At 40.9% G+C, this 54,273-nt stretch overlaps 3 protein-coding genes across 3 annotated transcripts; all 3 read right to left on the reverse strand.

Annotated features, from left to right (window-relative positions):
* Positions 1–7,791: 7,791 nt before the first annotated feature.
* On the reverse strand, positions 7,792–39,178 carry LOC125178733 (zinc finger protein 395-like). Its single transcript, XM_047883224.1, has 4 exons — positions 38,572–39,178; positions 17,971–18,221; positions 16,926–17,041; positions 7,792–8,396 (listed from the first exon to the last, which is right to left on the reverse strand). Exons 1-4 carry the CDS (start codon positions 38,914–38,916, stop codon positions 7,792–7,794), a joined length of 1,317 nt encoding a protein of 438 aa, XP_047739180.1. The 5' UTR covers positions 38,917–39,178.
* Positions 39,179–43,941: 4,763 nt separating this feature from the next.
* Positions 43,942–48,131, reverse strand: LOC108670039 (DNA-directed RNA polymerase III subunit RPC7-like). Its single transcript, XM_018157488.2, has 3 exons — positions 48,076–48,131; positions 45,283–45,527; positions 43,942–44,914 (listed from the first exon to the last, which is right to left on the reverse strand). The coding sequence occupies exons 2-3, from the start codon at positions 45,525–45,527 to the stop codon at positions 44,452–44,454; spliced, it is 708 nt and encodes a 235-aa protein (XP_018012977.1). The 5' UTR covers positions 48,076–48,131; the 3' UTR covers positions 43,942–44,451.
* LOC125178756 (DPH3 homolog) lies at positions 48,079–48,834 on the reverse strand. The gene is made up of 2 exons (XM_047883280.1): positions 48,627–48,834; positions 48,079–48,196 (listed from the first exon to the last, which is right to left on the reverse strand). Exons 1-2 carry the CDS (start codon positions 48,810–48,812, stop codon positions 48,128–48,130), a joined length of 255 nt encoding a protein of 84 aa, XP_047739236.1. The 5' UTR covers positions 48,813–48,834; the 3' UTR covers positions 48,079–48,127.
* Between the last annotated feature and the right edge of the window lie 5,439 nt (positions 48,835–54,273).

Here is a 54,273-nt window from a genome sequence, read left to right on the forward strand (position 1 = left end):
CTCTGCACCCACTCTACTCTGCACCCACTCTACTCTGCACCCACTCTACTCTGCACCCACTCTATTCTGCACCCACTCTACTCTGCACCCACTCTACTCTGCACCCACTCTGATCTGCCATTATCGTCGCAGCGAATATTGTATAATAATATTAGTGCAATCATTGTAGTGTATATTATTAATTTACGTCACTAATGAAAGACGTAACACTTTATATATAAATTATTAATTAATTTAATATGCACTTTTTTACACATTATATTCATACCGGCGACTGGGAGAGGTCCAGACACCGAGGTACGCTGGTGTAGGGGTACCACTGGCCGTACCACACTGGCGATACCTTCGCACGTACCATCACTGTAACGGGTACGGCTGGTCCTGATGGTTCTTGGGGTACGCAAGATACTTTTGAAAATACCGGTATTTTTGGTACTTCATTGGGTACAGACACTTCAGGGAATTTTGAATTGTCAGGTACGCGGGATGTGGTTTGTGGTCCAGGGTATCTAAGTATTTGATGTATCTCTGACACATCAGGCGTTCTGGAGAACTGTACCTCTTGTGGTACTTTTGCTTCTCGTAGGTGCGGTACGTGAGGTACTTGTTCTCGTGATAGTTGTAGCTCTTGTGGTACTTTTGATACTCGAGGCATTGTGGACACTAGCGGTCCACGTGATAGTTGTGGTCCCCGTGACACTTGAGGTCCACGTGGTCCCCGTGGTACCCGCGGCAGAACAGCCGAAGCACCAGCGTACGCCGCAGCGCCGGTGGCAGTCGTGCGTATAACGGCGTTTATGTGGCGGCGTAGTGCGTATTTTACGCGCGCCTTGCGCGTGTTGCGCTTAGCATTTGTGGTGAGATTGAGGGCAGTAACTGCGCCGGTTACTGCCCTCGGTAACTGGGCAGTTACTGCGCCGGTTACTGCCCTCGGTAACTGAGCAGTTACTGCGCCGGTTACTGCCCTCGGTAACTGGGCAGTTACTGCACCGGTTACTGCCCTCGGTAACTGGGCAGTTACTGCACCGGTTACTGCCCTCGGTAACTGGGCAGTTACTGGGTTAGTAACTGCCCTTGCTAACTGCGAACGGAACACATCGCCTATAAACGTTACCTTCTCGGTTTGCGTTACGTTATCGTCACTTACGTCACTATGGCTAGTAACACCAGCTACGTCACTATTGTTAGTGACGTCCGATTCATCACACAAGTTAATTACATCCGGCTGGTCACTTACATCACTTACATTTCTCACACGAGGTACCGAAATTAAATAAGTTCCTTCACGTTTATTATTTCCATCACGAGCGAAACCTACAAAAAAGTTTCTCTTCAAAGTTCGAACTTGTTTGGCCATAAAGTTCAGATAGGCTCAGCTGTGCTTCAAGTGCCGCTTAAACTCCAGAGATTTATCATAGGAATTTTTATTATAGAAATAGAGCTTTCGCTGTGTTGAAGCCAAAAATAATCTAGCACAAAAATAATATTTATTCTATATTAATTAGATTCATATGCGCAATAAAAAGTATTCAATAGGTTTCAAAGAAATTTAGAAAATCGACCGCCCAGCAACACGAAAAAACTTTACGTCATGCACCTGAACTGGCCAAGAATGACTCACAATTAATCAATAATAAGTTCATCAACTTGTACAATCAATAAGTTCATCGCAACTTGGACAAAGCTTCACTCAGTTCTTTCGGTGTAGTAATATCTATACAAACAACCAATCGGCGATAAAAATAGATATTGTACTTCAAGTAATATGGCCCGGTACAAAAATATGTGATGAGTAGTTTTCGCAGATAAGCGCGTGGGTGTTGGTGATAAGATAAAGGATTCAGACAAGATAAGAGGCTTATATATGATCCCCGCATGGTAGATAAGGAACCTTATCGCAAGCGATGTCCTTGAACCTAACCACATGCAATACAGGCAATCTTAATTACTAGAGACGACTTCCTCGTTTGAAATTAGAGTGTGAAAACCTAAGTGAAAACAATCATAATTAGATTGAGAAGAGAGATAAATTAGAAAGATCAGAAGATTAGATTGAGCCGGCAGAAAGATAACTATTTAATAAGAAAAATATCTCGGTTTTATTATCTCAATAACAAGATTACGTTTCACTCGCAAAACTTCTTAGTAAATACCGTCGTTATCAGGAAAATTGTTTAACTGTGTTAACGAAAAATCTGTATTTGTTCAACAAGCCTATCATTTAACACGGTATGTCCACAACAGGCCGTATATCACTTACGTATTTATTTTTACGAAAAATCAAAAAAGAAATTGTCACTCGAAAGTAAAATGATTTTAAACCATTTGAAAACAATGCGCTCTAAGTTACAACACGGAATAAAAATGCGTAATTAAAACCATTGAAAATAAGTTCACAAAAACAACGTTGACCAACCGACGTTGGTTGAACACAAGTGTTCATCACAACAAATCATCAGGAGCAGGTGTTGAACAGAAGTGTTCATCACTACCAATTATTATGAACGATTAATATGAACAAGTGTTGCACTTCACTGCACGCGTTGAACTGAAACAACACCTGCGGCGTTAGGCGTATAGCGGCGAGCGTTATCAGTTGCAACGCGTCTCGACCAAGATTATGGTCGTCATGTCTGATAACGCTGGTTTAGAACGCGTTCAGAACGGTGACTCATAACATCACAACGCCGGGTAACATCACAACGCCGGGTAACATCACAACGCCGGGTAACATCACAACGCCAGGGTAACGTCACAACGCCGGGTAACATCACAACGCCGGGTAATGTCACAACGCCGGTTTGTAACGCGTTCCAAGCGGTGACTCATGCGTCTCCGTTGACCCAGCAAAGTAGTAAGTTATATATGTCACGTGAGTAAATTGCAGTACCTCAATAATACTTAAGCTTAATATTTAATTTTATTATCAATCACGTACTTTTGAGCGAGTGATGAGGTTTGTTATAGGTACCTTGGTTAATAATTATGGCTACCTACATCTCCTGACTCAGGGGATGGGAAAATGGGATGGGATAAGAATGGGAAAATGGGATGGGATAAGAATGGGAAAATGGGATGGGATAAGAATGGGAAAATGGGATGGGATAAGAATGGGAAAATGGGATGGGATATGAATGGGAAAAAATGCATCTGAAATCAACTTGGTGAGCAGGTGGTAGATGTATTTAATTAGAGAACTTCCATTTAATTAAAGGTAGGTATTTAATTAAAAAATTTCATTTTACCTACCGTGGTTCAAATTGAATAAAGTATATGTAATTGTGATGCTGATGATGACCTTTGTTAAGTACATCTATTCAGCTGAAATAATAAAATCGAGAATCTAGTTAAAATCAACCAATTTTACAATAATTGACCATCACTATAGCCTAATTCATATATAATTAAATTAAAAACCTTCAAAATTTTAAAAAGAAGAAACACGTGTTAACTAACCATTATTCAGTAACATATTCACGTATTGATGATAAAATTATGTACCCAAAAATAAGCAACATGTTCTAACTAACCAATAACAATATTTTTATTTACTAATAAATGAATAAATTATTCAGGTAAAATAATAAATTATATGATGAAATGACCGGCAACGGGTTATTAGAACGAAGCAGTTCTAATAACGAATAACTTCGTCCCATTAGATTAAAAAGAAGCAGTTTTTCCACCGTGTTTCCGCTGTCTCTTGCTCTACGAGACACTGCAACAAATTATGGCCGGCGTATGGGTGGCCAATTTACGGCCGGCTTTCGGGTAGCTAATGTATGACCGGCGTATGGGTGGCCAACGTACGGCCGGCGTACGGGTGGCCAACGTACGGCCAGCGTACGGGTGACCCACGTACGGCCGGCATACGGGTGGCCACCGTATGGCCGGTGTTCATACGGGGTATACTTTCACATTACAGTCCAGTAACTATAGTATTCTGAAAATATATCCTTAGCAACCATATTCTACTCTAAAAATACCACAGCAGCAAGTCAATTCTACTTTCTACCATGAAGTAAATTAGTGACTCTATATATATAGGACCAAAGCTATTCACTTATTCACGCCATTCATAGTCTCCTGAGTACCCCTGATCCCTTACAGGCTCTTACTGATCAACAAGGGAATATCCTGAACAGGAAGGGGTTCCTACGAAAGACTAGCCGTTGGGAAAGGATTGGCCATTGGGAAAGGATTGGCATTGGGAAAGGATTGACATTGGGAAAGGATTGGCAATGGGAAAGGATTGGCCAATGGGAAAGGATTGGCATTAAAAAGGATTGACCAATGGGAATGGATTAGCCGATGTAGAAGTGTTGGCAAATTTAGAAATAATTGGCCAATTATAAAGGGTAAGCCAATGTAGACGGATTGGCCCTCCGAGTACGGATTGGCCAAGCGATAGGGCTATATATATTTCGAAGTGAACGATTTTCTTCAATGTGTAAGGGCTGGCTAATAAATAAGGGTTATCTCATAAAAAAGGGTTAAGGCGATAATATATAGAAATGTAGGAGTATTTCTTAGGCTTATGCATAAGATGGCAGCGACCATAACAGCGCCGTACAGCCTATAGGGCAAATCTTTCGCCCCAGCAATAGGCTAGGAAGTAGGCCTACGGAGCATCAGCGAACAATCTCTAGGGATACAATAAATTATTAAAGATGAGAGATAAATTCAATAACTTATTAAAGATATAGAATACACTGAAAAACCTATTAAAAGTAATATATATTTAAGAAGTTATTAAATGCTAAAGATACGTTCAAGACCTTATTAAGGACACTTATTTCTAGACGTGTCAATATAAGCCACAACCATATATAGTACACGAATAAAAAACTATATGTATAATGTTCGATGAACGATAATATATATAATGTATAATCTAGGATGTTCTAGGGCACAGGTCAGCCTAGAGGGAATCTAGGACGGCATTTGGCTGCCATGCAGGATACGCAGGATACGCAGTTTCCACAGGAAATGCGATGACGGTGACAACGACCCATGATACTACGTCATCACGTCACCACCTCATCACATTGCCACGTCACCACATCGCCACGTCACCACCTCATCACATTGACACGTCACCACATCGCCACGTCACCACCTCATCACATTGCCACGTCACCATTTTATCACATCACTATCACATCACATTGCCACGTCACCACATCGCCACGTCACCACCTCATCACATCACCCCCTCATCACATCACCACGTCACCACCTCATCACATCACCACGTAACGTGTCGCCACCACGTATTACGTCACCACATCACATGTCATCACGTTAACACATCACAACGTATAAATTCATCACATCACCACCAGTTCATCACCCGTATGACCTGGTGATGTTCAGCACCATTATTCACGTCAGATAACCGTGTCCGACTGTGGCGCGTAAAGTGGGTCATAACTGGCATATGTGTCAGCTATCAGACGGTGCGCTTGTTAATTTAATTGCAAATTAATTATTTAGAAGATTTTTGGTGATTTAGTGAGTATCTATGAGACGCTGTAGCTGTTCATAGAGTTCTTAAAGTTCTATAAGTGTGTCAAGGTTGTGTCAATTGTATAAGTGTGTCAAGGATTCGTCAATTGTATAAGTGTGTCATGGCTATTCATGTTTCAGCTACATTACCTCCACTCAGAAAATTCAATGTAACTTTGTTCAAATAGCGATGCCATTTTTGTCCGTATGCGAGTCTTCGTTAGCAAAAGGTCTTATCAGTGGTACGTACAAAAAGTTTGTCCTAATTTGAACACCACGATGATAACTGATGATAAAATTAAAATAAACAAGGAAATGTGAAATAAATACAAATATTATTTTGAAATCGAATACTTCGCGATAAATTTGTGTACGTGATCATGATGAAACTGATATACTGTAGAATGAAATATAGAGTTTATAGAGAACTATATACAGATAGTATTGCTTGCATATTGGTTGTTTTCAAGTTGATAAAGAAGTTCATCGTGCAGCGTTAAGAAGTGATACAAGATTTATTGCAGCCACTGATAAGCGCTGCACTGATAACCTTGCTTATCAGCGTCTGATGTGAACAGACAGCCGGGGGCCGGCAACCCTTCCATGGCCACTACTGAGCCCTTAGCCTGGGGTCAAATGAACTCTTACCCTGGGGTCAAATGAACCCTTAACATGGGGTCAAATGAACCCTTAACCTGGGGTCAAATGAACCCTTAACGTGGGGGTCAAATGAACCCTTAACATGGGGTCAAATGAACCCTTAACCTAGGGTAAAATGAACCCTTAACGTGGGGGTCAAATGAACCCTTATCCTGGGGTCAAATGAACCCTTAACCTGGGGTCAAATGAACCCTTAACATGGGGTCGAATGAACCCTTAACCTGGGGTCAAATGAACCCTTAACCTAGGGTCAAATGAACCCTTAACCTGGTTTCGTATGAACCCTCGACCTGGGGTTAAATAAACCTTCAAGTTGAAGTCAAGTGCCACCCTAACCCTGGCCCACGAGCGAACCCTTAACCCTTTGCAAATTGAACCTTTCACCATACTAGAACCCTTCCCCCAGAACGAACCCTAACCCTGCCAAAAAACCCTACTGCACTTCACACGCGGTTGCCCTGATGACGCACGTGTGATAATCGACACGGCAGTTCCTTATCAGTAAATCAGAGCAGCGATAAGACACGCGATAACAACTCCCGATACAGGAAAACTCAAATAAAATCTTTCCAAGAATACTCGCACGCACTTAATTTTAGTTTAGCTGGTCCGTATTGATGTCTTTTTTGTTGTTGAACAACTTGGACACATTAGGTGAAGGTAATGCTATTCTTGCTAATAAATACCTAATAGAAGAAATATAACTCTTCATAAAACTTAATGAAGCCTACGGTAAATAAGATAATTACGACATGATATACACTAAAGAAGGCTAGTAAAATAAGACTATTACAAAATCATAAAAATAATGAAAGGTTGTAAAGTTTTGTTATCACGAAATGATATAAATAAAGTGTGCAAGTGTTGCACTATATACTTCCGATGAGTCATGCTTGTACTCGTTCTTTTACAGTTATTAAGTAATAAGTTATATAATAAGTATAATAACGTTCAGGGACAAACGTATGGACCTTTTTGATATTATGTTCATGTCTGGTAAACGTCATAACACGGACGATGTGAAACGGTACAAATTTGTATGCGATTTAAAATTAAATATGTGGATACGATTTAAAAACTACATATTTAGATAGGATTAAAATTTAGATATGCAGATACGCTTAAAAGTTACATATTTAGACACGATTTAAAGTTAGATATTTAAATACGATTAAAATTTAGATCGCGTTGAAATTCGTCATTTTTCCGTTTTCCCACTTTTTATGGTATCATTTAAAGGAAACTTGTGTTCGTTTGGAAAGTGCAAAATGAACCGGAAGGATATTATGTGAAAAATTCTTTACATCAACAGTTAACGAGCCATCCTTTGTCAGGGCAAATTGGGATGATTGAAAAATGGGGACAAATTTAAACAATAAATCGCAGCCGATGTTGCTTAAAAGATGGAAAACTCGCCGTGCGACAAAACGTATAACAAAATACATGAATATGTCTTTTGTGTGGAGCAACAGAACACATACCAAGGTACATATTTCGTGGATACTAACTTACCGGGGCGTATGTAGGTAAAAAGATATACATCAAAATACGAATAATTGAACAACGAAACTTGCATCCAAATACGCTAAATATTGAACAACAAAACATACGCATACAAATACGCTAAATACCCCCAACGTTCCAGCAGCTGGCACTAGCCCTGTCCAGATGGCTCCTGCTCTGCCAGGTGGCCCTGCCATGTGGCACTTCCCTAGACTGACTGCCGGCACTCTGACTGTCCAGGTGGCACTTTCCATACTCAGTTGGCACTTCCTCTACCCACCTGTCCAGCAGCCGGCACTCCCTCTGTCTATCAATTGGCCCAGCTGACGCTCCCCCAGCCCAGGTGACACTCCCCCAGCCCAGGTGACACTCCCCCAGCCCAGGTGACACTCCCCCAGCCCAGGTGCCACTCCCCCAGCCCAGGTGCCACTCCCCCAGCCCAGGTGCCACTCCCCCAGCCCAGGTGCCACTCCCCCTACGTTTCCTGGGTGCCGACTCGTCTTCGTGTCCCGACGAGTCGTCGAGTTCGATGCCGTCGTCGGTGGGGGCGGGTGAGGGGTCAGAGAGGGGGGGTGAGGGGGTGGCAGACCTCCCCACATTGTGGTGTGGTGAGAGTGGTGAGTTGTGGTGTGGTGAGTATGGTGAGTTGTGGTGTGGTGCCCAGGACCACACGCCTGACGATGATGTGGACGAAGCGTTGCCAGCCACGTCGTACGTCACCAGAGCTGCGGGGGGGGGGACGTTAACGTTAGTGTGTGCGTCAGTGCAACGATATTATGACGTACACGAGAGCAAAACACGTACATGAGAGCAAAACGCGTTCATGAGAGCAAAACACATGCACGAGAGCAAAACACGTACATGAGAGCAAAACGCGTTCATGAGAGCAAAACACATGCACGAGAGCAAAACACGTACATGAGAGCAAAACGCGTTCATGAGAGCAAAACACATACATGAGAGCAAAACCCGTACAGGAGAGTAAAGCATGTACATGAGAGCATAACACGCACATGCTCTACTGGCACGGAAATTTAGTGAGAACGTTCGGGTGACGGAGCGGCGATATCGCAAACGATCATGCCGCGTACACGGCAGTATCACGCACACGGCAGTATGACGTACACGGCAGTATTGCGTACACAGGCAGTATTGCGTACACGGTAGTATTGCGTACACGACAGTATCACGTACACGGCAGTATTGCGTACACGGCAGTATTGCGTACACGGCAGTATTGCGTACACGGCAGTATTGCGTACACGGCAGTATTGCGTACACGGCAGTATCACGTACACGACAGTATCACGTACACGGCAGACCACCCCGGTAGCGGCGTGGCAGCGTCGGTCTTTGTGCCGGTCTCCGGCGTCGCGGTTACTCATCCCTGCGCTGCTTACTCATGCATACCGCATCCTTCTATTTATAAGTAGTCTGTATACCATCAAGTGACTGATGGTACGATTAGGTGTAAATTATACCAAATATGAATATCCTACCAAGTAGAAGTGTATCCTAGTATATAGAAGTGTATCCTACCAAGTAGAAGTGTATCCTACTAGGTAAAAATGTATCCTACTATGTAGAAAGAGTTTATTTCAACACCGTCCTTACGCATTAGAATTGTCTTGATGCTTGTTTTCCAAACTCATTTCTAATCTATTGCTTATTAATTTCAATAAAAATACTTCAATGCTTTCCATACATACAAGATATATGTGGCATACACTATAGCGTACGCTGCAAAATAAATGCATATCCAGACGCCATATATTCAAGCACGTCACTTGAAGTCACGAGGAGTTTTTACTGCCAACTTACGCACATAAAATCTATACGCACATGTGCATCCTGCTTGCGCAATGCGTATCCTCCGAACCGGCCCGGCCAAACTGTCAAAACTCGTTAAGTTAGCGTAAGTACTTACGCTCTATTTTCTTGTCTATGACTGGTGGACTTTGCTTGAAAGGCCGTCAATGATTGGCTGATGAACTTACGATCTATTAATTTTTTTTATTAAAGTATAGGCCCTGGTGTGTGGACTCTTGCGAACAGTGACTGGCCGAAACAATGTGTCCATATTCCACATTATGATTGGTTAAATCAATACTATTCCTTTTCCAGATACACCAATTTCGGTTTATAAGAATTTAAACTATAATCTAGATTCACAGAAATATTCGCGTGGTTCAAGTCAATTTACGCGAAAGTTCAAGCTATATCCGGACAAACGATGCTTGATTAAATGTGCTATAGTCTCATCCTGCATGCATTACGAAATTCACTGTACAGGTAGGAATACCATTATGACGAAAATGATCATGATGGTCATGAAGGGTCTACGATAAATATTTACTTTTCAGGTAAGAATAACACACAGCAATGAAACGAAGACTGCAACAGATATCATTCGAATCAAAAAATAATTTAGAAGGCTTACTTTGTTCTTCTGTTTAGTTGTTACATACTTTAATTGTAGTTTAATAATCTCATATTTTTAGTTTGATTTCATTCTTCAGCAGTTGCAATATGAATAGCATTAAAAGATTGGTCACATCGAGTTCAGGTTCGTGATTGAGGCGTAAATAAAGACAATCTGACTGAACTTTAGCAGCACTTGAAGGCGTTATATGTGTAACGTCACTCGGTATAACGCTGGCATAAAACGATGAAGGTTTACGAACATGTAGAAACGTTTCTGAACATGGAGAACATGTAGAAACGTGTAGGAACATGGAGTTACATGGAGTAAGCTATGGGAATTTGTACTAAAATGGATTTACATTAATGAAAACCTGGATTAACTTGTAGAAACAAGTAGTATATCGTTTAGTAGCATGGAGTAACATGAAGTAACGTTTCGTAACATGGAGCAACATGTGGGAACGTGGAGTAACATGTAGCAACATGTGGGAACATGGAGTAACATGTGGGAACATGAAGTAACATGGAGCAACATGTGGGAACATGGAGCAACATTTGGGAACATGGAGTAACATGGAGCAACATGGAGTAACATGGAGCAACATGTGAGTTCATCACACTGCAGTGCAGCAGAGGTCATCACAGTCCCCGCGGCTGTGATGTGACGTCACCAGCAGCGCATTCATCTGAATAGATCAGCTGCTGTATGGGCTGTGTATGAGTTGTGTAACTCACCCTCATGAATTATTCATGAATGAGCCGGTACACGTGAACGCATTCAGGAGCCTTGCGAGAACACCGTTACCAGCGTCACGGAAGAGAGGGGTGAGTGGGGGAGTGTGGAGTGGGTGAAAGGGTGGGAAGGTGGCTGAGGGGTGAGTGGGTGAGTGTTAAGTGGGTGAAAGGGTGGGAAGGTGGCTGAGGGGTGAGTGGGGGAGTGTGGAGTGGGTGAGTGAAAGGGAGGAAATTACAACATATTGAAAAATAAAATAACATCTCATAACGCGTCAAACTACTGCATTACAGTTACAGTTATTGTCTGTTATTGCAGCGCCGTTATTGCCTGTTATTCCCTGTTATTGCATGGCCGTTATTGACTGTTTAGTGTTATTGCAGCGCCATTATTAACTGTTATTGCAGCGCCGTTATTGCCTGTTGATTTACGCGTGACGTGGCGGTGGTAACGGAGCGCCGTTACCGCCACACCCCCTCTTCCATACCGGAGGGAGGATGGGAGAGTGGGGGTGAGAAAGGGGAGATGGGAGCACTGAAGGGAGGGAAAGTGTGAAGAAAGAAGGTGATAAAGAGAAGGGGAGAAATGGAATAGGAGAAAAGAGGCAGGCAGTGAACAAGCTATGAGCCCAGGACATTGCCCCGAACTGAGCGGTGGTGTTTGGGGGATCTGGGAGAGTGAGAGGGAGGGGAGAGAGGGAGGGAGGGGTGAGAGGGAGGGGAGAGAGGGAGCAGGGGAAGAAAGAGAAGTAGGGGAGGGGGGGTGTATCGGAGAGGTAATAGAAGGGGAGAGGGAGGAAGCAAGAAAGCTTATCTGTATTTCCAGAAATGAAATTAAAACTAAAGCGAAACATCAAAAATTTTCTCCGAAAAAATTCTCCGTTTTTCTCCAGTAAAAAAACTATGAATTGCCACTACAAGGCAATGAAAAATTCTTAGTATGAAAATTCACGCATGAAAAAACAAGGAATTTCTAGTGAAAATTAATCATTTCCATACAAAAAAAAAACACTAGAAACGTATAGTATTTTCTAGCAAAAAATATAACGTGTTTTCCAGTATAAAACAACACGTCCGCGTCCGCTAGTTCCACTGCACAATTCATACACTAAGAAAAATGAATGAATCACCTTGTCTAAGTTGTGAAACACTTTTTTACCCTCAGAACGAACAATTAGCGGACGTAGCACTGATACATTCTTTTGCCGGGTTAAACTGGGTCAGGATGACCCATACAAGTGCGAAATGTGCATAACTACTTGGATAATGAGCCATTTATTTTACTGGGTGTACTAACATCATAAAACTGACGATCTACGCGCGCTGGAGCGTATCAACCGCTGCCGGTCTACCGGAACGAATCAAATTTCTACCTTTTCTACTCGGCCCAGGTAGAAAAAATGTCGCCTACCGGTAGACATTTGTCACTGTGACATGACATTAATTTAACGGTGAAGCTTATTGGTATCAATAGTAGACAAAAGTTATTAATAGTCGCCTATTGTTAGGTTAAATAATAAACAAGAATATTTTAAATGCGAGGATAAAAAATTTATGAAATCCTATTAAATAATTGCTGGTTTATAAAGAAATGCGACGACATCCAAATTGTAAAAAATTACGATTTATCTTATAGAATCCAATAACAAAAATGATGCACATGAACTGAAAAATATTTATTAAGCTCTGGCCAACGATACCACGCCTATAAATTCTGTTCAATATTTAATCCCGTACAGTAGTAAAAATACGGCTAATCGTTGGCCACCCAAAACGCGCTCATAAGTCGAGGATAGAGAGCAGCAACAGCTGTTGAGTCAAGCAGCTGTTGAGTCAAGCAGCTGTTTGTGGCAGCATTATTAACGTCATGCAACTCTATACGTACATCTGCTGCAGACCTGCCACGTATCAGGCTACAGCCGTGTCAACGAACTGTCAGCTGCAGCTGTCAGCTGCAACTGTCAGCTGCAACTGTCAGCTGCATGTACAACTGTCAACGAACTGTCAGCTGCAACTGCAACTGTCAGCCACAACTGCAACTGTCAGCTGCAACTGCAACTGTCAGCCACAACTGCAACTCTCAGCTGCAACTGCAACTGTCAGCTCCAACTGCTACCTTCAGCTGCAACTGTCAGCTGCAACTGCAACTGTCGGATGCAACTACAACTGTGACCTTCAGCTGCAATTAGAACTGTAAGCTACAGCTGAGAATGTCAGCTGCCATGAAACAGCACATCAGATGCTGCAGCTGATGTCAAAGCAAGAATGAACATTTGTGTACAAAGTAGTATGAGTCGTCTGTTATAACCTTATCTCGCTTAAAGCTACAGCTGAACGCTTACATCTTTTTTTTGTTGCACAAGCACAAGTCTGTACAAGTGCAGCTTAATCGGTGCACAATCAGGTGTACACTTGTACAGTGTTTGTAAACTTTATTTGTACATTGTACAGAGAGTAATTAAATTTCGTCTTATCTTTTTAGGCAAACAAGATGAAATTGAAAAAATCTTGAAGCTAAAATTATAATAAAGATTTTTTTTCAGCACGGTACTACTGTACGATGCAATTTAAGTTGTAAAACTTCATTGTACATGTAGCACATCAGGAGCGTGCAAATTAAATGATTTTTCCTATTAATAAAGGTTAAGATATCTGGATAACAAGGAGATAATGCTAAATTTTATCAACTTCTATTATTATTAATTGTGAGACAAATTATACATAAAGAAAAATGATATGGATATAAAGAAATTCATCACGGAGCAGCACCGATTGGAATCCCTTGGTAACCGATGCAAAAAAAATAATGAAAATTGTGATGGCTGAAGCACTATAGAAACTTTTTCTATATTTATTCATTTTATTCATTTTATCACCTTATATTATTATTTTGAGACAAGTTATACATAAATGCAAAAAACAATAATAAAACAGTCATTGATAAAGCACTATAGAAACTTAGAGACTAAATTTGAAAGCTCACTGATCAGCTATCAGAGCAGCTGATAGCAACGGCTTATCAGGTATATATCAGATACTCAGTAAATTGTTGCAAATTATTGAACAATCGTGCAGCAATTGTTGTTGTTGTTGTTGACGCTTGAATTGTTTTACTTTACGCGTAGATGTTGTTATCAAAATGTGGTGCTGATATCATGTGATGTGTGATTGGCAAGTGAGGTGTGATTGGCATGTGATATGTGATTGGCGAATGAGGTGTGATTGGCATGTGAGGTGTGATTGGCATGTGATGTGTGATTGGCGAATGAGGTGTGATTTCGATGTGATGTGTGATTGGCAGATGAGGTGTGATTGGCATGTGATATGTGATTGGCAAGTGAGGTGTGGTTTCGATGTGATGTGTGATTGGCAGATGAGGTGTGATTGGCATGTGATATGTGATTGGCAAATGAGGTGTGATTGGCATGTGATGTGTGATTGGCATGTGATGTGTGATTGGCATGTGATGTGTGATTGGCAAATGAGGTTTGATAACCCGGTGATGTTATGATAAGGACATTCCGAGGAAATAACTTTACGTCTTGACTTCCCATCATTTTGCCCTTAAATAAATATGAAGAAACACGGCCTATATCCTAGTTCCTGTATATTCCTGTGGTCCCTAAACTTTTCCAAGTGGTACCTAATCGAGTACCACTTGGAGGTCGGGTACAGTCGCCACGAACCAACATGCCCTTCATATAGTCAAGTTACAAACGCTTACTTTTTTCCCCTATAGAAATATAGTTTTATCCTAAACTCAGTATTAAAAAATCAGGACAAATGAAGGCGCATTCCTCGAGGCTGCAGAAACTGAATCTCAGCGAATGCAGAAATATAAATATTTGGCATGAATAAGACGCATTAATTTTTCTTACTATGCTATATCAAGTGGAATAAGTAAATGCACCACTTGAATTATTCGCATTAAAAATTAAATAAAAATAGTGGACTGGACTGTTCCAGCGCACCACTATAGTGGTGCGTGTAACACAACACGAGAACCACTGATCTATCCTTGAGCATGAGAACCACTTATCTATCCTTAAACATGAGAACTACTTATCTGTCCTTCGGCATGAGAACCACTTATCTGTCCTTCAGCATGATAACCACTAATCTCTCCGTCAGCATGAGAACCACTAATCTCTCCGTCAGCATGAGAACCACTTATCTATCCTTCAGCATGATAACCACTTATCTGTCCTTCAGCATGATAACCACTTATCTGTCCTTCGGCATGAGAACCACTAATCTCTCCATCAGCATGAGAACCACTTATCTCTCCATCAGCATGAGAACCACTTATCTCTCCTTCAGCATGAGAACCACTTATCTATCCTTAAACATGAGAACCACTAATCTCTCCATCAGCATGAGAACCACTTATCTCTCCATCAGCATGAGAACCACTTATCTCTCCTTCAGCATGAGAACCACTTATCTATCCTTAAACATGAGAACCACTAATCTCTCCATCAGCATGAGAACCAATGATTTATTCTCGCTGCTGGAATTTATGACAAGTATTTCAGGCATTTCCTAGCATCGGCGTCATCACAATCTCAGCAGCTGCAGGCAAGTGTGATGAACCCTGCAGCTGCAGGCAAGTGTGATGAACCCTGCAGCTGCAGGCAAGTGTGATGAACCTTGCAGCTGCAGGCATAAATATAACTACCTTGAAAACATTCAAGTGCAACTGCGCACCAAAACAGTGCGTCAGCATGCCACGCAATTTCTTGGTCGTTAAGGGAAAATTAAGATTTTTAGCGCATTTTCTCATTTATGGAAAAAATGCACTATTGTGCTCGCCATGTCCGTCTGTCTGTCTGTCTGTCCATCTGTCCGTCCGGGACCTCAAGTTTTCGTCGACGAGAAAATGCGCTCTCTGTCACTCACTGCAGTGAGTACTGAGTTATATTTTTTTAATTACAAAGAGCGAGCGCAAGGATCAAATAGGGTATAGAGAAAGAGAAGAAGCAAAGCGGAATGAGATGAGGGATGGTACAAATCGCCTAAAATTGATGATAAAAAGACTGTAATATAAAATGTAAGGCTTAATTGGAGTGGACTAGGTTAGGTATGATAAGGTTACGACTGGTTATGCTGGTTTAGGATAGGATAGGCCAGCTTAAGCTGGGAAAGGTTTAGTAGGAAGGTAGGATAGACTAGGATGGGTTTACTTCAATTAAGTTATACTCGGTTTTGTTGGGCTTGGGCTGGGATAGGATAGTCTAGGCAAGGTTAAGTTAGTCATGGTTAGGTTAAGCTAGATTAGGCTATGCTAGGTTAGATTTGTTTAGGTTAGGCAATCTTAGGTTAGGGTATGCTAGGCTATGTTAGGCAAGGTTAGGTTTGGATAGGCTAGGTTAGGCATGGTTTGGCTAGGCAAGGTTAAGCTAAGCAAGGTTAGGCAAGGTAATGTTAGGTTAGGATAGGCCATAAGTGTGGTTCAGTTAGGTTTGTAATGGCCAGGCTTGGAACAGTTCGCAGCTCAGGACAAAACGAGCGCCTGAGTCATGGCAGGGATGCCAGGTGACCTTGTACTGTGTACGCAAGGTCAACGACCCTTCACGCTGATAACGAGATTTGCGATATGCTGATAACGACGCACTGCATCGCTGTCGGTGCAGTGCACCTGCTGACGTCATCATGGCAGCTCGTTATGCACTGCGTCATATGACGCATGACGTCACTGCGTCAGCGGTGATGACGTCACCACCATAAAATTCATCACATACGCGATGTTAAATTGCTTTGCAGCATAACATTTACATAAATATGAATTATTGAAGTGTGATGCCGATGAGCCGCAATCACAACACTCATACCAAGACAGCGAAGGTATAACAAATGTTAATAATGTTGTGTTTTGGAACACGTAAACACATTCAACATGATGCCCCAGACCAACACGCAAATAAAGTAATAATTTAAACCACAGTTCTGAAATAATAATATGCATGATTTACTTTATCACAATTAACAAATAATGAAATAACTAACCCTCGCTGAGTAAGTAATAACATAACACATTGTATAACTAATAATATCCATGTTTTACTTAATCATAATAAATAAATATTGTATTTACTCACCCTCGCTGAGTAAGGCAGAGCGCGGGGAGCAGGAGAGCTTCATGAGTACGAGAGCCGCGGCGCACTCATCCATCGTGTCCTCCTCACCACAGCGCGAACTGCGGCGCTTGCGGGACCTGTGGTGTGTGGGTCATGAGTGAGTCACATGTGAGGAAAAAGAGAGGAAAAAGAGAGGAAAAAGAGAGGAAAAAGAGAGGAAAAAGTGAGTAAAAAGAGAGGAAAAAGTGAATAAAATGCGAGTAAAAAGTGAGTCAAACATGAGTAAAAAGTGGGTAAAAAGTGAGAAAAACGTGAATAAAAAGTGAGTAAAAGGTGAGTAAAATGTGAGACAAGCGTGTGAAAAAAGTGAGTCAGACGTAAGTCAGACGTGGGTCAGACGTAAGTCAGACGTGAGTCAAACGTGAGTCAGACGTGAGTCAGACGTGAGTCAGACGTGAGTCAGGAATCACCGTGAGTCAGACGTGAGTCAGGAATCACACGTGAGTCAGACGTGAGTCAGACGTGAGTCAGACGTGAGTCAGACGTGAGTCAGACGTACGTGAGTCTAACGAGTTACAGCGTCACAGAGACGCGCGTCATCACTGAACATCTTGTTTTGAACGCAGTCTCGTGTAAATGTAAATACAAATCATCAATATGGTTGCTAAAACTTCCATGCCATTCCTACCCGCAGTTAAGCAAGAATTCCTACTCGACATAATCCACGCTATTGTTCTATGCCGGTAGAAATGTACAATTAATACCATTCCTAATGATATTCGTACCGAAAGTCATGGTTACATCGTCTTTTTAATTCTCTTCTCTCATGACTGAACAATTATCTCTGCATAACTATGCATACTATCCATATACATGAGTTATGTGTATAAATTATATTCCTCTATATCACCCATTACCTATTCGCTAAATTATTTTCATTTGTATATTTATAAAAATATTATCAAGTAATATTCTATCCCTAAAAACCAGACAGCGCAATTCCTACGAGAATTTAAATCAATCACAACTCTACAATGCTATTCCTACGAGCACGACAACAACCCACCCCATGGGGATAGGGGACGACCCTGGCACGTCAATGTTGGACGACGTGCCGACGTTGGCGGGCTGGTGGCCCGTCGCGGGCGACGATCGGCCCGAGGACGGGCCACCCGGCGGACGTTTTCTGTCCGTCGCGACGTCCGCGAGCTTCGCGAAGTCCGTGTCGCTGTCCGCGAGACGGGCCGACTTGCGGGACTCGAGGAGGCGGACCTCCTCCAGCCTCTTGTGCACCTCCTCGGGGGGACTGGGGGGCGTCTGGGGGGGATGGGGGGGCAGTTGTGATTATTGTTATATGTGTAGTCGAAGAAAAACATGTTTGGTACAGTATAATTGTGCTTATTGTTATATGTGTAGGCAAAGAACAGTATTGACTGTAAAGTAGAATTGGGCTTATTGTTATACGAGTAGTCAAATAATAGTATTGTATAGATATAGTGGTAGTATAATTGTGATTATTGTTATATGTATAGTTGAAGAACAGCATTGTATAGTATAACTGTGATTATTGTTATATGTGTAGTCAAAGAACAGTATTATATAGTATAATTGTGAACATTGTTATACATATAGGTACTCGTTTAACAACAATTGAAAAGCATCCATCGCCTGAGTTGTGGCAAAATTTTACCGTATTTGAAGCATGTCCAAGTGCGGTGTTGTAGTTTAGTTCTGCGACCCGCGACTTGCGACTCTACACATCTACTGATCTACCCTCTGCCTGCCCCATACTGCCTAAATCTACCCTCAGCACCAGGTGACCTACATTCCACCTCTCTACCCTCTACACCAAGCGACCCACAATCTACCTCTCTACCCTCTACAGTCTACACCCAGCGTACTATATTCTACCTCTCTACCCTCTACACCAAGCGACCCACAATCTACCTCTCTACCCTCTACACCAAGCGACCTACATTCTACCGCTCTACCCTCGCTCTGCATCGATCCTGCAGCGCGTAAACGGTCTCCTCGCACGCAGCCTTCTGCATACACTAGCATACATTCTCATGCATTGCATGCATACGCGTGTATTGCCATACATTCTCATGCATTGCATGCATACGCGTGTATATTGCCATACATTCTCATGCATTGCATGCATACGCGTGTATATTGCCATACATTCATTCTCGTGCATTGCATGCATACGCGTGTATATTAACATACATTCTCATGCATTGCATGCATACGCGTGTATATTGCCATACATTCATTCTCGTGCATTGCATACATTCTTAAAAAAAGGGCACAGAAAACACCAGGTAAATTCCCAATTGTTTCATCGAAAATTTTTTCGGAAACAAATTACTTATCAGTTCAGAACTTGATGAATAGCAGCTAGAATTATCATCAAAAGTTACAAATTTTCACGGAAGAGACAACTTATGTAAGAGTTTTTCTGTTAATTGTAATAAATTATATTAATTGAACTTAATCACAACTTAGCTCAATGGCTACCAAATAAGTTTAACACTAAAATTCTAGCCCAATGTTTGATTTAAGATATTATGAACAAATACAGACGTGGAGCCAAATATCATCAAAAAAAATTTGTCGAGAGTAAAGTTCATTACAATTTACCGGCCAAATAGCTATTGACGATACGTAATTTACAAATCATGGATTAAAGCACATATCGCAAATAGATTAAATTCTGCACGAAACTGATAGCTGAGAGTCGTGTTGCTGCTAATGAGGTAAGGGTATGGAAATGGATGAGACCGGTAATGGCTTTTGAGGTAAGGGTATGGTAATGGATGAAACCGGTAATGGCTAATGAGGTAAGGGTATGGTAATGGATGAAACCGGTAATGGCTAATGAGGTAAGGGTATGGTAATGGGTGAGACCGGTAATGGCTAATGAGGTAAGGGTATGGTAATGGGTGAGACCGGTAATGGCTAATGGTGGTCAGGAGTTAGCATCTCTCACTGTCGCGCGTCGTCCCAACATTAATGGCCGCCAATAGTGTCTTTTCCTCATTAAAACAGCCATGCTACTCGCATTAACCGGACACCCATTAACCGGTCGTCCATTGACATTACATAGATAACGCTCCCTCCCCTTACTCCCCTCCCCCTTCCTCCCTCTCCTTCTTGTCTCAAATCGCTACCACACATCACTTCCTTATTCACTCTCCACTCCAATAATGTTTTCCACTCCTTTTCTAGCAGCCGCCACCCCACTCCTCCACCCCTCTCTTAACCCCCTTTTTAAAGCCCCCTTTCTACCTCATCAGTATTTCCCTCCATATATTCCCCGTTTCATACACTCCACCACTTCCTGAAACCCCCTCCTTTCCTCTTCCCCGTGACCTTTCCAGCATTGATTTCCTTCAACTTCTTCATTTTTCTTCCCCTACACCTTGGCATTATTTCCTTCAAACCCCTCCCATTCGCCTCCCCACCCCTCCATACTAGAAGATCCCTACCCCCTTCCTCAGCGGCAGTTCGGTGCTCCCGACGACGCTTTCTAGCGGCGAGGAGGAGGGCGACGTGGCACCTGTTGTGTACACGCCGCACCTGCTGTACCGAATAACGGTCTTCTAGCACCCCCGCCCCCTGCCTGAGTACACCCCCCACCAGCCTGCTGTACTGCCTCCCCCACAGCCCCTTCGGAAGCATACTACGCAGCCTCAGCCTCCGCGCATCCCCCTGCCAGCGCCCAGCGCGTTGCGCTGCCTCCCCCGCACCCCCCGCCACCGTGCTGCGCTGCCTCCCCTGCACCCCCACCAGCGTGCTGCGCTGCCTCCTCTTCTCTTCGACGGAGTCCTGCGTACTCCCTCTCCGCCACCACCATCGCTACTACGCACCACTTCCATACTAAACTACTTCCTTTCAGGACGTCTCATGAACCTGTACCTTTTATCTCGTCCTTATTCTCAAGTGCAATATTTAACCGTAAGTCAGACATTTAATTTAACGCACTAAATGTATGTTGTATAAATAATGCTCGATAGAAAACACTTTCTTAGATGCCTGGTGCCTCTAGCATAAATAGCAGTCCACCTGTTTTGTTCGCTAAGTTTGGTGGCGTTAAACCCACAATTTATTACGCATAGGAAGAATAGAAACACGCACGGAATGAGCGTTTCTGCCTCAACCGGAGGGAAGGTTGACAGAAGAAAGTCTACGCGAGTGAAAGTAGCCCCGGATGTCCAGTCGGTGAAAGTGTGCCAGCTCTTCTCATGGTACACAACGGCACTTGTAGGTACCAATACTAGCTAGGTAATACTAGGTACCCATGCTACCTAGGTAATACTAGGTACCGATACTAGCTAGGTAATACTAGGTACCAATACTAGCTAGGCAATACTAGGTACCAATACTAGCTAGGCAATACTAGGTACCAATACGAGCTAGGTAATACTAGGTACCAATACGAGCTAGGTAATGCTTGGTACTAATAGCAGATAGGTAATACTAGGTACCTACCAATACTAGCTAGGTAATACTAGGTACCAATACTAGCTAGGTAATATTAGGTACCAATACTAGCTAGGTAATATTAGGTACCAATCCTAGCTAGGTAATACTAGGTACCGATACTAGCTAGGCAATACTAGGCACCCATGCTACCTAGGTAATACTAGGTACCGATACTAGCTAGGTAATACTAGGCACCCATGCTACCTAGGTAATACTAGGTACCAATACTAGCTAGGTAATACTAGGCACCCATGCTACCTAGGTAATACTAGGTACCGATACTAGCTAGGTAATACTAGGCACCCATGCTACCTAGGTAATACTAGGTACCAATACTAGCTAGGTAATACTAGGTACCCATGCTACCTAGGTAATACTAGGTACCGATACTAGCTAGGTAATACTAGGTACCGACACTAGCTAGGTAATACTAGGTACCAATACTAGATAGGTAATACTAGGTACCAATACTAGCTAGGTAATACTAGGTACCAATACTAGCTAGGCAATACTAGGTAACAATACTAGCTAGGTAATACTAGGTACCCATGCTAGGTAATACTAGGTACCAATACGAGCTAGGTAATGCTTGGTACTAATAGTAGATAGGTAATACTAGGTGCCAATACTAGCTAGGTAATACTAGGTACCAATACTAGCTAGGTAATACTAGGTGCCAATACTAGCTAGGTAATACTAGGTACCAATACCAATTAGGTAATACTAGGTACCAACACTAACTAGGTAATAATAGGTACCAATACTACTAACTTTCTAACTAGGTAATACTAGTGCAGCCAACCAATACTAGACAAAGGGAACAGAGCATGCGCTGCGATTGATAAGAAGTACGACAAACGATACTAGAAAAAAAGCAAACGACACTCGTACGATGAAATAAAATATCTGTAAAGAATACGATATTTTTCCAGCATTGACGATACGTGAAATCATGTGATAACAAATTTGGCGATACGGTAACAAGCATGACTATGACAAGTATGGTGGTGATGATTGTGGTGGTGGTGGTGGTGGTGGTTTCCATGATTGACGGCAAGGGCAGCGGGGTTGGCGGCGTAGGTGGCGGAGGTCAATCTAGGTGGCGGTTTCTTAAAGCTGTGTTGACGGGAGACGTAGTCCCCAACCCTCCCTCTCCTTGACCCCCCCCCTCCTTCCCTAACCAGATTGTTCCGCATACATTCCATCCCCATGTTCCCCCCCCCTCCCATACCCCCGTCAAGGAAATATGGAACCTGTTGAAAATCAGCGAGTCGGTTGCATAAAAAGTAAGAATGATTATCGAGGCGAATAAGGAAAAGCCAGCTTAAAAAGGAAGTAAAAATCGGAAAAGGAAATCAGTAAGCGCAAAATATACGAAAAATTTTATTCATGAAATTAATCAGCTTGATGTTTGGAAATGAAGTTTCAAGGAGGAGTTTCGTAAAGAAATTCTTAAAAAGTTTGATAAAGAAATTTGGAACAAATTTTGCAGGAAAGATTCAAGAAGAGGTTTGAGAAAAAGCTGGAAATTCGAAGAAGTGAAAAGAGAAAGAAAGTTTCAAATAAAAATTCGAAGGAATCGTTGGCGCATTGTTGGGGGAAAAAATGCGCAAATTTTTGAATAGTTTGAAGCAATGTTTGCTGGAAGAGTTTGCCTATCAATTTCTTGTTGACTGTTCCGTTGAAGACTAGATAATTATGCTAATTTAACACCAACCGTGCCGAATAACCCATCTACAGGTTAAAAAAATTAGCACTATTCGAGCAATAATTAATAGGGTATGACTTTTGTCAAGTTCTTATTCAGTGCAGTTGATAAATTCGAGTCGGACAGAGGTCAGAATCTGCGGTAATAAGCAAACAATAATCGAACAATATACGGCCATCAAATTATACGAGAATCATTCAACGAGGTCAGCGTGCATGCGTGCAACGTACCATCATCGTCAGACGCACGAAACTCATGAAGAAATAAATTATTTCTGCGTGAAACTGACGATTACGACCACAATAATCGGACGGCCTATGACAAAAGCAATTAAGTATACGGTACCCGTGGGCAGCATCGCCGGGCCGCGGATGTAAAGAAAGAGTTTAAATGGCCGCGCAAGAAGGACACGGTATACAGAGGACTCCTTGAACTCGGCCTAGCTGTGCTCCCCTTACCTAAAACTCAAGCACTGCTCGTAAATTCAAGCTTTTGTTGTATCCATTAGAGTTTAGGCAATGCAGGGGATAATGACCAGCGTCTCTCACTATTGCAGCACGCATTACATTTGTAAAATCGTTACATTTCCAACACAAAACCATTGCTTGTTGCCATAGCAGTTCGCGCGCAAAACTCGCTCCTCCCCGCCCTTCGATGACGTCACATCATAACACTGTCAATGCCATACACCGCCATACAATCTAATTCTAGTAGCTCTTTTGTGGAACGTGAGTTTATTATTAACAGCCGATTGGGTATAAAATTAGATTTCTCATATTAAATTTGAATTTTTGGTAAAGTTAAAGGTGAAAAACCACCTGATTTAACAAAATGGAGTCAGCAGTTTTAAAATTTGAATTCATAGTTTCGGTCCCTACTCAGCCGTCTTCCGCGAAGCTAATTAATGATGTGCGTAGCTCAAGACTTTTACCCAGAAAAATATGGGGCAACACCTTCTTGCCAAGACTGGAATGCAATCAGGTCTATTTCTACTCAATCCAGGTGTGTTTATGCTTAATCCAAGGTCGTGAGTACACCAAGAAATTCTGAAACTAGATAACACCAGCTCCAATTGTTGCGCACTTGGCAAAGGCCTGCAAGTAGCCCAGCATATATGCCACATGAGGACAAATGTGCCACATCTCGCTTACTGTGCCAAGTCTCGTGAATTGCGAGGCGCATGTGCCAAATCTCATCAAAACAAAGAACCTGCGCACCAGCATACTGCGCAAGTGCCGGTAGTTGGCCAGCAATATATGACACTTTCAATACGACGTAGCTGCAGATTTCGCGCAACTGTCGACACTTTCTGGCGAAAGAAAATTATGAAACGGTTTGTTATTTATACAGCTTCAAGTATGCAAGACGGTTTACGGGAAATTTTACGTAAATTTTGAGGAATTCCAACATATATGTGTGTAGGCCAGGCAGGGCGGTGACGCGTTGAGACACCGGTTGCAAGTTGCTGCAGCGACCCACTCAACAAAGGCTTCCTTGATCTCATAGTCCAACAACTACTAGAATCGCAAAAAATCAGTAAAATGTGTATCGTTATTATTAATACAAAATTATTTACGTAATCTTTATTATGCAAGAAATTTGCATAAATTTTCCGAGGTCACATAGCGTCATCCCGGAGTATAAAAAAGGGTGAGCGGGAGGCAGTTCGGGTAGGGTCGACGCTGCAGCCTGCCTCTCTACTTCCACTCTAGTTTACATGACTTTTATTTCTTTCTTTAAATGCTCTCAAATCCCGTTTCAATATCTTAGTCACTGTTTCATTTTTTTTTTGCCTTAGGTGTTCATGGAAACTATTGGATTCAGATTTATTTCTCGACATCAACATTTTCAGCGCGAGATATTTATTGCACTCAAGATAAATTCACTTACTTGCACGATGTTGCGTGCCATTTAGTGAAGTGTTAGTGGCGGCAATTGAAGAAGTCACCAAATCAGGTGGCTCCTATATAAACTATAATAATAATATAATTTATAAACTATAATATATAAACTATAACTATACATTATAAACTATATTGACGATTTGAATTAGGATGTCACTGGTATTGAAGGCAGCAGCAGGTCGCACTACAATAATCAAACGCCCTTCATTTATGCAGAATATAATTAAGAGTCAAACGCAGTTGCAGTTTATTATATACTAAAATAATGTAGAAATGTTTTAGTTCATTTTTTACATGTGATATGTTAGAATATGTTGATTTTTTACATAGCTATTTATCTTTATACTCGTGGGATGGCGCTATTACGAACAATATTTCTATTAACAAAAAGTTTAATATCTTACGGGAATATTCAGTCAAGCTAGAAAGTTATTGTTATTATTCTCCAGCCTTTTTTTCTGTGCTAATCAAGTTTACCTGCACTCACATGTCTTCTCACATGCCACCCTCTTACAATCTTATTAAATATCTTTTCTCATATTCTCCTCACATATTACCTCACAAGGTTATCCCCGGACATGAGGCCGAGCAATTATGCTCAGTGAAGCACATTCACTGAGTGAATGTGCACATGTGCACAAACAGTGTATGTGCAGTGAAAATATTTTTTGCAGTGAAAATGTGCAGTGAAGCACATTCATGTGCACAAACTTCGTCCTTCATCCACTAAACTGCTAGAGCAACCACTTCGTATAGGAAGTACTCAACAAAATCCTACTGAACAAAAATATTTCTGCTAAAGTCCTTATGGAAGTTCAAGGTACGCCAGCAATGGAATACAAATAAAGAATTAAATAGAAACAAATAGAAATTTTCCATAACCTTGTTGACAAATAACACTTCATTATGTACGCACAAACTCGTACAAAAGCTAATAACGAAATAAAGCGTAACTCGTTAACAAAACCAATAGCTAAATAAAGCGTACACAGGCGTACGGAGTCAACGAAATATAAACAAGAAGAAAGACAGATTTTGTACAGTGCAATTGTGCCGTTGCAGGCTAGCTTATAAGTAGCTGGCTAGCTTATAAGTAGTACGCATGAGTAAAGTAATCCTCGTTGTGAATAATTCACCCACCCACGACTGGGTACAATGCAGCTACTCTGAATAGAAGGCAACGACCAACAATGATCCACATTAGTGAAGAAGAGGATTACTATCAGTGAATTAGGCTACAAGATAACGTGATCTGGTACCTCGGGTGCTGGTAAACCAGGCCACTAGAGTGGTAGCAATTAAGTAGTCCAGCACCAGAAGCAATATACCAGCACCATACCATAATACCTTGCGCAATACCATAATACCATATGTAGTACCATAATACCATATGTATAACTCCAAATAGGAATTAGATATAATCAACAAGGCTACTCAAACTAGACGCTCAATATAATTTGCAATTCCAGTTCAATCAACTATGAGCTCAACATTATTTATAAACCGAGCACAAACAAGAACTCAACATAATCAACAAGGACAGCTCGCCATCATCAACGTGTGGCATCATCAATTCCCTCTGCATCAGCAATGTGTGGTAAATTACATCGAAATAATATTTATTAATTTTTAAGGAGAAGGCGGGGGGAAGGGTGAGTGAAGGAAATAATTCGGTGAACATCATAGATAACAACATTGGCGTGAATACTGCTAAAAGTACTGAAAAATATAACATTTTGTAACCATGTTCAAAAGAATAAACCACTGCCCAACAAGAACGAAGGAAAAGTGACAAACAAACGATGATGTTGACAACATTTGTGTGGGAGAAACATGATTTTCATGAACGTTGAACTTATTAAGATGATAACAGAGTTTATGAAGCAGAAGGACTACAGAGCGGCGGAGTTCGTGGGGTGCAGGCTGGGGTTTACGACCGCTGGTCCAACAGATGCCGACGAGGCTCTTGCTCTTTGATCCCAATAATCTTGGCCGCGGTATCGGTGGCCACTGCTACTGATAATCTTAGCCGCGGTATCGGTGGCCGCTGATCCCAATAATCTTAGCCGCGGTATCGGTGGCCGCTGCTCCTTATGATCTTAGCCGCGGTATCGGTGGCCGCTGATCCTGATAATCTTAGCCGCGGTATCGGTGACCGCCGCTCCTGATACTCTTAGCCGCGGTATCGGTGGCCACTGATCCTGATAATCTTAGCCGCGGTATCGGTGGCCACTGATCATGATAATCTTAGCCGCGGTATCGGTGGCCACTGATCCTGATAATCTTAGCCGCGGTATCGGTGGCTCTTTGATCCCAATACTCTTGGCCGCGGTATCGGTGGCCACTGATCCTGATAATCTTAGCCGCGGTATCGGTGGCCGCTGCTCCTGACAATCTTAACCGCGGTATCGGTGGCCGCTACTACTGATAATCTTAGCCGCGGTATCGGTGGCCGCTGATGTACATGATCGGCAGTAAATGGATGTTCAAATAATTCTGTTTTTTTAGACTACTACATTAAACGGTAATAAATGAATACTCAAATAGATAACCCCGTATTATGAAATAAGCATTGATAACTCTGCTTTTTCATTGACTTTAGACAATAAACTAACGATTGTTGAAGCTAAGAATAAAAGTTTTGAGAACTCTCGTTCAATTAATCCTTACGTTACATCTAACAGAAAAACACAGCTCAACGCCCAAAGAAAACAACAAACCGCTACGGTGACGCCGAACAGCAACAACACAACAGGATACGGCCGTGCAACAGGAGCAGCAGCGAGCTCTGATGAACCTCAGTGAATAGCTCAATTTTTCAGGACACATGGAGGTGGAATTTCTGTATAAACATAGTAGTCGTACAGCGATAACATGCATGATAAGTGATCAATATCGTACCAGAGTTATCATATGTATCCGTCATGCTGATATCGCATTGCTGTGATATCAGTCATGCTTACAAAACAGCAGCTGTAGGCGATAACAAAACAACAGCTGTAGGTGATAACAAAAAACCAGCTGTAGGTGATAACAAAATAAGAGCTGTAGGCGCTAACAAAACAACAGCTGTAGGCGCTAACAACACAACAGCTGTAGGCGCTAACAACACAACAGCTGTAGGCGCTAACAAAACAACGGTTGTAGGCTCTAACAACACAACAGCTGTAGGCTCTAACAACACAACAGCTGTAGGCTCTAACAACACAACAGCTGTAGGCGCTAACAACACAACAGTTGTAGGCGCTAACAAAACAACGGTTGTAGGCTCTAACAACACAACAGCTGTAGGCTCTAACAACACAACAGCTGTAGGCTCTAATAACACAACAGCTGTAGGCGTTAACAACACAACAGTTGTAGGCGCTAACAAAACAACGGTTGTAGGCTCTAACAACACAACAGCTGTAGGCGCTAACAAAACAACGGTTGTAGGCGCTAACAAAACAACGGTTGTAGGCGCTAACAAAACAACAGCTGTAGGTGATAACAAAATAAGAGCTGTACCAGGCGCTAACAACACAACTGTATGCGCTACCAAAACAACAGCTGTAGGTGATAACAAAATAAGAGCTGTAGGTGCTAACAAAACAACAGCTGTAGGCGCTAACAAATTAACAGCTGTAGGCGCAAACAAAACAACAGCTGTAGATGCAAACAAAACAACAGCTGTAGGCGCTACCAAACAACAGCTGTAGGTGATAACAAAATAAGAGCTGTAGGCGCTAACAACACAACAACTGTAAGCGCTACCAAAACAACAGCTGTAAGTGATAACAAAAGAAGAGCTGTAGGTGCTAACAACACAACAACTGTGCACTAAACAAACTGATTAATGTTTTACTCAGGCGACGATATCGACGATGAGCTTCAGTGAGACAGATTGCGAACAACGCTGTGATTCTTCTACTATTTATCGTAGTATTGCGAAAATATATATTTTAACTTTCTATATATTTTATTTTACAATAAGTTTTTTTATAAATTTAGTTTTACTAGCAACTTAATGTAATCGTAATTAATAGCATGAAACGGCAGGCTCGTGTGTTAATGAACTCAAATTGAGCCTCATGAAGTCTCATGACTGAACACAACGAAAAATTAATGGGTAATCTTGTCCAAGTAATGACACGCTTTCTCACCCACAGCACGAGCAGCGCACAGATACGCCTTTGACCAAACTAGGTCACGATGACTCACATAAGGGCAAAAATTAGATCAGTACTAACTGCAGTGAATGACAGAGCGCGTATTTTCCAGTCCGTCCGACCGCAAAGTCACGGACGGACGGACATGACGAGCACAATACCCCTTTTTTCCATAAGTGAGAAAATGCGCTAAAAAGTGCATCGTCATTTGGACAAATTCTCATTTCTCTGCGTGTGAGGTTACATAAGAAAGGCTTGTAGCCTCCCCCCCAAAAGGTCATCCAGTTCCACGTATTACAGCGGGGCGGCTACACAAGGTCTATTCCATAGCAACACAGCCACACTCAAAAAAAATGAGAAGACTTTGTCCAATAAAAGATGCACATTTTACTACTATCTGGGTCATCATGACCCGTTTTGGCCCAACAAAATGACGTATCAGTGTTACGTGTCACTATTTCTCAAGCGTATCTCCTAATTTCCAGTCACTCATTTATTCAGAGGAATTGAAAGTTAAGTATTTAAAATATGGTTACTATTTATATTGAATTATACGGTGTATCCAAGTGAGCTAATTCTTGCAAAGTTTTTTGATATTTTATTCCTCATCTCTTACTTCCTGAGCAATAAAAAAATTGAACAACAATTATTGATGAATTCAGAATTTTAGATGATTAAAGATTCAAGGGTGTCATTGTAGCAGCGATTAATAAATAGACGACGTCGAATAGGAGCGCGCGTATCTACCGGAAGTGAGACGTCCGACTTACGCCATGCTTGCTTCCGGTCAACATGGCGCAATCCAGTTCCTGATACGCATTCGTTGTCAGCACGACCTCATATCGTCAGCCTTGAGGCTACCGTGAACGTCAGCACGACCTCATATCATCAGACTTGAGGCTACCGTGAACGTCAGCACGACCTCATATCATCAGACTCTAGACTGCCAAATAAAGCTCCCATATATATATAATAGTTAATAACTAATAACTGTAATGACCGTGATCGTCACCTGCAGGCGTTATAATTACGAATAATAACATACACGACTGAAAATATACACGAATAGAAACATAGAAAATAAAAACATAAACGAATAAAACACACACGAATAAAAGTTCCCAGTGTGTATACAAGAATTTTTCAGCGAAACTAGACCTGCAGTAAAGATGTCCTTAAAAATGCTTCCGGCATAGGCGTTTATTGCTCAGTCATTGTTCCTCTTTTCGCTGCAGAGAGCCGTGAGTAAACTCACTCTGCTGCTCAATTACTCATCGAGTTGAGTTTCAGAGTCACCAACGCTTGAGAGAAGGAATCATCTACAGAACTAATTTACAGTTGTATTATTTACAGTCAGAGAATTAAGCGAGACTTTATCCAAAAAGTGATCTATATATACTTTTGTCCTTGTGTAGTTCATCCTGACCCAGTTTAGCTCGGTTAATGGCGTATCAGTGCTACGTCTGCCTGCTCTCTGCTCTTGCATCTTGTACTACAGCTTCAATATTTGGAAAATATGATCAATTAATTGTCCGTAAAGTGATTGTTTTACTCAATCTAGGAAAATAAGCGGAGCCGGAAGTGACTCAATGAGTCACAAACTGACACAGATTGTAGCTGGTCCTTTCAATATATAATTAACAATGTCATCAAATTTACAGCATACCGCTATCTTACTCTAAGAAATATTTCAGCACAGATTCGAATTACATCCTCTTCATAATTTGATTTCTAGAAAGTCAAGTCTCAACCAGCTAGCGCTCAACTCTCCCATACAAAAAATTATCACGGGATTACCGTCGGCCAGACAAAAAGAGCCCGCCCGGTAAGCGTTCAAAAGTTCGCCGGCTTCGCCCCATTGGTTCGCCCTCATGCGCACCAATGGAACTTATGAACATTGCATGGAATAGTCGAGTCCTATTGAACTGTTATACATACACGGCGCCCTGCGGCGAGGCTCACGCATGCACAATTAAGCGCTTCTCATCCAATATGTAAGTGCATGTTCTGCAGATATGTACTTACTCTATACATATGCGCATACTCTACACACCTACACATATCCTATGCATAAGCGCATGCTCTATACACGTACGCATATCCTATGCATAAGCGCATGCTCTACACACCTACGCATATACTATGCATAAGCGCATGCTCTATACACGTACGCATATCCTATGCATAAGCGCATGCTCTACACACGTACGCATATCCTATGCATATGCGCATACTCTACACACATACGCATATCCTATGCATAAGCGCATATCCTATGCATAAGCGCATACTCTACACACGTACGCATATCCTATGCATTATGCATAAGCGCATGCTCTACACATATGCGCACATCCATTTGCAACAAGAATGCGTATTTGCCACGCGGAAGAAAATACTCAAAAATATGCCTTATTTTGAGACTACTCAAAAAAATGCATAAAAGAACACAGTTCTGATTTTAAAAAGAGCAATCATCAGTAGAAAAATGCAATCCAAATCCCCGTATCAACTATCAGGAAATTATTGTTAATTATAGATCATTAATTGTAACCCCCACTTTTATTTTATGTTGCACGGCTGGTGCATGTTACTGTGTTATGACATGAGAATGCGCACGGTCAACATACACGAATGCAAGTGCAGATGATGCGCACACCTTCACCTCCTCAAAATGCGCACCATTATACCCGCACTTCCCCAACATGCGCACCATTACACCCGCACTTCCCCAACATGCGCACCATTACACCCGCACCTCCTCAACATGCGCACCATTACACCCGCACNAACTGAAGTGAGGGTTAGAACTGAAGTGAGGATAAGAACTGAAGTGAGGGTAAGAACTGGAGTGAGGGTAAAAACTGGAGTGAGGGTAAGAACTGAAGTGAGGGTAAGAACTGAAGTGATGGTAAGAACTGAAGCTGTCTCTTATACACATCTAGATGTGTATAAGAGACAGGTGTAGTGTGTGTGAGAACACGCTCGCCAGGTGTGTGATGTGTGATGTGTAGTGTGTGATGTGTGATGTGTAGTGTGTGATGTGTAGTGTGTGATGTGTAGTGTGTGATGTGTAGTGTGTGATGTGTAGTGTGTGATGTGTGATGTGTAGTGTGTGATGTGTGATGTGGAGTGTGTGATGTGTAGTGTGTGATGTGTGATGTGTAGTGTGTGATGTGTGTGAGTTCACGCTCGCCAGGTGTGTGATGTGTGATGTGTAGTGTGAGATGTGTGTGAGTTCACGGCGCCATGTGTGTGATGTGTGTGAGTACACACGCGTCATGCCGTGTATAGTCATTTAAACGTGTAGAAAATGTGCCAGTACACACATGATGCCGTGTGTGCACGTACACGCCCGTGTTGCCATGGGTGCGTGTACACGCAGGAGTAACGGTGCATTTGTGAGTGATTTACTGTATACGGTGTACAGTGCACAATTACAGTACAGTGAGTACTATAATTGTGCTGGAATCCGTTGCACGTGTTAATGTTGTTTGAGAACAAGCAAGCGTGCTATTCTTTATCTATGAATGATTGCAGCAAACAAGAACCAAAAAAATGACAAAACATATAATGTAAACATCCAAACATATATATAACGTAAAACTTTGTAAGTCGAATGAATATTTGATCTTGTACAAAGTAAAATAAATGAATGAACATGTTCAACTTAATGTCAAACTGAGCAATAATAGCAAAATAAGAAGGAAAATATAACCCTTGCACCCCCAATTAAATGTGTCCATTAATAGCATGATACAATGTTATTCCTGGCGACAAGGTATGAGTGAGCGGCAAGGTATGAGTGAGCGGCAAGGTATGAGTGAGCGGCAAGGTATGAGTGAGCGACAAGGTATGAGTGAGCGACAAGGTATGAGTGAGCGGCAAGGTATGAGTGAGCAGTAAGGTATGAGTGAGCGGTATGCCCAATAGGTATGCCCAAAATAAACGTGTTCCCAACGGCACTTCATGTACAGTCGACATAAAAACGCGCACGTATGCGTGACCTTGGCATTTACTAGCGGACTAGGCAAGAACAAAGGCTCGTCAATGTTAAATAACTATAACAACGAACATTCAATTTGAGAAAAAAACTAGTAGTAGCTAGTGAAAAGGAAGTCCAAGAAAGTGAGTGAAAAATATTAGTAATCCTGTAAAAGTGGTATTTAAACGTAAATATATATGCAGGTGTGATGGCTGCAAGGAATGTTAATAATAAGGGTGAGGTGTTGTGTGCAGAGGTATGAAGTCGGTAAAAAGGGGTAAATTTTCCTTCTTTAAGTAAAAGGGATGAGGTATGCATCACTCTAAGGTAAAGGGATGCGGTATGCAACACTCTGAGGTAAAGAGATGCGGTATGCATCACTCTGAGGTAAAGGGATGCGGTATGCATCACTCTGAGGTAAAGGGATGCGGTATGCATCACTGTGAGGTAAAGGGATGCGGCACTCTGAGGTAAAGGGATGCGGTATGCATCACTCTGAGGTAAAGGGATGCGGTATGTAATACAGTATGTATGCGGTATGTATGTACAGTAATGACGTCGTAAGTGTGGGAGGTGTGGGCTACATGATTGGGGAAATATATTCATTCAAGCAAGATGCAGGAAGCAAACTGAGTGATGAGGGAGGTGGGGTGGGGAAGAAGGGGAAGAAAAAGTTCGCAAAGGCCACTTGCTTGCATGCCTGACTGACCTTGAGCTTTACCCGACCATCTTCCCACGTCGGGGGGAGCTGCTATCTAACATCCCCACGTCGGGGGGAGCTGCTATCTAACATCCCCACGTCGGGGGAGCTGCTATCTAACATCCCCACGTCGGGGGAGCTGCTATCTAACATTCCCACGTCGAGGGCTGCTATCCAACATCCCCACGTCGGGGGAGCTGCTATCTAACATCCCCACGTCGGGGGAGCTGCTATCTAACATCCCCACGTCGGGGGAGCTGCTATCTAACATCCCCACGTCGGGGGAGCTGCTATCTAACATCCCCACGTCGGGGGAGCTGCTATCTAACATCCCTACGTCGGGGGAGCTGCTAACTAACATCCCTACGTCGGGGGAGCTGCTATCTAACATCCCTACGTCGGGGAAGCTGCTATCTGACATCCCCACGTTGGGGGAGCTGCTATCTGACATCCCCACGTCGGGGGAGCTGCTATCTGACATCCCCACGTCGGGGGAGCTGCTATCTGACATCCCCACGTCGGGGGAGCTACTGATTCAAACCCCTAGTATATATAAGGAATATATTTATTTAAACGAGTTTATCAAGGGCTGCTCCTTTGATCTGATTAAAAATAAGCTAATAAATAAGGGCAGATATTCTTTATTACTTTTATTTCAGGCAGGTAATAAAGTAATAATTTCACGTGCTGATGCAGCACATGAGTTAGGCGAGCCGTGCTGGAATAATAAGGTTTGCTGACGATGTGGTATAGCCTTCTGCTGGTCGCTCAGGTACGAATGCGAATTTCATTAGATTAGATGAAACATAATAGATCTTATATCATAGATCATATGGAATATGTCTTATGTAAACGATCAAATGATGTAGATCATGTGTACTATACATATGCGAATGTGTGTATAATGCGAATGTATTACATCATACCTTAGAACCATAAATCACACAGAAACTATAGGTCAAATTACAGGTGCTAATTCGATTTCAACTTTAACAACCAACTCTACCACAATCATTCCTACCACCACCACCACCACAACCACCACCACCACCACCACCAGCAGCACCACCACCACCACCACCACCACAACCACAAGGCGTGGCCGCCGCACGCAGCCTTCACGTCTCTCCGGCGAGAATGTAACGGCCTTGCGTCTCAGAGACGTCGGAGGTTACGTTATGTTCCGAGGTTACGTTATACTCCGATCGAGGTTAGGTTATGTTCCGAGGTTACGTTACACCCCGAGGTTACGTTATACTCCGAGGTTACGTTATGCTCCGAACTTACGTTATGCTCCGAACTTACGTTATACTCTGAGGTTACGTTATAACTCCGATCGAGGTTACGTTATATTCCGTGGTTACGTTATACTCCGGGGTTCCGTTATACTCCGATCGAGGTTACGTTACACTCCGAGGTTACGTTATACTCCGATCGAGGTTACGTTATATTCCGAGGTTACGTTACACTCCGAGGTTACGTTTTATTCCGAGGTTACGTGGAGTGACGCAAGACGAAGCATTGCTGGACGAGGACGTGACCAAGATTCAAGCTGCAACGGCATGCATTCAGCTCTGCATTGTATCAACGCTGAGTTAAAATAATGATAGTTCAGCTCTGCAATGTATCACACTTTGCTCTGGTTAACGCTGGATTCAGCGCTACAAGGGCGTACGCTGTACGCTGCAAGGCCAGAGGAAAGTTCTGAACATAACAAGAGTGACCTCATGAGCGGACGCTATTTCCACACCTGATTTTGTCTAAAAAGCCTCGAAACTTCAGATTTTTATGCAGTATTTCATAACTTAATTCAAGTAAACAGTAATCACATTACTGAATACTCAATAAAAATATTACAGGAAATGTTTAAATCACACCCCCATATTTACACAGCAGTAAAGACTGAGAAGAAACACATACCATGAACTAGGAACCTATCATGCAAGTGCATTTCTAAGCCAATCTTGACGCTCCATGAAATTTTAGCAACACAAAAATGCAGAACAGCCTTGAGGAGATTGGCCTTAAAACAGCCATATTGATAGTGGCCTTATAACAGCTATATGGAGAGTGACCTTGAAACAGCTATATGGAGATTGGCCTTAAAACAGCTATATGGAGAGTGACCTTGAAACAGCTATATGGAGATTGGCCTTAAAACAGCTATATGGAGATTGGCCTTAAAACAGCTATATGGAGAGTGACCTTGGAACAGCCATGGAGAGAGTGGCCAAGAACAGCCATGAAGAGAGTGGTTTGTAAAATAACAGGAAGAGAGTGGCCTTATAACAGCCATCAGAAGAGTGGCTTTGGGAACGAACGGAATAAACAGGTATGATGATGATCGTGAATGGCAATAGAAGATTCATCTTCCGTTTGCTATTAATCATTACATATCCACAATTACATATCCACATCTCAGTGTAGTATGATTCTTGAAAAGTATGTTAGAGGAAGGTGAATAAAAAACATTTCATTCATGAAAAAGGAGACAATCACTTTGTTCTTTCATCTTAATGATAATCTCGAAAATATTACGAAGTGGGAAAAAGTAAAACATGGAAAAAAAAACAAAGTAAAGGGAGAAAGTCTTATAAAATTAGTAACATATTTCTGGAATAGGAGCTGCAATGCAATAAATAACTAAGGAGATGAAGAAGACATCACTATGACATCACATCTTTAAATAATCAAAGGCTGACTCACGGTCAGCGAAAAAAAAATAGTTTTCAGTTTTTCAGGCGTCCACTCTTGTCTTTTGACACATTCTTCGCGACGTCAAGTCTAACAATAAATCTGCGCTGACACAAAAGTTATTCATTAATTTAAAAAAAAATTATGTTGCCGCGATGTCACGTACGCGCAATTGCAGAAAAAAATCACGAAATAATAATTTTTTATTATAAAGCATAAAATCGGACTGTGAGATGGAATAGGATTGAAAAAATATCAAATAAATCTAGCAACATTCGACCTTCGTACAAAAATGTGACAGTTGATAAATACAATTAAAAAATTATGATCATTTTTTCAACAGTCACCCGGCTGAAATTCAAAATGACAGGCCCGCGGTCGTAATTGTGGTTCGCTTGCCGTATTTATCAGCTCTCTGGCCTGCTAAAACTCAATTGTATGAATGCACAGCATTACCATTCCTCAAATGCTCTTTACTGCATTCCCATTCCTCAAATGCTCTTTACTGCATTCCCATTCCTTAAATGCTCTTTACTGCATTCCCATTCCTCAAATGTCTTGTACTGCATTCCCATTCCTCAAATGCGATGCACTGCATTTCTGTTCCACCTCATTTTTATCCTCCCCCAATAATATATATTTTCCCCCACACCCTCAGCTCGTACGCATGCGCGTCGTCTCCACCGTCGGAGGCTCAGAGGCTCGGAAATAACGTGGCTGCGCAGTGGGCGCCGCGCAGCCGGCATATGCCATGCCACGTCACATGCCATATGCCATGCCCATGCCACGTCACATGGCATATGCCATGCCACGTCACACGGCATATGCCATGCCTCGTCACTTGGCATATGCCACGGCGCACCTGCACCGCGCGTTGGTATTACCTGCATAAACATGCCACCTGCTGCTATATGGATTATGACGTGATAAATAATTAAGAATATATGTACCGCATGGATTTATTCTTACACTTATTCATAGGAATCGTGGGAATATATTCAAACACTTATTTCTAGAAGTCGTAGTGAGGACGTTTTAGCGACAATAATTTTCTACATATTTCTTCTCAAAAACTCTATGAAAAAAATTATGGAATAAATGAACTAGGAAAATATAATTTTGTATACTTCTTCAAGCTTTTTTGTAACTAGAATACGTACATCGAAAGAGAGACGTGATGGATGCATGTCGTGTGAGCTAAATCAATGCATACTATATCATTCAGATCAAAAATATTTTCATATATTCCTCAAAAAGTGAACATGAATTTGTATATGTTGGGATCAAAGACAAGCTGAGTTTAATGTACCTGTCATAAGAATTAAAAAAAGTTTTTAAGCACCAAAAAAGTAATTTCTAATAATGTGATGAGTGCAAGAATGAATTATGTTAATCCCATAAAATGTAAAGAGATATTTGTAACAACTTATTTACACAATTAGTTAATGAAAATACATTATATTTTACTCCAAAATAGAGGTTAGAATAATGGATGGTTGTTATTTGTAAAAAGTGTGGAGCGTTCACAAATAATAATAATATAGAAGGGAGGATGGGGCACTGAATGTCACTTCATTGTGGAACAAATCGTTCATGCCAAAGATAAGTATTGTAAAACTTCCTGATTACAAATGCACTATGCTTATGACAATACTTTGCTTGTTGAATCTAAATTAAACCTGAAATCCATACAGGTATATATGAGTCCTATAAATAACAGATATTTTTATCACTGATAATTCTCAAAGAATCCACTAACCAAGGAATATGCCAGAAAATGCAGCATTTTTTTACATCCACAAACAATTTCTTAGAATTTAGTTTCATGAGGAAGATTATGAAACACATTGTAGAATAATTTATAGAAACTATTTTATTCCGCAATAATATATTAATAATTTCATGAAATATTATGCTCAACATGACAAAATATTAAATGATATTCTATGAATACTGTTCAGTCGATCACAATAAAGAATATCAGTGCAAATAATGTCGACAAACTTCATCCCTGTAATTTACTCAAGATAAATAACTGACCTCAGTGCCGGCGAGCATTAGGATGACCTCATCAGTCTCAGGGGTATGGCTGACAACAGATGCACTGACTTCTCTGTTGTTATGCGTAACGTAAACCTTTTGGCCCGAGCGCAACTTTATGGCACTAACCGGCGAGAATCCACTACCAACCAACTCACTCTCACTCACTTCGTGTATTTTGCGTTCGCCTTCAACGCGCACTTTGTAAACGGACGAACGTAAGTCTTCTGGAGAACGAGAACGAACGTCGACTATCACAGCCGGGTAGAATTTCCCATCAGGCAAGCAACACGCAACTCGTGTACCTAAAATGGAACGTTTTGCTAACCGTTTGCCGGTTGACATTATTGCAGGATATGGCCGTCGGTAGTCCGTGAGAATCTTCACTTATCAATGACGTTTTCTTCCGGTATAAACGTGAAAATACAATTTGAATAGTTTAAATTGGAAAATATTTTAATTGCAATATATTGCATTTCATAAGAAAAATAAAAACTCGCATAAGTCAGACGAGTAAATCTTGCATAGGTAAACTGATCTTCAATAGTCTAAGGCAAGCTTCCAATGAGCACCAAATTTCGCCAAGAAATCAGGAGCAGCTATGAACCGTCCATCACACACTCCAGCATGAAACTGAGCTTCGATCAGCTGAGCCACCCAGCTGACAAATAACAACAAAACCACGTGATATGATATGTGCCATTCTATTGGCTGGCGCGTTTGTGACCTACTTTGTCATTGGTTCCTGCACCGGCACGAATTTCTAACTTCAAACAAAGAAAAGTTACTTCCACAATAAATCTTCTCTAAATTTTAATTGAATATGTATCTCAGGTTCCTTTTGAACATTTACATCATATAATAATATCTAGCTATATCTCTAAGTACTTTAAAAATTCAAACAGTATAATCGGACGAAACGAGTCTTTGTTTATCCAATTTCTCTCAACCGGCCGGCAAAATGGCTTTAAATCTGTCAAAGTCAATTCAAATAAAGTTCGTCTTTGGTGTTCAAGAGAAAAATCTTTGAATAGCCCCAATATTTAGGTCATAGAGCTTGAAAATTTGATAAAAACTAACTTTTGTATAAAATAAAGTTCGAGTCTGCGCAATACGAAGCTCCGTCATCAAACTCGGACACTACGACCGGCGTTACTAAGTCACGTAGCTCAATTTTCAGGAACCAAAATAAAGAAAACTTTGCAATGGTTGATTTTAGGTTTTCCACATCTAAAAAAACAATGATTGAAGTTCAATGATTAACCGCTAGGATATTTTATCTAAAATTTATTACCTCACGGCTCACGTCTTCTTCTGAAAAATAAACGTGTATCCCATCAAAACCAAAGAAAATATTTTCATTGATAACTTCCTCAAAAATTATCTATTCAAATCTCGTATCCCTTCTAGTTTAATAAAATTTCATCTTTTTTCGAATTTGATAAAAATTCAAAATATTAATGCTCAAAAAATGTATGGTTACCTTCAGCGATAAATAGTATTCGTGTACATTCAAGTTAGCACCATAGTGGTACTTTAGGGAGAAGACAGTAGGTCTGTTTAAGTATGGTGAATTGAGATATACAAGTTCATCCTCTCCCTATTGTTCGTAGTATATAGGCATCACGTGGGGCTTGAGTGAGACTCAGAAGAACAGAGGTCGATAATCACGAGTTTAAAGGTTTAATAAAATTAATTGTGGCATTCGAGAGAAATGCTAGTGCGAGATGTGAATTCGAGTCACTACAGTACTCTGTCATTCGATTTGTATCTCAATTTTCTTCCAAGTTTAAAGTTTTGATACGAATGACATCAATTGAACTTTGTATCCTTTTTTCTGTTGCAGGAATTCATTGACAGCAATCCTGTAAATTATTGACATTGAGTGATTGACGTTGTGACGATTACTATTCTGCGTTTCAAACACGGCAAATTAATTATTCGTTTTACACGAAAAGTGTAAATGAGAAGGACGAGAACTAGGCAACGTCGACCCCTCAGGGGGGACTTCTGACGCGTGTCTGTGCGCGTCAGAAGTCCTATGGGATTTCGCTCTCCTAGGGGGATTGTTCCTGAGCGCCCCACCGCTGAGCTCGCGGTGTCTGACTGCAGGTCTCAGTTGTGGAGTTATGTTATTATGTAGGTAGGATACCTTACATCAAGTTATTATGTAGGTAGGATAACTTATACTAAATTATTATGTAGGTAGGATTGCTTATATTTCCCTTCTCTATCTCTCTCGTGCGGGCGGCCGACGTCCCGTGTAAGCGACCTCTTGTTTGAGTGTTTAGTTTCTGTTACTTTTCACCTGTCCCTCCTTGTCACTTCGTCTTTTGAAATGCTAACGCTGCATCTTTCGAGCCAACTTCAATTGCTGGACAATTGAGACCTTCCGCTCCTTGTGGGTGATGAAATTTTTTGATTTGAGGAACTTTCGATAACTGAGACCTTCCACCTCTATGGTGATGTTCATCTTGACTTTCGGTGCGAGATAGCTAAATAGCTGAAGCGCTGGTACACATTTGCCACTAAACTAACAATCTAGGCAACGTCAACGACAAACAGGCAACAAACAAACAGGCAATCTAGGCAACAAAATTTCAGAAAAGTTCCGTCTGATAGCGCAGATCCTAAACTACAGGACTTTGGTTTATCTCTTGTTTATGTATTTTCCCACGACGACTATCTTATCCAAGCAGTCGTTCAAGTCTTTCGATGAACTAATAGCAGAATTTGAGAGAATAAACACAATTTTGTAAGTTAAATATTTAATATGACTGAAGTGTAGTCCGTGTCTTGGTAACAGCCAAGACGCTTCCACGTCAGTCAACTTCCGAAACTATTGCCGTAACTACGTATGCTGTCTACATCTTCCATGTACATGATGCTGGGGCTGTCTACATCAACAACGCACATGATGCTGGGGCTGTCTACATCTACAACGCACATGATGCTGGGGCTGTCTACATCTACAACGCACATGATGCTGGGACTGTCTACATCTACAACGCACAAGATACTAGGGTTGTCTACATCTACCACTCTGTTAAACTTAAAAATCACAGAAAAAAACATGCTATTATCGTCATAATTCTGCTTCATACGACAAAGCTTCCAAATATCTGAAAAACCAAATCAATTTAAAGAGCGATCAGCCAAATAAGGGCTGAGCGCAGCTAGTGATGTTCTCGTAAAGTTAACAAAGGCAAAGACATCGACTGTACTTATTAGAAATGTTTATGCCGATTCAATTGGAAATTATTTGGAGGTCAAGACGAACACAGGCAAATGATAGGTTCCCGTAACAGTTGTCAGCCCGCAACATGACGATTTGAGTTCGAAACCTCACATAATACATCATACAACAACTAAATGATAATTAGGTAGGATAAACTAATAGACAGTGCGAGAAGCGCACGTAGCAAGCCTTACGTTAATATCACAGTCAAAAAGTGCAAAACTCGCACACCTGATAAAATCATTCAGGTTAAAAATATGATGAAAAAATGTATTTACATTATATTCCCCAAGCAGGCTGAGTTCCAGCAAAGGCTTGCAAATTCATAAGATTGAACCTTTTGTCATAAACGATGAACATTGTGTCTCCAAATGTCATAATCATTTAATGAATAACTAGACGTTATTCTTTTACATGATCGTTATGAACTTATCTTGGTAGGAATATTATGAAAAACAAGGCATAAACGCGCACGCGATACCCATACTTAACTTATGAGCTTGAAATATATGCATAGATGATTTACATGTTCAGGTGTAGTCAAATTGGGCATATATTTTGCATTTGGGCATCGTCACCATTAGGTAGTCACATCTGAACGCACTGCTATGATAAGCAATCAATACCACAAAAAAATACATATACGAGGGACACTCGGAAAGTACCGTAGTACCCGTTTGGGAATTGAACAAAAGGAAGTAAATATCAACAAATGTTAACATGTTTATTGAAAAGAACATGTATTACACTACTTCTCTACATAATCTCCGGACAAATTCAAGCATTTGTCGTATTGTGTCACGAGTTTTTGTATACCAGTGTCATGTTACTCCGCCGCCAGTGTTTCTGGGATCGGCAAGGTGTACTGCACATCGGTTTCATGACCCGTGGAGACACAATCAATGCCCATGCAATTGTGCAACATTAAAAAATTACGGCGGGCAATTCAAAATCGATGGCGAGGTCTATTGTGTTGTCTACTGACGTCATTCTCCTGCACAATAATGCCAGGCCGCATCCAGCTCGGATAACGCAACAACTTCTCCTAACATTTTCGACCATCCTAACAGGGAAATTTTCGACCATCCACTCTACAGTCCGGACTTGGCTCTTTCAGATTTGCATCTGTTTACAAAACTCAAGGACTTCGTGGCAGGGCAAAGTTTCAAAATGATGAAGAACTGAAAGAACACGTGACTGCATGCGTATCTCAATACACTGGCGGCAGAGGAATTTGACACTGTATACAAAAACTCGTGACACGATACGACAGATGCTTAAATTTGTCCGAAGATTATGTGAAGAAGTAGTGTAATACATGTTCTTTTCAATGAACATGTTTACATTTACATTTGTCAATATTTACTTCCTTTTGTTCAATTCCCAAACGGGTACTACTTTCCGGATGACCCTCGTAGGTATATCAGGACCAACATTTCACGAGGCTCTGATATAATAAAAACAATAAAATGATAAAGAAGAACAGATTATGAATAAGCATGCATAGCTCATTGGTAAATATTAGTGCCTAATGCGATGTAGCAAATAAACACAGTCACCAAGAAGATGTGGTATCTATTCTTCAGCACACACCATGCGGGCTTCAAGTGCTGCAAGTTCAAGAGGATTTTTAGGTGAACGCCATCAACTGATACACGAGCAGCTGGTATTCTTTTAGCCCAATGCGTATTGGCAAATGTCTATTTTCGTCTTGATGTTAGTGATTCAGAAATGAAAAAGGAACTAAGATTCCCTGAGCGAGCAAAAATATGAAGTAGAATGCGTCGAATGCCCGGCATGTCTATGATATGGTCTACTAACGCGATGAAAACAACGATATAATAACCGTTATCATGGCAGGTAGTTCATTTTGTATCATGATATTTGAACACGCGAATGGTTTTCGAGCATTTATGAAAATCATCTCTTGTCATTTCCAGAAGTCAAATCATGAACAGAATTATTGTTCGAATAATGACATAAAATTAAAGATAGGCATTTTTAAACTTAAAATGGCCGGAGGGGGAGCATACTTTCGCCGTATACGTGTTCAAGCATATAAGTCAAAATATATAAAAAATGCGTAAGCTGTTCAATACAATCGCCGAACATCGTAACGAATGTACGTCAGAAAACAAGAACATTCATGGAGGGATTCTAAGCATCAACAATACAATAACAAGACTTCAACAACATTATGACCATCACCATACCAAGCCCACGGAAGGAACATTCATTAATTTTCTCATGCATATTCCATTAGGGGAAATATGATTTGAAATTTCTTTAGATACTTATTTTAACATAATAGTTTTGAAGGAATCACTTGATGTTATGCAGAATAAATGAAACCCGAGATCGAGCCACAACGCGTAGAAAAATAAATAAAAATCGAGCTTATGGTTAGATTGAAAAGGCGAGAAAAGCAATCATGGCCTTATAGTTTCCCTTTGTATAAAGTTCGCATGTAAATGATTTCGAGAGAATATACTATATATATAGACAAAATTGAGGAATATTTTTTAAGATTTCGAGAGAACATTACAATACATGAAGTGCACAGGCTATGTAAACCCCAGGGTGACAGGACCGAACCTGTGCTTGGTACGACGATGGCCTTACATGGCTAAACGTCACCTTCGTCAGTAGTATCCACCGTCGTCATTACCATCGTCATCAGCGTCATCGTACTGCTCGCCGTTATCGAAATATTGTTGTGCATAATCCGTGCCTTCATCTAATTCCTCATCTTCATCCTCTATTTCATCTTCTTCTTCTTTGTTATCCTTATCTTCATCTTCCTCATCTTCGAGCTCTTCTTTGACCTCCGCTCCTCCCTCCTTCTCCTTCTTCTCTAGTTCCTTTAACCTCTCTTCCATCTGCTCATCTGTTTCCCCAGCAAGTTTGACTTTTTTCTGCCGTGATTTCTGGTCAGGTTTAGAAATTTTCCTTTTCTTGCTCTTGCGTATGTAGCTCGGGTTGAGCTCGCGGGGGAAACGCGTCCAGTCCACCACGAGCTGGGGATGATCTTCGGCCACAGTCAGGCGGTAGCGGTCGCTGTAGCGCTCCAGCTCGGCCTGCTGCTTCTCCTTTTTCACGGCGTATCTGAAACATAAACGCTTGTTAACACGAACAACCTGTTTAAAATAAACCCTCGTTAACATGGAATACCTCCTTATTCGTGTCGTACCTGCAGGATAAACGCTTGTTAACACTGTTTTTTTATTTTTTTACACACCGGGAATGAACAGCATGAACAGGATAAAGGAACGAATATTATGAAAATGATCAGGGAAACTACGACACAAAATACACAATAATCTATCACACAAGGAAGAGGACCAGAAATTTGCTTCAGAAACACCATGATTAAGAATGTATTCCCAGGAAATAGAGGAAAAAAATTAACTTGATTGAAAAACATGAGATCACATTCATCACGGTGAACTGTTCGGAAGCTCAGGCCGACTCACTTAGAGCTTCTCATGCGCTCCATGTCAAGTTTGAGCAGAGTAAGACAATAATCAGTCTCGGTTGTGGAGGGAGGTAGGGGGAGAGGTTGGAACTTGAGGGGAGGATATACAGACGAAGGAGTGAGGTCCCCTTTGGCGGCCGCCTCTCCCTTAGGGCGGTCGAGAGGTTGACTCATCTCAGACCGCTCCACACCCATGCTCTCCAGCATCTTGAGACGCGTCTGCCCTCTGCCTCGGCCAGCCATCTTCAATACATATATATCACAAATCAATTATAATATTCCACATTCACTACTCAAAAGAGAATAGTTTGGATTGTGAAATCATTCAAAATTGTACTGAAATAATAAACAAACCAAACACAGTCATTCGGTAATGCACGCATCACCGAATTAAAAAGAAATTATACTTAACAATCATACATGTTGCATGATATTCAACATTTAATTTTAATTTGGGAAAAACATAAACAAATCTTCTCAGCTGTGTTTACTTTTTTTTCAAAGAATATGGATATAACGTAAAAAGGTCTCAGTAAGATTCATTTTGTAGCTGTCTGAGAGCCACACCCTACAATGATGCCCAGCAACATCGCGACAATTATTGAGTGAATAACAAATAATGACCTAGGTTATGGCTGGTCCCAGCTAAACATACCCATACAAATTAAAATTTACTGGATGTTGTAGATGCAAGAAACAATTCACTAGAAAAATCAAATGAAAAAGAAAGTTAATAGATTTAAAATATTAAAGAAACTGAATTCTAGTATGGGACGAGGGCTGCGAGAATGGTGGCTAACCCGAGATACTACTATTCACATAGTATCTCAGAGATACAGATATCTCATATTATCCTGAGATACATTCACATTCACATATACACTTATTCATGGTCAAATACTCACCATGGCGCAAGCAGATTGCACCGTGATTTTAATCAATAAACTGGATTTTCAGACAGCTGCTTGTTGTCAAGCATATAATCAATTGAGAAAAATAGAAGATGGACATACAGAATAAATATACCAGGAACAAGCAAGGCAAAGGAGATGACACACATACAAGTGAAAGGCAAGGCAAAGGAGATGAGTTCACGCATACAAGTGATGGGCAAGGCAAAGGAGATGACACACATACAAGTGAAAGGCAAGGCAAAGGAGATGAGGTCACACATACAAGCAATAGATAAGTCAAAGGAGAAAAGATGATAACATTCTATCATAGCAATTTTCACTTTTTGTGCCTGTTCAATATTTTGAGCATGACTTGAACAACTTCTTTTCGTCTAAATTGAATTGTCAAAAAATGCCATATACCTGTATGATCCATTTTGTTCTTACTCTATCAGATTTCATACATTAAACAATTAGTTAAATTTTTCATTACTACTTGTGAATTGGAATTTTCTAAAGTATGTATGTCCTATAAATAGTGCACATAATAATTTAGGACACAAGTTTATACCACATATAGTGCATATTGCAGAAAGAGAAAGATGAAATACAATTCTTTGAATGTAGAGATGTACCGTCAAAGGGGGTTACGACTCCTGGGGTAACTTAGACCACTTTTCGTTTTTTTAACAAAAAACCCCTAAAACTCAAAAACTATTTGACATAGAAAAATTTTGTCAATGGGCATTTAAGGCCTAATACTGAGGCTACATAAAACAACAGAAATATAAAAAAATTATGCATATCTAATAGGTTAAAAAATGAAAAATGTGACCCACAGAAAAGAGCTATTATTTAAAGCCTGTCGTAGAACCCCCTCCAATTTTTTCATTTTTTTGGTAAAATAACTCCAGGTTTTGATGCATTGTAGTAGAACTCTTCTAGTTACATATGCAAATGACAAATTTGAGGGAAGTGTCATAGTTTGCAAATGGGGGGTGCCACCCCCAAATGGGGGAACTTAGAACACCTAATGTCAGCCCTGATGGGTTAACATAGACCGGCTTGGAAAGTAATTTAAAATTACCATATATAACATATTTTATGTTTGATACACCTATTAATGTTTTTTTTTTCATATTTCAGACTCTACAGAGTCATATATGGTAATTTTAACTTAATTTCCAAGCCGGTCAATACTACCCCTTCATGGCTGACATTAGGTGGTCTAAGTTCCCCCATTCGGTGGTGGCGCCTCCCATTTGCTAACTATGACACTTTCCTCAAATCTGTCATTTGCATATGTAAGTAGAAGAGTTCTACTACAATGCACCAAAACCTGGAGTTATTTTACCAAAAAATGTAATTGATTTTACCACCCAGTCTAAGATAGGTACCCCAAGAGCTGAGGTAACAAAGACCATCACTTTTTTTTAAATTACATCAAAACTATGAGAGGCAGGAGCCAGTAATTTATGGTGAGTGAACCTAGAGTATAGACCTGTATTTTGCATGTTTCAATTGAAGTTTAATTAAGCTAGTAAAAAGATGGCATCATTAAATAAAAAATAGTCTAAGTTACCCCCTTTTACAGTACCTATACATGACTTATTGAGAAGGAAACATAAAGTCTAAACAAAAGAAAACAGAAAAATCTATATAATAAATCAACTGTTAGCCTTGATCTCATTAGCCCACTTTGATGTGAACCATGTTTCAACAGCACACAGTGTCAAAATACACAATTATAAATGAGAATTAAAATCCTGTGTGTCATTAATATATCCATACTTTCAAGTACATAACAAGAATGGAAAACACACATGAATATAATGCTAAAGAAAAAAAACAATGTAGCTGTAAAAGTAGTTTTGGAATTTTGCATATTTTTAACTCACTTGAATAAGATAAGTTTGAAGTGCAAGATCAACAAAAAATTTATGAATGTGATTAGTTGGTTATCTTCTTCTTTTCCTTAACAATTTTCATTGCTGGAGCTTCTTCCTCAAAGAAATCCTCCTGGAAATTAATTCGTGATTAGCGTTTAAAACATTTACTCCAGACTAACCATTCATATAGTTGAAATAATATAAAATTAACATTCTAACTTTTGATCTCTCTTAGTTAATTCAGGAAATTGACTTCAGTGGTTGAGATTGTAGAAAATCTATTCATTATGGTGATATACCGGTACGTAATCATATCCACCCAAAATTAGTGAAATTATAAATTGGATAAATAATGAAATAAATTGCAACAATTTTGATAACACAATAAAAAATTTTTACAACTAAGATGATTATTTATATCACACATGTTGTCATTATTTCATCTTGCTGATCACAGTACAGAAATATAAGCTCAATGTAGAAATTAATTAGTCAAAGGTTAAACCTATTTCCTTTCTAGGTACAGTGCCCAGCTATCTAGGTATATCATATCTCCATACCTTGTTATAGATGACCTTGATTACAAGTGAACAGCTTGGACAAGTGGCCACTTCCTCTCCCATAGACAGTTCTTCCTTGGTGATCTCAAATCTATCACCACATGGGCATGGGTAATGGTAGGTTTCAGTTACTTCATCAAAGTCAAAATCTTCTATTTCAATTTCATCATGATAAATCACGGACATATCTAGCAAATAATGAATGTCTGTTAAATACAAAATTCAAATGACTATATATGTTTCCTTAACAGAAACATAAAATTTTAAGCCAGTCATTAATGGCAGATAACAGGAAATGATTTACCATAACCATAAATTGGATGAATTTACCATAACCAAAATTTCTTCCTTTTTAGCGCATTTTCTCATTTATGGAAAAAATGCACTATTGTGCTCGCCATGTCCATCTGTCTGTCTGTCCGTCTGTCTATCCATCCGTGACCTCAAGTTTTCGTTGATGAGAAAATGCGCTCTGTCACTCACTGCAGTGAGTACCTACTGAGTTATATTTTTTTAGGAATTAGGTCTTCCAGATCAGCTCACTCTATACAGTAGTTACTGGCCAGGCTCAGCTCATTTATTAAGCTTGGATCATGGCACAGAATTCTGTAACTAATCATGATGCTCAGAAGAGAAGAGCTCATGAGGATGTTCCAGGGCTTCATGATGTAGTCATGGCAAGGACATACACAAACAATGGAGGCAACTTGAGAGGTAGAACTTGGGTAGGAGGCAAAAAGGAAAAAGGTTAAAAATGCTGTTTACTATTCTCAGTATTCTGGACTATCCCACCAAAAAAATACAATGTCTACTGCAAAGTAGAACAGATTGTAGAGAACCTCTGCTTTTAAGCAGGATTGGATTTTTTTTTACTTGTTTCTGAAATCTTGCAGCTCTAATGTTCAGTTCAGTTCAGTTCTCTCCGCGCCATAAGGCGCACAAGGCTTGGACATCACTCCTCCACTGGGTCCAGTTTGCAGCTGCCTGCCGTGCTATGTTCCACGAGTTCCAGCCTGCTCGGTTTCTCTCCTCTTCCACCATTCGCCTCCAAGTTGTTTTTGGGCGTCCTCTCTTCCTCCTTCCTTCAGGTGCCCACCCGAGGGCCACAGCACAGTCGCTTGCTCACATTGCCACTCGCCTCCTCACATCCACTGTGCTCCCACCATCCTTAGTGACGTTTGCACCCAGATATGTGAAGCTCTCCACTTTCTCCACCTCGCTCTCTCCAGCCCTCAGGTTGTTGTTGCTCCCGCTGTTGACCTTCAATATCTTGCATTTCTTGGCATTCAGTTTTAGCCCCACTTTTGCTGCATTACTCTCTAACCTGGTTGTTTTTTGCTGCAGGTGATTCATTGTTGAAGACAGAAGGGCAATGTCATCTGCAAAGTCTAGGTCCTCCAACATGGTCGTTAAATTCCATCGGAGCCCAGTTCTTTCACCTTCCACAGTCCTGCGCATTACCCAGTCGATCACAAGGAGGAACAAAAAACCTGACATGCAACACCCCTGTTTCACTCCTGTCCTTACTGGAAACCACTCTGTTGTTTCGTTCTCACCGATCACGGAGCACTGAAAGTCCTCGTAGAGAGTCCTGACTAGCCGGATCAGCTTCTGAGGTATTCCATATTGGCGCATGATGGCCCAAAGGCTGTCTCGGTGTATTGAATCAAATGCCTTCTCAAAATCAACGAAGTGGACGTACAATGTAGCGTACAATGTAGCTCTAATGTGACCAATTCTTAATGCATTTGGAATCTTGTGGCCCGATTGTGAAATTTTATTAACAATTGGATAAGAGGTAATTCATCTGGCAGAAATCTAGCAGTTCCGGAAATGGCGGGAAACCTATAGTCGCGGCCATAAAGGCAGGCATGGAATATATCTACTTAGTGAGCCATGACTGGATTTTTCAAGCCATGCTTTTATAAGTTTGCCATCAGTGATTCCATTTATTTGAGCCATGAATTCTATATCTCAGCCGTGAAAAGCCATTTACAAGCCGCGAACGTATTATTTACCAAGTCCCATGCATGTGTTACCCACATCTCTAATTTTACCCTATAAACAGAACAAATGACAATGCAGTCATCCCGCTCTGACGTGACCGCAACTACGCGATCTTCAGGGAAACATTTTTGGTTGACTTCAATGACTTGTTATAACGTTCTGCATGTTATTTTGGCAGGAGGCAAGAGCATTGAAGTATATATACTGCAGATTGTGGAAGCTTAAAATTTTTTGAAACACGTTTGTGAAGTGCAAACCGCAATTTTTTCAATTAAACAAAAATTTATGACATTCCAGCAGCAAGATTTCATACTTACTGAATTGCTTGTAAGGAGATAACTGGATTTGTGTTATTTCAGGCAACACATAATATACTTAGTCAGCAGCATTTTTAAATTAAAAATTATTTGGCACTGCATATTGAAAATGGCTGGCAACATTTTAGGCTAAAAATCCATATCTTGGCGATACAGCTTGCAAGCTGTACAGTCTGCACCCTGGAAAGTGACAGAACTAGAGACCAGGCCCCCAGGACCCAGAGTTTGGTCATTGGTGAATGCATCACCAATTTTTGCATTTGTAGACCAAAAACGTTGCCAACACAGCAACACCCGACAGCAAGCGTGGAAAACACTGCCATTTACGGAACCGTTAGATTCCCACCAGATGAATAACCTATCTAATTATTGAAAAAAAGTGCACAGTCAAGCTGCAAGATTCCAATTGTATTAAAAATTCATCACATTGGAGCTGCAAGATTTCAGAAAGAAGTAGGAAAATTCCAATCCTGCCTGACAGTAGGAAACAGAAATGCCCACTTTCTGTGTCTGCATGCACCCTGGACAGTCCAGAAGCCTATATTTTGGAGACATAATTTAATAAAGGAAAAAATTCATAACTTTTACAATTTTATTTGTATCCCACTTATATTTACATAGAAATTTACTACATCCTTTTCTCTTCTCAGCTTTATAATTTTTCACACTGCCCTGCACATACCTACATAAAGCAGCGTGGCAAGTTGCATACTGGTATTTAGAAAAAAATTCCATGACTTTTCCCATGACCTGGTTCTAGTAAGTAGTCATATTTGAATGTTAACTGAGAAAAGAGTATTCATATCTCATATCTCAGCGCAGCAGAACCTAACTTTGAAATATGTACAAGATGTGTATCAAAGTCAAACCTATGTATCCACTTGTTCAACTTGTTGTATATTTATTTGATCATACAATTTTAATTTTTATTAATAATCCATTTTCTCCGCTGGTTGCAATTCCCAATGGAACTGCTCAGCAATCAGCATTAATGGGTTAACACACACAGAACGCAGTACAGACAAACGCTTCCTTTTTTTCTTCATTTAGGGTAAACGCACCATATTACAACACCTTAAGCCTTAAGGATGTAGTAAGAAATAAATGGCTATAAATATATCACCGTATGCGCAACTCAAGTTCTGATTGGTTTATGTCACTCTCAAAACACCACACTATGCGCCAGCAATGATTAAATGTCAAACTGTTGCCATACTTATTTAAAAGCCTTTAGAATTCAAATCTACAAAATTGCTGAATTCCGACACTGTGTGTGACTAAATGCGGCATATTGTGAGACTAATTCCGACAGCGCTTCAAAATCGTAATTCATAATTCTGACACCCTGAGTGAGCTGTGTCGGAATACGACAGTAAACGACACCCTGTGGGTTGTAATTCCTACACCCTGTGTCGGAATTAGTTTTTATGTGTCTAAAACCGACTCTTAAATCAACCATCTATTAATTTATTTACCACTTAAAATCAGCAAATACTAGTATACTTAAAGGATTCCTAATATATTCACAGACTTATTTAAAAGTTTCAAAGCATAATGTTCTTTCTACACAAACAGTTTATCACTATTTAGTAAAGCAAGGTCAACTATCAACTTCCATATGTGTTTCGATGTTCTCACTAGTTGACTTGGACTTTTGCTTTGTGGATCTTAACATTTTCCCGCTAGACCTAGTGTTTTGCAGAAATCTGGAGCGCAATAGTACGACGCCGCTATTTCAACCATCTACGCATGCATGGAACTAAGACCAAGCTTAATATAAAGGAAAAGTTGAGAGGTGCCACAATTACCCACAGTGTTGGTCTGTCGGAACACTGTGCAGAGAGTGGATGAATATTGCAAGATCTTTGGCAACGCTTCAGTAGCAAAATTTTCGCCTTCAGAAGATCTAGCCGACACATTTAGATTGAAATTCTTGCATTTAATATTTTTGTCAGTCTTCGGCCAACTAGGTATTTAGAAAAAAGTAAGGTTTCTGGTACGTTGGACGGATTAGGATGCAGTGAAGCATGTCTGGAAATCAGTTGTGATGAGTTCCCGCCAAAAAAAGGTAAACAACTTTTTTTTGATTGCGTAGTTGCGGTCACATTAGAGCGGTCAGACTGCATTATCACATGTTCAGTTGACACTTGCTGTACAATCAGACTGTTTTAGGGTAAAATTAGTTATTTGGGAATTGGGATAACACGTGCATGTAACCTTGTAAATAGTTTTTTCATTACTCAGCATAAATGGCATTTCATTAAAAATTACCTGGCGACGCATCTTGAAAATGGTTGGCAACACTTTGGGCTTAAAAACATATGTATTGGCGACACTGCTTCCACCTCCTGCACCCTGGTGTTGGAATATGGTGCATTTACCCTATTTGCAAATTCCATGACTTTCCAAAGTTTCCATACCCTGAAATAAAATTCCATGACTTCCCAGTTCCCAGGCTTGGAAAATTAAAAATTTATTTCATGACTTTCCAGGACCAGTAGGCCTAGTCTGGTTCTGGTACTGTGACTACTATCTACTGTGGTACACAGCTGCACTTTTGTTAACAATTAGATAGGAGTTAATTCATCTGGCGGGTGGCGGCAATTGCACGGATCCAGAAATGGCGGGAAAGCTCTAATTATGGCCCTAATGTTAGAAGTTTTCCATGCTTGGCAGAAAGCCAAGACATGCACACATGCAGCTGGGGCCACAGCCCAAGAGCCAAGACCATGAGCAGTCCTGACTCCTGAGCAGTGAGGTCCTGAGTCCTGACTCCTGAGCTGAGCACTGAGCAGGGCAGCTGGAGCACTCCAGTGCTACTGCTGCACTGCAGTACTGCTCCACCAGGGCTTGCAATTTTACACTCCCTCAAGTTCATTTTTGAATCCTAGCCTATGTAGTATGTATAAGTAGACCAATAAAGTATCCTGGATACCACGCCTACCACTTGTCAACTTGAGGCTATATAAGCATTGTCATACAATCGGTGGGCGTGGGCGGTGGCCACTGGCAACTGCTGGCTGCCATTGCATTACAAGAGCTCTGCACAACTGTCACAACCTCACCTCATGGCCCATACTATACTCTACAGGTAACCTCAGGGCTCAGGCTCAACGCTCATGGAAGTTCGAAAATGCAACACGTGACTGACGTGAGTGACGTGCCGCTCTTTTTTTTCAAATTTGCGGGGGCCTCTGAAGACCAGTCCAATGCGGCCCCATGACAGAGTTTTGAGTTATAATTGTTAATCACTTCAATTAATCACTTCAATCACTTTAATTAATCACTTCAATCACTTTAATTAATCACTTCAATCACTTTAA

The sequence above is a fragment of the Hyalella azteca genome, unplaced genomic scaffold, assembly GCF_000764305.2.
Source record: "Hyalella azteca isolate HAZT.00-mixed unplaced genomic scaffold, Hazt_2.0.2 contig151, whole genome shotgun sequence".
Taxonomy (NCBI): domain Eukaryota; kingdom Metazoa; phylum Arthropoda; class Malacostraca; order Amphipoda; family Hyalellidae; genus Hyalella; species Hyalella azteca.

What these genes read in the sequence shown, in the direction of transcription:
- LOC125178733 (XM_047883224.1), bottom strand. Translation starts at nt 38,916, where the DNA reads ATGTCAACCGGCAAACGGTTAGCAAAACGTTCCATTTTAGGTACACGA. An exon ending in TAATGCTCGCCGGCACTGAG is followed by an intron (nt 18,222 to 38,571) that starts GTCAGTTATTTA and finishes CATCCCCCCCAG; the next exon opens with ACGCCCCCCAGTCCCCCCGA. An exon ending in TCGTCCCCTATCCCCATGGG is followed by an intron (nt 17,042 to 17,970) that starts GTGGGTTGTTGT and finishes CACACACCACAG; the next exon opens with GTCCCGCAAGCGCCGCAGTT.
- LOC125178756 (XM_047883280.1), bottom strand. Translation starts at nt 48,812, where the DNA reads ATGTCCGTGATTTATCATGATGAAATTGAAATAGAAGATTTTGACTTT. An exon ending in TCAAGGTCATCTATAACAAG is followed by an intron (nt 48,197 to 48,626) that starts GTATGGAGATAT and finishes ATTAATTTCCAG; the next exon opens with GAGGATTTCTTTGAGGAAGA.
- LOC108670039 (XM_018157488.2), bottom strand. Translation starts at nt 45,527, where the DNA reads ATGGCTGGCCGAGGCAGAGGGCAGACGCGTCTCAAGATGCTGGAGAGC. An exon ending in GAGCGCATGAGAAGCTCTAA is followed by an intron (nt 44,915 to 45,282) that starts GTGAGTCGGCCT and finishes TTTATGTTTCAG; the next exon opens with ATACGCCGTGAAAAAGGAGA.